This window comes from Osmerus mordax, chromosome 10, assembly GCF_038355195.1.
Source record: "Osmerus mordax isolate fOsmMor3 chromosome 10, fOsmMor3.pri, whole genome shotgun sequence".
Lineage (NCBI taxonomy): Eukaryota > Metazoa > Chordata > Actinopteri > Osmeriformes > Osmeridae > Osmerus > Osmerus mordax.
This window is the reverse complement of record NC_090059.1, coordinates 10,893,027-10,965,115: the sequence shown is the minus strand read 5'-3', so window position 1 is coordinate 10,965,115 and position 72,089 is coordinate 10,893,027. Positions and strand designations below refer to the sequence as shown.

General features: G+C 48.2%; 1 protein-coding gene across 2 annotated transcripts; it reads left to right on the top strand.

The window, feature by feature from the left end:
• The first annotated feature begins 25,525 nt into the window (after positions 1–25,525).
• On the top strand, positions 25,526–54,241 carry rbfox3a (RNA binding fox-1 homolog 3a). 2 transcript variants are annotated; one of them, XM_067244229.1, is made up of 11 exons: positions 25,526–25,768; positions 29,709–29,858; positions 36,118–36,171; positions 38,424–38,516; positions 39,842–39,902; positions 41,869–41,922; positions 46,891–47,023; positions 47,668–47,707; positions 48,076–48,140; positions 51,720–51,798; positions 54,197–54,241. In XM_067244229.1, exons 1-11 carry the CDS (start codon positions 25,541–25,543, stop codon positions 54,239–54,241), a joined length of 1,002 nt encoding a protein of 333 aa, XP_067100330.1. In that variant the 5' UTR covers positions 25,526–25,540. The 2 variants fall into 2 exon arrangements, with proteins under 2 accessions (XP_067100330.1, XP_067100329.1); XM_067244228.1 differs by lacking the exon at positions 54,197–54,241 and having other exon boundaries at positions 25,526–25,759; positions 51,720–51,819.
• The last annotated feature ends 17,848 nt before the right edge of the window (positions 54,242–72,089 follow it).

Below are 72,089 nucleotides of genomic sequence, written 5' to 3'. Positions count from 1 at the left end.
CCTGTGTGTGTCTGCCTGTGTGTGTCTACCTGTGTGTGTCTGCCTGTGTGTGTCTACCTGTGTGTGTCCGCCTGTGTGTGTCCTGCCTGTGTGTGTCCGCCTGTGTGTGTCCGCCTGTGTGTGTCCGCCTGTGTGTGTCCGCCTGTGTGTGTCCACCTGTGTGGAGGATGGGAGGTTCCACTCATCTCTGAGTAGAGTGAAGTGAGCACTGCTAAGTCCTACCGCACAGCAGCTGCATTAAGGAGAAGAGACGGATGGAGAGATAGATAGAGCTGGAGGGGGTGGAAGAGACAGAGGGGATGGGGGGTGGAGAGATTGAAAGAGATACCATTCGGAGGTGAGAGATGGTAAATTTGTAGGGTTAAATTAGAGACAGACCAACCATGCTTTCCAGACAAGAGAGGGACTTAAGGAGGGAGAGATGAAGAGAGAGAGAGAGAGAGAGAGAGAGAGAGAGAGAGAGAGAGAGAGAGAGAGAGAGAGAGAGAGAGAGAGAGAGAGAGAGAGAGGAGAGAGAGAGAGAGAGAGAGAGAGAGAGAGAGAGAGAGAGAGAGAGAGAAAATGAATTGATAGAGAGCGGCCAAAACCCTTGCTCCCCCCCCCTCCTCCATTCCTCCTCATCCACCGCTCCTGAAGCCTTCCTAAGCCCGTGTAAGCCTATGCTCCAAGGCCAAGTTCGCTCCCTGCCTATCGTGCGCCTCTCAAAGTTAGAGCTGAATTGGTAATGTTGTTCGTTCACCTCAACGTTAAACACCCGCGCACACACACGTGTCCAGACCCGCACACAATCACACGCAAGATTCTCCTCACTCGTTAGCACGTCTCCCCCGTATCCAATTTGTGAAACCGGAAAATTCCGATTGGAGGTTACGGAGCCCTTTTCTCCTCCCCTTTGAACTTGTTCCCCTCCTCCCTTACGCATCCCGTCCTCTCGCTCTCCCTTCCGTGCTGTCAGACGGGAACACGTCCACACCACGCTGTCTCCGTCCTCACTGGGGAGAAAACGGGCGATATGAGAGAGAATCATGGTCCTGAGGAGAGGGGAGGTCGTTTTCAGTTTCTCTCTCTTCGCTCATTCCTCTGTGGCTTCTTTCCCCTGCTTCTTCTTTCTGTCCGTGATCAGCCGTCTTCCCCTGTATTTAGAACGTTACTCCGTACTTTTTATTGTCTCTCCTTTTCCCCACGTTCCTCTCTCTCTCCTCTCTCTCTCTCTCTCTCTCTCTCTCTCTCTCTCTCTCTCTCTCTCTCTCTCTTTCTCCTCTCTCTCTCTCCAGTTAGAGTTACAGTGACAGTGGTGTTGAAATGATAGGCCAGTAGTGAGATATTTGTGCCTCATAAATCCTCCATCGCTCAGGGTTATTTATGAGGAGCAAGGCGTGGCGGGCGTGCAACACCCAGCCCCTGTCTCTCTCTCCATCCCTCCCTCCCTTTCTTTCTCTTTCTCCATCTTCTCTCTCTCTCTTTCCCTGCATCTCACAGTAAATCCCCTCCGCGCTCACGCTCCTCTCCTCTCAACCCCCCCCCCCTCATCTCTCTCACATAAATATGGGTTTGAAAGTATGTGTCACACCCTCTCCACCTTCACCCTCCCCCTCCCCTTCTTAAAATGGTTGGGGTTGGGTAATTGAAAAAGTTAAAGACAGAAGAAAGGGTGATCGAAACAAATGAAGGGATGAATGGAGCAGAGGGAGACAGCAGGCCAGGACAGACACTGTGTCACAATGAGAGAGGAAGAGGAGGGAAATAAACAAGACAGGGAGAGAGAGACAAGGAAAAAAAATAAGATCAGGAGAGATGGAGTGCCAGAGTGAAGGAGAGAGCCAGCGAGAGGGAGGGAGAAAGTGAAAGCGAGAGAGAGAGAGCCTGAGGAGGAGAGTGAAAGAGTGAAAGAGAGAGAGAGAGGGGTGTAGTATTGTGGTATTGAGGTCAGGGTGGTCTCGTCAGACCCTAGCCCGCTGCACCAGGTTTCATGTTATCTAAAGGTCGCTGTGGATATGTCTACCATTTAAAGGTTAGAGAGACAGCAGCTTGTTAGTGTGGCCCAGGATGACAGTCTGGAGTGGAGCACTTCCTGTTCCAGGAGTCACAGGGTCAAGGGTCACAACCCCCGCCATGTCTGCTGAGGACCCCTGTCAGTTTGTTAAGGTTACACACACGCCTATTCATACACACACATGCAGGTATGCAAACACACACACACACATACAGTCTACATGAACACATACGCACACATTTAGTGCACACGCACACACATACCCTGTCATTTTGTTAAGGTTACGTTTTTTTTTTAACCTCAGTGTAATTACCCCTGCTTTTAACCCAGCATCACTCACCTGTCAGCACACCTCAGAGGTGTGTGTGTGTGTGTGTGTGTGTGTGTGTGTGTGTGTAAGTGTGTGTGTAAGTGTGTGTGTTCATTTGTATGTGTGTTTGCATCGTGATATACACATATCAGCCCAGCTTTCCGTGACATGTGAGGTCTGTTTTTCTTGGCACCAGTTGAGGTGTGACACTAATCAACAGAGCGTCTCTCTCTCTCTCCCTCCTCCTCTTCACACCTCCACCTCCATCCTCCATCCTCTTAATTACTGTTAATCGTGGCCATTACCATGAGAACGAGCTGCTAATTGAATAACGAGAGGAAGACAAATATTGATGCTAATTGATAGAGCCGTCGGTAGGGGCGTCGCCGCCCCGAATGGTTTCAATTGGTCTCGATTAACCCTCATTTGCATAGATTAATCAGGGACAATTAGAAATTAAGATGATTTCTAGCGAAGCTGATTGCTACTATTGCTTCAGCGACTGGCTGTGTGTCTCCTGTTTGGCGATGGTGTGTGTGTGTGTGCGCGCATGGGCACGCGAGCATGCGCGGCATGTGTGTAATCTGATTCTAGCTGGAGTCAGGGGTCCAGTGGGCTAAAGGTACGACTCAGCATTTCTCTAAAACCCCCCATCTGACCATCCTGAGGGGGATGAAAAACCCTGACTCTGGCAACCTACAGAACCCACCTATCTGATCTGGCAACCCACAGGGCCCACCTATCGATCAGATCTCCCTGAGGGGGAGAAGATCGGAGTGAAAGAGAGAAGAGAGAGGGAACGAGAGGGGAGAGGATGTGGAGTTGATTTGGTGGAGTCTGCTGGTCAGTGTCTGGACCTTGTAAGATGGAGATGTAGGGAGCGAGAGCGAGAGCTTACTAGGCTCTGTAGACTGCACTCTTTACTCTATGAGAGAGAGAGAGAGAGAGAGTAGAGAGAGAGAGAGAGAGAGAGAGAGAGAGAGAGAGAGAGAGAGAGACAGAGAGAGAGAGAGAGAGAGAGAGAGAGAGAGAGGAGAGAGGGGGGTGAGAGTGTTAGGAGGAAAATATAGGTTTTAGGGTTTAGGTGCAGTTCTGTGGGCGCATGTGAAGCCATCTGTGATATTGGTTGTATAAAAGGGATATGCACAAATTTTGTATTTATTTTAATCGAGGAAGATATTCATAACATATTTTCTATACTTTGAGTGATTAAGACCTCTAAGGTTAAAAGTTCAACACATTTCCTGTGTGTAATGAGATGACACACCCGCACACACACACACAGGCCATGCAACAGTAATGCTTGCCTGCAGCAGAGCTGAGGCCATTTCATTAATTCCACTCCATTAATGAGAGGAAAGCGAAATGGAGAAAGAAAGTATGGCCATCCGTCTGGTGAGTGTGTGTGTGTGTCTGTGTGTCTGTGTGTGTGGTGTGTGTGTGTGTGTGTGTGTGTGACAGGTGCATAATGAAGTATCAGAGTCAGATTGAATTGGCTGTAATTACACCACCCTCCAGATATTGCTTCATCTATAGCAGTCCCATTAATGTTACACTTATACTCATAAACACACACACATGCACACTGTATACACAGACACGCACACACAAACACAAACACACACTACTTAATGAGTTTTGCATATACACTCCAAATAACACTTATGCCGCATATAGTATTATACGAACATACGCACGTTCATTCAGACTGTAACATACACACACACACACTCGCACACACACGCTCACACATACACACACACACTCTCACACACACTCACACATACACACGCACACACACTCTCACACACACTCAGCCTGCCATGCTTTGCTAAGCAGTGGGAGGTCCCCGCCCTGAATCTCTCCATACTTAATTAGGGGAGCAGCACTTTAGAGGAAATGAGATTATATTAATTCAATTCATCTGATAATATTAGGTCACCGCTTCAATGGGGGTCCACTCCGTCATGAAAATCTGATCACACAACCGGCGAGGTCTCACACACACACACGCACACAGGAATGCACACACACACTCAGATACAGGCACGCTTACTTTCGGAACACGGATACCATGAATAAGCACAGACGCCGTGCACGCAAACACACGCACTTGCTCACACACACACACACACGTTCCCATGCTGTTCCAGGATGTAAAGTTTCTCATTAGCAGCTGTGTTTGTATCAAAGACTACCAGCACCATCCCGTTCAATATTCAACCATCCTCCATCACTCTGTCCTCATATCTCCATACTCGTATCCCAAAAGGGACGGAGGGGGGGGTAGAACTCCTTTCCTCTCCTCAACCCATCATCACTCCAGACCCTCTGCTTGCTTCTCCTCTCTTCCCCTTGGTTTGGCTGTAACCTCCTGCTTCATGTCAGAATGAGTCTCTCTCTTTCTCGAAGGAGGGAAAGCAGAAGCTACTGAGGGTCTGGCTCGGACTCGTACTCAGTCATACTTTTGTCGTTGCTTGTATTCACTCTTCACTCCGACTTTCTTTCTCTCAAACTTTTTCTACCGCTCTGTCAGATTCCACTTCCCCGCTCTTCTCTCTATCTCTCCATCTCCTTGTCTCTGCTTCTTTGATCCATCATCACCATTCTTCTCACCTAAAAGGCCCCTGGCAGACAGGTTAACTGCGCACACACACACACACACACACTCTTGATGTACCCTTACACACACATGCACACACATATACAAGCATGAAAGAGCAGTTCTTCCCCTTTCCATGTTACTCAGGAAGTGATGAGATATATTATTGATGGGGATTACCGGATACTGCTCTCTCTGTCTGTCGACACACGCACACAAAACGGACACACACATTCACATTCTATCAAAATCTATGTGCCTGTGTGATTTTCCCTCAACTCTTAAACCAAACAGACAGTGTTAACTTGTGTTTTTTTAATAATTAAAATGATATCATGCTTGAAACACACACACACACACTGACCCCGTCCCACCATTCCGGTAAAGGTAGTGTGCATCACAATAAGGTGTCCCTGGAGAACCCCAGATCATGATGTAATATCCACCCCCCCAGCCCCATTCCAGCTCCTGTCCCCGTTAGGAAGGGTCAGAGGTCAGGGTGGGGTCAATGGTGTCTACAGGATCCATTGATCTGAGCGAAGCAGAGAAGAGAAGAGAGAGGTTGTGTGTTTGTTTCCTCTGCTCTCTCTCTCTTGATTCAGGAGCATAGCATCTCTGTCTCCACCACTTCTTCCTCTAATCTGGTTAAAGCCTTCTTCTTTTCCCACCCCTCTGTCATTCCATCCATCACTGTACGCCTCGCTGCTGTTCTCTCCTCCATCACCCTTCTTCCCACTCACTTCTTTTTGTGTATTTGATACTCTCCGCATTCCCTCTTTCTCTCCACTCGTTTAGTTATGTGTTGCACTCCATCCCTCCTCTGTGTCTCGATTTCGCACGACTGCCCATTTCTCTCTCAACACTCTTTCTCTTTCCCCAGTCTCTGTCCCTGTCCCCCTTACCTCTCTCTCTCTCTCTCTCTCTCTCTCTCTCTCTCTCTCTCTCTCTCTCTCTCTCTCTCTCTCTCTCTCTCTCTCTCTCTCTCTCTCTCTCTCTCTCTCTCTCTCTTTCTCTGTCTCTCTCTCTCTCTCTGTCTCTCTCTCGTTCTCTATCTTTCTCCCTGCTCTCTCTCCTTTCTTCCTTTCTCCTTTTCTCTCTCTACTCTCTCTTTTCTCTCCCATCCCTCTCTCTTTCTCTCCCTCTCTCTCAAACTCTCTTGCTTTCTCCTTGAGGATTGATTTACTCAAAACATGATACTTCAGCTTGGTGTGTGTGTGTGTGTGTGCCTGAGTATGTGTTTTTCTATCTGTGTGTCTGTGTGTGTTTGCAGGTGAGTGTGTGTGTGTGTGTGTGTATGTGTGCTTGTTTCTCTCACCTCCTCATCTCCCCACATTGTGTCATAATCGTCGGAAAAATTGATTTACGTCTCCTTCTACACCTCTCTAAACGGAGACTGAATGATGCCTGCTGTCACAATACTCCTTCTCACCCCCTCTCTCCCTCTCTCCCTCTCTCTGTCTGTCTCTCTCTCTCTCTCTCTCGCTCTCTCTCTCTCTCTCTCTCTCTCTCTCTCTCTCTCTCTCTCTCTCTCTCTCTCTCTGGAATACATCACACACACACGGGCTCTGCCTCTCCTCTTTCCTGTGGTCGACCTGTGTGAATGTGTTTGATGATATTTCTGTTCATATTAATGTCATGATATGTAAGACTCACACACACGTTCTCCTCTCTCTCTCTCTCTGTCAAACACGCACGCACGCCCTCCCGCACACACACACACACACACACTCTCACATACACACACACACACACACACACACACACACACACAGGCCCTTCTGTGGCTTCAAACACTGTAGTGCATTATTGATGAAGCTCCAGCCTGCTCTGCTGCTGTGAGAGAGAGAGAGAGAGAGAGAGAGAGAGAGAGAGAGAGAGAGAGAGAGAGAGAGAGAGAGAGAGAGACAGAGACAGAGAGAGGGAGAGAGGGAGAGAGGGAGGGATGGATAAGATGAAGGAAGGATAGAAGGAGGGTTATGGAGGCAGCGAGGTTCAGATTGAAGGATGAGGGTTGTTGTCCAGAAGCTTACTTTAGGACAGAAGGACTGTGGGGCTGAACGACTGAATGAGTTCTAACTCTCCTTCCTTATTGCCCAGCCCATACCCACTTCACAACACACACACATTCTACTGGATGGGATACAAATTGGACAGACAGTGCTGATTGTGCAGCATCTGTCTGGCATTCTATAGCCTGTATGTGTGTGTGTGTGTGTGTGTGTGTGTGTGTGTGTGTGTGTGTGTGTGTGTGTGTGTGTGTGTGTGTGTGTGTGTGTGTGTGTGTGTGTGTGTGTGTGTGTGTGTGTGTGTGTGCGTGTGTGTGAGAGAGAGAGCATATTTATGGCTTTTGTGAAATAGCCTGGTTTGATCCGTCCAGTCCTGTCCATTTTGAACAGCAGCAGATGTCTAGCACCATTCTGTTTTACAACATAGTCTATTTCATCCCTCCATCCCCCTCAACACTCAATCTCTCCATTTCTCTATCTCTCTATCATATTATATGGTCTCCTTTCGCTGCATCCAAATCAATTACAGAACCGCCAGTACTGGTGAGCTATGTATGCATATGGCATGGTGGAATGTCCCTTTAACACACACACACACACACACACAAACACTCACACACACACACACTCACACACACAAACACTCCCGCTAAAACACATTTGGCATTAGTTTGTGTTTTTTTCTTTTGTCACAAGCACAGATTTAAGGGATGAAAAATTGCCCAAATTATTTGTTTAACGTCGCTTGGAAGCAACTGAATAGAGGCAGAGTATTTTGTGTGTATGCATATGTGTGTGTGTGTGTGTGTGTGTGTGTGTATGTGGAAGAAGCAGGCAGTATCCTGTCCATGTATTATTCAGCTCGATTTTATTTACCTCATCCAACATCTGTGAACTGCCTTCCCAGGCCAAATGACTGGCTCGAGCCTGGGCACACACACACACACACACACTCATGCATAAACACATACTCACTCATTCACACAAGGACAAGACTTACTTCTATGCAGTATTCAAGACACTCATACAAACATGTACGCACACATAGATAGATTATGCGTGTAATAAGAATTCTGTCAGTATCGTTTGAGAAGAACAGGAGAGAAGAGGAAAGGAAAGGAAGGAGAGGAGAGGAGATGAGGAGAGAGGAGTGTGTTGCATGGCTCAGCCTTGTTGAAACGTGCAGTATTTATAACTCAGCTATTCTCTACTTCATTTATTTACACAGGGCACTACTCTTTCAGTTTCACCCTCAGTGTCTACACCACACACACACACACACACACACACACATACTTTCTCACAAATACAGTACAGTACAAACCTATGCCTCTCATCAGAACTTAGATCATGGGTCAGGATCTCTTTATTAGAGACTGTCAGAAGAGTCATGCTACAGTGTGTGTGTGTGTGTGTGTGTTTGTTCAGAGTGAGTGAGCGTGTCATGTATCCCGCCTCCTCCCTGCTCTGCTGCTTGTCATTTTTTTATGACCACTTTGTTTTGAATTAGCGTGCTCCCTCTCCCGTGAACTCACTGCTGCTGCTAACTGTCCTAAGAGCTGTGTGGGTGGGTGGGTGGGTGGGTGGGTGGGTGGGTGGGTGTGTCTGTGAGTCTGTGTGGATGTGGTGTGCACTTGTGCTTTATTTCTGGTGTTGTCCCTCCCTCTCTCTATCCCCCCCCCCCCATCCCCGACCCCACCCCCCCCCTCCTCACTCTCCCTCACGCTGTCACGTTTACCTGTAATTTCGTCTCTCTTCAGTCCCAACATTGCCTCACTCCCTCCTTCCTTCCCCTCCATCTCTTCATCCCTCTCGCCCTCTCCCCTTCCCACCCCCCCATCTAACCTCCATTTTCTCAGGCGTCACCTTTGGCATGTCTTGCAGAAAATTAATTTGATTGGGCAGAGTGCTTGCCAGTCAATATTTCAGCCTGAACTTGCTGAGACGGGAGCAGAGCATTCTGGGTAAGAGTCTCCAGACAGGAGCCGGGCAGCTGTCCAAAACACCCTCCCTCTCTCCCTCCCTCCCTCCCTCCCTCTTTCCCTCCCACTCTCCCACTCTCCCTCACTCCCTCCCTCGACTCCCCCGCTCTCTCCACTCTCTCACTCATCCCTCTGTCGATCGCTCCTTTCTCTCCTAGTACAGAGACCACCTCCCCCCCTCCATCTCTCCATCCTCTCTTTCTCTCCCATATGTCTGGCATGTCCATTCCAGCACCTCATGTCTGTCAGGACAATCTGCAACCTGATCAGCATCTCTATCCAGCTACATGGATTTAATATGGTTCTCTTAGTGATGTGTGTGTGTGCGTGTGTGTGTAAATCCTGCATGTGGGACATTTCCAGGGAGCATGATTATCCTGCAGGCAACTGGACTGTCTGAATGACCAGGCTACGGTCGATGGAGGGAGGAATGGTAGGATGAATGGAAGGCGGGAGAGAGGGAGGGACAGTGAAAGGATATCTGAGTGCTGATTAAAGAGGCGTCAGTTCTCTTGACCCCATGACTTCCCTCTCTCTCTCTCTCTCTCTCTTTTGCTGCCACTCCCCCGTCTCTCTCACCATTCCTACATTTCTCCCCTACTCACCTGTCTCTTCATCTCCTCTTCTCTCCTCCTCCCCTTCTCCATCGCAACCTCTCTCCTGCTCTCCATCTTTCTCTCCCTTTCTCCCTCTTTCCTTTTCCCTCTCTCTCCCTCTCTCCCTCTCTCCCTCTCTCCCTCTCTCCCTCTCTCCCTCTCTCCCTCTCTCCTGCTACTCCCCACGGCCCACTGGTGACATGGCATTTAATAGACTCCCCGTCGTGAAACAAACTACCTCAATTAATTCCTGCGTCTCGGCCCTGGCCTCTCTCTCTCCCTCTCTCTCCCTCACACCCTCGGCCCTCTGGCTCTGTGTGTATGTGTGTGTGTCTGTAGTTTCAGAAACACAGCAGGGTGTGTCAGGCATGGGTGAAAGAGAGCATCAGACGTGTGTGTGTGTGTGTGTGTGTGTGTGTGTGAGAGAGAGAGAGAGAGAAACACAGAGAGAGAGAGAGTGTGTGTGTGTATGGATGACTAGTCTAAGCTCTCTGGTGGTGATATGAGTCTCTTCCTTTTAAGCTGAACAGTGGGGCGATGTTCTTTCATTCATGCATTCATTCATTTTCTCCCATTTCAATTGAATATCTGTCACTAAAATGCTCACTCATCTTTATGAAAAGATCCCTCTCTCTGTGTGGCCCTAATTCTTCTTTTCTGCTGCTATGTTCAATACTTGTACAATACTTGTACTTGAGTATGTGTGTGTGTGTGTATGTGTGTGTATGTGTGTGCTTGTGTGTGGGCCCAGAGGAGTGTGGGAGAAAAGCACTGCAGTGTAGTTTCATTAAAGAGACTTATGGTATGAGATAACCCCCCCCCCCCACGCCCCACACCCCCACAACCCCAGGGTCTCAGGTTGGTGTGGCTGGTTGCTGAGAGGAAGTGACGTCTTGTCACTGTAGTCCTCTTCCTTGTCTGGAGGGGTGAGGTTCTGTCAGAGCATCTCTTCCTGTCAGGTTCTATCACTGACAGGTGTCAGCTCTCTCTCCGCCTGCCTCCTGGGCTAGAGCTGTTTATCACACTCCCAGCCAGAACTGTTGGAACCATGCCCCCGCACCACAACACACACACACACACACATATAAATACACCAACATAGTTAGCTGTCCATTAGAGGGACTGTTTTCTAGTGTGTGTGTGTGTGTGTGTGTGTGTGTGTGTGTGTGTGTGTGTGTGTGTGTGTGTGTGTGTGTGTGTGTGTGTGTGTGTGTGTGTGTGTGTGTGAATGTATATGTGTGTGTGTGTGTGGACCCTCCAGCGCTAGCCTCTAATCGCTGGGCTGACCTTGGACTGATCCTGGACTCTGGCCTGGACCAGGCCAAATTGGTGTGTGTGTATGAGTGTGTGTGTGTGTGTGTGTGAGTGGTTCTGTTTTCATGCCAGACCTGTTCAGGGGGTGGGTGGCCCAGGAAAGAGCCAGGTTACAGTGTGGGGGGGCTGGGTCGGGGGGGGGCTGGGTCGGGGGGTTTACCATCTGGGGTCCTAGCAGGTGCCAGCTGATGGGGGGGGTATCCTACCTTATCCCCCTAACTAGACCATACAGTCAGGCTGTGCACACACACACACAGCCCTCAGGTCCTTCCTCCTGTCTCCCAACAGCAGATACCTTAACTAGACAGCCTTCACATGAAGAGCTGCTCTCAGCCTCCTCCTTCCTCCTCCTACATCTCCTTTCTCCTCCTCCTCCTCCTCTTCCTCCTTCTCATCCTTCTCCTTCTCCTCCTCCTCCTCCTCCTCCTCCTCCTCCTCCTCCTCCTCCTCCTCCTCCTCCTCCTCCTCCTTCTCCTCCTCTCTCACTGCACTCAGTGAAGTGGCATTTCCATTTTCAGATTGCCTCCCAGTCCTTAGTGTGTAGGAGTGAATTACGCTGGCTGTCTGATTGATCCTCACTAAGCACCATGCTTCAGTCAGGCCCCGCCTCCAGCCTCTCCCTCAGGTCTGCCATGGGCAGCGGCGATAAAGATGCTTGTGTGTGTCTGTGTGTGTGTTGACCATATATATATATAAATATGTGTGTATATACATATATTGTTTTGAAAAAATACTTTAGCTTAGACTAGAACCAACTAACTCATTTCCTCGTTCACTCACCCACTCTTTCCCTCTTTCTCTCCCCTACATCTCTCTCACTCTCAGCCATCGCTCGTTTCTATGTTGTAATTTGTCTGAGTACAGTGGCCCCATACTGATCAACACTGAAATCAGACTGTCAGAAATCTAACCCTGAAGAGAATTACACACACATACACACACACACACACACACACATACACATACATACACACAATGTCCCAGCCTGAGGGTTCGTAGGGACTGGAAACAGCAGCTTTATGGCACAGTAGAATGCTTTAATCAATTTTACTGCAGATATATAAAATATAGGAAGAAATAAATAATCACCCCCTGCTTACCCATAAAAACACACACAGTTAAGCAGACACACCCTTCCCTCGCCCAAGGAGTAACAGAAAGACCTTAGTAACCCTGCTAGCTGTGATGGCTAAAAACATTGGACTAATGGTTCACCTTATATGCAATGGAATACTGCGGGGGAGGGCTGTGTGTGTGTGTGTGTGTGTTAGTTGTTTATAGATCTGCTTCAATCCACAGATTGGGTCAAGAAGCCAAAAGAGAAGTTCCCTCCAATTTCCTACCTCACCATCTTTCACACACACACACTCACACACACAAACACACAATGCATTTTCGCAATCATACAGAAAAACACCATTGACCATGGATAATTTCGCATACACTTTGTCCAGTAGGTCTGTACAGTACTGTCTGTTGTTCTTTACTCTGTGGGTGGGTGTGAGAGAGAGACAGACAGAGATAGAGAGAGACAGGGAGAAAGAGAGAGAGAGAGAGAGAGAGAGAGAGAGAGAGAGAGAGAGAGAGAGAGAGAGAGAGAGAGAGAGATGTGACATTTAGATGAGTGGTTACTGGTATTTTTAATATCTTAAAACAGTTTGGAATAGCATAGCCTGGTCTCAGGCATGTCTCTCTCTCTTTCTGTGGTCCATCCCTCCATTCCCTATCCCTCTTTCTTTACCCAGAGCCAGACCAGTTAACTTGGAGAAGCTCCAGTTTAATGGTGTGAAGCTGAAGTTTTTTAATTTGCCACACCATAAAAATAAAGTCCATTTTCCACGTCAGAGAGCTTATGGGCTGACAAATGTTATCTAGAAAGAGAGACAGAGGTGGAAATATGAGAGGACAGGAAAAGAAAGGGGAGAGGAGAGAATAGAAGAGGGGGAGGTGAGAGGACAGGAGCTTTTTTTATGTCACTTGTTTTCTTCAGACTGTCTCAGCTTGACCAATCAGGAGTACTCTATTTCTGTTCACAGCTTGTATGTGTGTGTGTGTGTGTGTGTGTGTGTGTGTGTGTGTGTGTGTGTGTGTCTGTGTCTGTGTGTGTGTCTGCGTGTGTGTGTGACTCGAGGGTCAGTGGTGTATCTCTTCTCGATCTGTTTCCTGTGGCCCGGGCTAATGTTAAGCACTAGATGCAGGCCTAATGTTGTTGTGGTTAGTGGTAGTGTGTGTTTTCTCTGCGTTTGTGCGTCCAGATGTGTGTGTGTGTGTGTGTGTGTATGTGTGTGCATGCCCAGGGCAGATGCAGCAGAGGTGTACAGTAAATCAGTGTGAAGAGGTCTGTGAGGAGAGTCAAGGAGCAGATGATGAATTCTTGCGAGCTGGTTGGACGTCCGGGGTTTAGTTAAGTAATCAGTGAAAAATGTTCCTCACTGAATAATGGATGCATCCTCTTCTCAGAGCCTCATCTACACACACACACACTCACGCACACACTCACGCACACACTCAAACTCACACACACTTGCTGATGAAGGGCTATATCTCTCTGGAGAAGGAGAGGGGGAAAGAGGGAGGAGGTCCAGGAGCTACTTTACCTGCTTCAACCTGCTATTTGCTTGTATTCTACCTGGGTTCTACTGTACATGGGTTCTACCTGGGTTCTACTGTACATGGGTTCTACCTGGGTTCTACTGTACATGGGTTCTACCTGGGTTCTACTGTACCTGGGTTCTACCTGGGTTCTGCCCAGGTAATACCTGTTCTCTGGTGTTCTTAATTGAATGAATGCAAGGTTTAGGGGTTGCTGCTGGTGTCATGTTTGTTTGGCCAGTTCTGAGGTAGAAACATCACAGACTCAAATTTCCATGCTGCCCCCGTAACACACTCCCACTCTCACACACACACACACACACATCTATCTTATCTGAGCTCCCCACCCTGAGATGTGTGTGTGTCTTGCAGCTTGTCATCTGTTTATTTCAGGTTTTTATGTATTTAATCTTTTCTTCACGCTCGCTGCCTTTAACAGTGGGATCAGCACATTGTTCCTCCCTTCACACGCCCCCTCACTCTTCTTTAGACTGGCTGTGTGTGCATCGCTTTGTTTGTGTGTGTGTGAATGCCTACGTTCATTTACTTCTAATTAATTCCTAATATTTATCCGTAATTCACCGTTTATTTTTAATATTGAGACAAAACCTGTCTCTGGGTTAATGTTGTAAAAAAATATATATATGGTTATTACAGTACTTTATGCTGTGTCGGTCTGTGTGTGTGTGTGTGTGTGTGTGTGTGTGTGTGTGTGTGTGTCAGAGGAGCAAACGCAGACTGTCTTTAGAGCTGGTTCTTAATAGGAAGTGAAGATCTGTGAGTGTGTGCAGTTTCTCCCCCTCTGCCCCCCTCTCTCCCCCCTCCCTCCCCCCTGGTTCAGCACTTCTCCCAACGGAGGAAGAGTGGTCAAATTAGTGCTAATTAGCGTGAGTGTGTCTCTTTAGCAAACTGACTCAAACGCACACTCACACACAAACACACACACACTCACGCTTCTAATGCACTGGAGAAATCCTGCACCTCACAGGTCACTTCCACAGACAGCTCCAATAAGCTCTAATAAGACCCATACACTCCCAGTGTTTTCTCTCTCATGAAGGAACTGATGAAACTGCTGCAGGTCCTACTCCACTGTTTGTAGAAGCTGTCTTAACCTTTTAGTTTCTACTTTATATTTCCGTTTAGTCATTTTTATTAGCTTACTGCCTCTTCTCCCTTTCTCTCTCCTCTCCTCTCCTCCCTCTCCTTCCTCTCTCTCCCTCCATCTCTGAGGACACATCAGTATGTTGAAGCAGATTATCTAATGAGGGGCATCAAGCCGTCCATACTGAGGTGCGAACAGCATAAGAAAAGGACTCAACATTTCCATACAGCATTTAAATCTTCCAGCTCAGCTACTTGGATCTATAAATTTGTCATAAACCTCCCTGGCTTCTGAAATATGCAGAGGAGATCAGCTCGGCTGTTTTGCTGAGCACAAATTTCAACAAATAGTTTAAGTTACGTTGAGTCGGAAGAAGCCAATGTGGAACTCTTGAGAGGTTTTGGCAGAGGGCACCTTGAGCACCTTACTGTGTCTTGATTTGGGTTAAATCCATCTCAGTTTTTTTCATATGACTGTGCTTTATTTTCACTTGTTTATTTTATTTGGAATGATGAATGTAGAAACGTTGTTTTTATGCAATTTTGAGGGTTGACTGGAAGTTTCTCTCTCCCTCCCTCTCTCCTTCTTTCTCCATCCTTCTCTCCCGTGTGATGTAATGACCACGCTGGACAGTTGCCGTGGTGCCCGCTCCTGTTATTGTTGTTATCAATCACCCTCTAAGGATCGCCGTGGCAACAGCGCCACGGGTCACCCCGGCAACACGCGGGTGTGATAAGGTTAGCGGGGGAGGACGACAGGGAAAAATGGCGGCAAAAAAGTTTAACAAAGCATATTCCCTTCTTTTATGACTCCATGTGACCTTTAAGGATATTAACATCTGACATGATGGATCGCAGGCCAGGGAGGAGAGAAAGAGAGATGGAAGGAGGGAGAGAAGGAGAGAGGGGTCTCTTTTCTCATTAGCCAGCTGTGGTTGGAGGAGATAGCAAGGCTGCTCTCTTTCCTTAATCCCCTCTTTTGAAAGAGAGGAGCGTGTGATATTAGTGTTTAAAATGAAAAGCTTTCCTCTCTGGGCCATACTGCCCGAGTCAGCACTACTCTTGGAGCAGAACCATTAGCTCAGAGTGATAGGCAGCTCCTCTCACACACACACACACACACACACAAACTCCTTCTCTCTCTCTCTCTCTCTCTCTCTCTCTCTCTCTCTCTCTCTCTCTCTCTCTCTCTCTCTCTCTCTCTCTCTCTCTCTCTCTGACACACACACTCAATTAAAGTCTGACCTTCAACCCCCCAGGGCTGGCAGAGTGTGTCACACCATATCTACGGCTAAGACGATCTGTCCCCCAGTGTCTGATCTGGTGTGTGTGACGGGGGTGTGGGTGTGTGTGTACGTGTGTACGTGTGTGTCGAGCGAGACTTTCCATCAGATGAGAAGGCACTGCCGTTTTCACTCATCCTCTTTCTATTGAACTGCAGGTGAATGGAAGAGGGATGAAGGGATTGGGCCAAGGAGGACAGGAGGAGAGGAGGGTGAAAGAGAAGAGAATGATCCATGCATGCATACATTTGAGCATAGTGGAGCTGGGAGGACAATTGTCTGCGAAATGTAAACATTCCCTTTTCACATTCGACAAACTCCCTCTCCTCCTCCCCCACACGCCGACATCCAAACTCACGCGCACACACACTGCGCCGTTGTCTGAGCGATAAGAAGTGGAGAGGTTCAGATTAGCAGGGTGGAGAACACTCCTGTAAGAGTCCCCTGCTACTGTGCGCAACACTGATAAGAGTTCTCCAGAAATCCCAGTGCTGGGAAAAACAGTTCCCCCCTGGCACCTGAACTGCTTCGAAACTAATCTACACTGTCTCTGTCGGTTCTGTTTCTCTCTTTTCTCTCTCCCTTTCTTTCTCCCCTCTCTGTCTTTCTCTATCTCTCTCTCTTTCTCTCTTTCCCTCTCTGTCATTCAGTCTCTCTATCTCTTTCACTCTTTTTGTCTCTCTCCTTCTGCCTCACATGCATTCTCTCTCTCTGTCTCTCTATGTATCTCTCTCTCTGTGTGCGGACACACAGAGGTATCCCCAGCATAGGTCTCCAGCCCAGGTATGCAGGTCTGTGGATGTGGTGCTCTGTTCTATTAGCCAGGGCAGCGCCACACGGTCACAGCAACATCTGATAGGATGGGCCAGTCTTCAACACACACACACACCTCCTCACCTTGTAGCCTGTCACAGCACGGTGTGCAGTGCTTGACTGGACATAGAGTCTTCCTGTTTGTTGTGTTGTCATGTTGTGTGGTGCATTATTTACACTGCGTTATGCATTTGATGATGGGGGCCCTCTACCCTCCTCCTATGGCAGTGTGTGTGTGTGTGTGTGTGTGTGTATGTGTGTGTGTGTGTGTGTGTGTGTGTGACTCGGTACTGGGGGCCCTTGGTACAGTACCCTATAGAGAGGGCCTGGCAGAATGTCAGGAGATTGAACAAGCAGCTTTGCTCTTTAATGGAAGAACCTATTACCCTGACCTGGAGAGATGGAGGGAGGGATGGAAGGAGAGAGGGAGGAATGGAGGGTGAAGGGATGGAGGTGTGCGCTGGAAGCTAAGGGAGTGATGGAAGAAAGGGAAGTTGAAATGGTTGTGTGTGTGTGTGTGTGTGTGGGGGGGGGGGGGGGGGGGTCGCTGCAGGGTGGGGGCCCAAAGCAGAGCACAGCCATCTGTGTGAATGTGTGAAGTAATTACCGTCAGCTGACTGGGCCCACAGCAGAATGGAAGTGTCACTTTGGGAAATTGTATTTTTATTTACTGTGTCAGGCTTCTACCTCGCACCCGGCTCCTGCTTACCATGTGTGTGTGTGTGTGTGTGTGTGTCTGGTTCTGTATGTGCAGGGTTGGTTACTTATGTACAGTATTATCAATTTACCAGTGTGCATGTGTGTGTAAGTGTTGGTGTGTGTTTGCGTGTGTGTGTGTGTGTGTGTGTGGGGGGGGGGGGGGGGGGTATGTTTTCCTGTAGGTGCTGAAGTTTCTGCTCTGAGTCTATTGTGTGTACACTATTCTAATGCACTCATGTACATTGCACTTCATGTGGGCAAAACATGCTTGCATGCAAGGTGGCATGCATATTAATGTTGGTATTTCCATTAAATCCTTTGATGTTTTGGCATGTGAATGCGTATCCACATTCATTTGGGTGCATCTTTGAAATGATGTGTTCTTGTGTGCTGTACAAATAAGAATTAAGGAGTATGTTTGTGTTGGTGTGCGTGCATGCATATGTATGGGAATAGGCCAAGTTACCTCCAAAGGGGATGCATTTCATTGATAAATTGATCAGGAAGCAGATATCAAATCCTCTCATTTGCATACCCTCTACTCTCTGGAAACCCGATTGGCCACTGATTAGCATATCTCCCAGCGTCCCATGGGGCAGTCTGATTGATCAGCGGGGATTGGAGGGAGCCAAAGAGAGGAGCACAGGTGCAGCATATCCAATTACACTGCTGTTCTCAGACTGGGGCGGGGTAGTTTGAGGTTATCCCTGGTGTATGGTTATACTGTGTGTGTGTGTTTTGTTAAGTAATCAATAGAAGACACAAGGTTCGAAGACAGATACTGTAAGTGGTCATGTACTTCTTCACTGGCATTGCCTAACTGTTTCTATCTATCCATCCATCTAACTATCTGTCCATCTTGATGTATAGCAAGGTTTCAGTTACATACACTAACCGATAGCTTGTAGGCCCTATCATTAAGGAGATGAGAGGCATGGTCCATTAGAGCTGGTGATATCTGGTCTGTGCACTGACGAGAGAAGAGATGGAGGGGTGGAATGGGCGAGGGAGGAGGAGTAGGAGGAGTATGACTTGTCATCAGACACGCTTATCTCTCTAATCATAATATTCTCCAGTCTTAACTGATCAGCAGGAGAGCAGTCTTTAGGGCCTTTCCCTCTGTGCTTCCCATTCTTTTGAGTGTGAGTGTGTGTAAGATTGTGTGCGCCTGTGTGCTTGTATGTCCATGAAAGAGTGTGTATGCATGTTTGTTTCTGTATGTGTGTGTGCATGGGTATGTGCCTGAGTGTGTATGTGTGTGTGGGCCTGTGTGTGTGTCTGCTCCTCTCCCTCCGGCCTGCTCCTAGTGTCAGTGTCTTTGTGCCGGCGGCTGATTGAATAGGGCAGCGAGGCAGATTTACATATGTTACCATTGTTACAGGGGTTAGTGGATATCATGTAGCAGCTCTACAGGGAGACGAGACGGAGAGAGGGAGAGAGGGAGAGAGGGAGAGAGAGTCCGGAGCGGAGACGCTCCCAGAATCACAAGTAGCTCTGCTCACCAGCGCCTGCACATCTCTGGTCGTCTACCCTGTCTCTGCTCTTCTTCTCTGCTCCCTTTCTCTCTGTCTCTCTTGCTCTCTCTCTCTCTCTGTCCCCCCCTCTTTCTCTCTGTCTTTCTCCTTCTCTCTCTCTATCATTGCTCTGTGAAGTCTGAGGGATGCAGTTTGGCCCTCAGCACACACACACACACACACACTGTTGAGTGTCCCTGTTTGGCCACTGAGGGACTGGGAGTGTCGGCCAATCTCTGCTCAGCGGAGTGTTAAATTAGATTCCCCTGCTTCTCTGTCAGTGCACACACACATACACACACATACATACACACACACGCACACACATACATACACATGCACACACACGCACACACATACACACACATGCACACACATGCACACACATCAGCAAAGACGCACATCCACGGACACACACATTCATAGCAGTGGGCCGCATCATTTGAACCATGCCTGATCCTGCCTTTAAAGGTTCAACTGAGGCGCTGGAGCAGTACAGCTAAGTTATACAAAACACTGATGACCACACGACTAAAGCATTGCAGCTCACAGTAGGCTATCTACACACACAAACACACACATACAAACTAACGCACACACATGTATTGGATGTGTGTACACACATACAGACTTAAACTCACACGCCCTCCTGTAGCTATGCTGGTAGAGACAGCAGAGTCGGGGAAATGTTTACAGTTTCCATGACTACGTCTTTTAGAACTTGGACTGATCCGGTTTGTTTATCTGTTTATTTGGTCTTGTGTGGTGTTTCTAGCCTCTCTCTCTCCCTCTCCTTCTTCATCCTCATATTTCCATGTTGTTTCCTTCTCTTTCCCCTGCCTATTTTGCTTATTTCATCATAATTACAGTAAAAGGAGAATTAGTCTGTTCAGCAAGGGAGGCTACATTACTGTGTTGTGCAGATGGGACTATTTTACAGTGCAGAATACATTACAACACAGTAGATTTGAGTTTAGTAGTTTTATTATTTAATGATTATAACACAACTGGGGAGGGATTACAACTCATAATAAATGTCTCTGTGTGTATGTGTGTGTTTGTACTTTATGTGTACACTGTATTACTAATGCTTGTATGATTGGTTGTATGTTTATTAATCTGTGTGTGAAATGTGTACATTTTGAATGTGTGTGTCGCAAGCATGTGTGTCAGCGCGGGTGTGTGTGTCAGCCCGTGTGTGTGTGTCAGCGTGTGTGTGTATGAGTGGCTGCGTGTGACGAGGGCTGCCCTGTTGCTCAGGTGACTGGAACACCATTCCTCTGGCTGTCGTCCACCGGGCCGATTTATGGTGGGGGTGGCGGCGTGCGTTAGCGTGCTAGCCCGCCGTTAGTGGAGGGGCTGGCTGAGTTATCGATGGCTGCCTCCCCAGCCGCCTCGCCTGGGAAGGACCCGAGCTTGTGAAACAGGACGGCCTAATGGTGCCTGAATAAAATAATACTCAGCCTGACAGGCCGGCAGACAGCGCTAATTAATAAACATTATTAAAAACGGTTGTCACAGAGACAAAACGAATTAGACAGGGTGGAGTTATGGGCCTCTCAGGTGGTGGTTGTGGAGGAGGGGGGTGAGAGACTGATTGGGTTAGTGTTTTCAGAGGAGATCTGGGGGACTGTGGATGAAGAAAATGGATGAGACCTATAGAATATGTGTGAGAATTAAACTTTCCTTCTTATGTCCTGAGGGGTTCGTCCCTGCACAAACCTCTCTCTCTCTCACCCTCTCTCTATCCCTATCCCTCAATTTTTCTCCCTCTGTCTGTGTCTCTGTGTTAGTCAGTAAATTGCCTTAATAGTCTTGTAATGATCTGACTGTATTGAGACTAGTGCTGAAGCCACCACAGAACCCACTCTCTCTCTCTCTCTCTCTCTCTCTCTCTCTCTCTCTCTCTCTTTCAGTCTTTTTTCTGTCTCTCCCCTCTTTGTCTTCTCTCACTGACTGTTTCTCTCTCTTTCTGTGTGTTTATCTCATTCTGTCTCTCCCCCTTCGCTCTCGCTCTTTCTCAGAGTCTGTTTGTTAGGGTGTTTGCTAATGCACTAGTGTGTGTGTATGTTTGTGTGCCTGTGGAAATCCGGGGACTGTTGCAGAGGTTGTAATTAACGTCCAAAGCATGCAGCCTCTGTCAGGGGAGAGGGGAAACAGAGGAGAGAGAGAAGGAGAGAGTGGGAGAGAAGGAGAGGTAAAGTGTTTATTTGTGAGTAATTAATGAGGATTCAGCTAAATCAACTCTGTTTTGTTTACAGAGTTTTGGGAATGCTCTCCCATCCTCTTGCCCAACTCTGACACCCCCTTTCACTCCCCCATCTCTATGTCTTCTATCTCTTTATATCTTCCTCTCTATCCCTTCTCTCCATCCCTATCTCTCACTCTGTCTGAAGACTGCAGTGCACATCAATATTAATCACCCCCAAAGCAGAACTTTCTTGTCTGTTTACATAGTTGTGTGGAATGATGGGGGAGGCTGCAGACCTGTGTGTGTGTGTGTGTGTGTGTGTGTGTGTGTGTGTGTGTGTGTGTGTGTGTGTGTGTGTGTGTGTGTGTGTGTGTGTGTGTGTGTCTGTGTGTCTGTGTGTGTGTGTGTGTGTGTGTGTGTGTGTGTGTGTGTGTGTGTGTGTGTGTGTGTGTGTGTGTGTGTGTGTGTGTGTGTGTGTGTGTGTGTGAGAGAGGGGAATGTACCCCCCATATGTGTTTTCCATTCTGACCCAGACCAAGATCATTGATTCTGGTTGTTCACCACCCTGTTCTCCATCCCTCCTCTCCTCCCTCCCCCTCCCTCCACCCTCACTTAGATACCGCATACCATCTGCTTTTATAGTGGTATGTTAGAAACCTGAGACACACACACACACACACTGGTGTGTACGGCGGGTCCGCTGGGTGCGGTGCTGAACACACAGCGGTGACCGGAGAGAGGGGAGTGATGTTACTACTAGTATCAGTCTCTTTAATGTGTCCTGTCTACATATGTGAGAGAGAGTCTGGGTCCCCAATGGCTACTGCCAGCACTTCAGAGGTGTGTGTCGGTGTGTATGTTCAAATGTATGCATGCGTGCCTGTGTGTGTGTGTGCGTGTGTCTGTGTCTGTGTGTGTGTGCCTTCTGTAAAGACCTGAGCCGGAGCATAATTGTTTATGCAGCTGTGGTTTTGTGCATGTGTTTGCTCCTGCGTACATATGTGTGCGCGCGTGTGTGGGAGTGTGTGTTTCGTCATGTGTCTTGTGTGTGCTTGTGCGTGTGTGTTGTGTCTTGGTACACAGTCCCTGGGTTTATTGACCTTGCGCCACAGTGCCTCTATGCCCCAATATTCATTAGTTGTCTGTGTCAGAGTAGAACAATAAAGTTGGGTTGATACGAGGCGTCGGGGGTCGAGTGTGGGGGGGTGGGATGGGGCTGGGGGGGGTTGTCCTCCGCTGTGAGCGTGGCAGATAGAGCGTGTCACTTGCACAAACACACACATGGGACCACTGGATTATACCAGCCTGGTGTCTCTGAAAACACTCACACACACGCCAATTCCCAAGATGTGTTTTTCAAGGAAAAACATGTGTGTGTGTGCAGTGATTCAATAGCTGCTCCTGTGTTTTGTCCCCATCCTCCATGCAGCCAGTAGCCAGCCTGAGCCCACATCATTAGGACATATATACACTGGAGAGACACAGACCTATGCCTAAACCCTGGACACACACACACACAAACACACACACAAACACAAACTCACACACTGCCTCAGCAGACTACCACAGTGTTGGGCAGCAGGGGTGGAGAGATGCCCGGGGCGATGGAAGCTAGCTGCAGAGAGACCGATCAATACCAGACACACACCTACTGTGCTTGTGTGTGTGTGTTTGTTTATATGCGTGTCTGTTTGTGTGTACGTGTGTGTGTGTGAGTGTGTGTTTAGGTCTTTTAATTACCTACTCCCGCTCCCACATGCACACCCCCCCACACACAGACCCTTGACTGTGATTTAGAGGTGTGCTGGTTGTAGTCCAGTAATAGACCTGTGTGTCTGGATTGTTTGCAGGCTCTCTGGCCCTCTTTGTTTGAACCACGGACACACACACACACAAACACGTTTAAACTGTGTGTGAGCCACAAACACACACATGCATTTAGAAGGTGTGTGTCTCAAGGTTTAGAAACAATTACTGTTGAGTTTAGGAAGTAATGTGTGAGTTTGTCTATGTGGGTCCATGTTTGTACGTGTGTGTGTGTGTGTGTGTGTGTGTGTGCATGTGACAGCTATAGTATATAGTGCCAGAGTCAATCCAACATGTATGATGCTCCACTGATCCACAGTAAAATAAACCCAAACAGGGAGGGACTCCAGAGAGACAGAGAGGCGGAAGAGGGAGGAAAGGAGAGGTGGGTTGACGGAGGGATGGAGGGAAGGATAGATAGTAAGCATGATGTTCCTCGTAGGAGAACTCATTTACCATTTCAATTTGTTGACAACAATCTGAGGATGTTTGTGAGGACTGTGAGTCACCACCTTAGTCACTTTGATAGATGACGGAAGCGCTCTCTTTTTCTCACCCTCTCTCTTCATCCCTCTCTTTTTCTTTCTGTCTCTCGCTCTCTCTCGTTCTCTCGCTCTGTCTCTCTCCCCTCTCTCTCTCACTCTATTTTCTCTCCTCGTCCCTCTTTCTCCTTCTCTTCTTTTACTCTCTGGCTCTCTTTTAGTGATTACACTCAAGTCTCTCCCTCCTCCTCCCCTTTTAGCAAACATAACCCATCCAAGGAAACTAGGGGGTTGACTGTGATTGTGTGTGTGTGTGTGTGTGTGTGCGTACTAGTAGCAGCAGTATGGTCCCTGGTCAGATATATTACACATCAGTTTGTGATTTAGGTTTATTAAAAAGAAAACTTGCGGGTGAACCATTTCTCCCTCTGGCTCTCTCCCATAAAGAGCAGGATGCCATTACTCAACCAGGCTGAAAGCTCTCACTCCTCCCATGAGTGTGTGTGAGTGTGTGTATGCATGTGTGTGTGTGTGTGTGTGTGCAAGGGTGTGTGTGTGTGAGGCTGTATATCAGGTCTGGGAGAGAGGTCTATCGATAAGCCTAGAACAGCATGGCGCTTGCCCCAGGCTTACGCTCCTATGGTGAGGACAGACAGAAAGAGATATATATATATATCTATAGAGAGAGAGAGAGAGAGAGAGAGGAGAGAGAGAGAGAGAGAGAGAGAGAGAGAGAGCGAGAGAGAGAGAGAGAGAGAGAGAGAGAGAGAGAGAGAGAGAGAGAGAGAGAGAGAGAGAGAGAGAGAGAGAGAGAGAAAGAGAGAGAGAGAGAGAAAAAGAGGACAAATAAAGAGGAAGAATGGAGAGAGACAGAGAAAGAAATATAGAGGAGGAAAGGGAGAAAGAGAGAAAAATATTTCACACGAGGGTTGAGAAAGAGCAACATACATGTCATGGAACCAAAACGAATGCGTTATAGAACCAAAATGTAAATTGGACAGTTTGTGCAGCGCAGCACCTTCCACAGCTGGTCCTGAGGCGGTGCAGGTGTGGAGCCGAGCCCAGTTGAGACGCCCCTCGCTGGGCAGGCGTGCTGGGAGGAGGCTGGGGACCAGAGCCAGAGATGGCCACAGCGCTTTGTTAACGTTCAGCATCATCAATCTCAATGCAGGGAGAACAGAAATGTGCGATGGCCGGTATTGATCACAGCCACCTTTGTAAATAACTGGGGTCAATTGCCGTCTGTTTAAAGAAGCTGTCTTGATTGATTTCAGATCAGAGCCGGTTTCCCAGAGTTTGGGGAAGTTTGCGGTGGGCAAAGCTGGATTGGGTCAGGAAGTATGAATCATTATTTATGAAGGGTCATCAAGTAAATGATAGCATGACTGTCCACAGCAGAGAGGGAGGTGGAGGGGGGAGGAAGGGGGATGAAGGGGAGAGAGATACAATGGAAAGTGATAAACAGAATATAAAAATGGGATAGAGAAATAAAGAGATGGAGAAAGAGGTGGGGCGTGTTGAAAGGAGGGAGGGGTGGTTTGTATTAGAAAACCTGTAATTCAAATCAAAGATTATCATATATGTATCAGTTAATTGATCTCTAGCTCATCTCCTGCAGAGCAATTTAGGTCCTCTTCATTTAGTGTGTGTTTCTGTGCATGTGTGTGCGTGTGTGTTTGTGGAGGGGGAGGGGTGTGCATGTGTCTGTATGGAGGCGGATGGGGCGTGTGTGTATGTGTGTGTGTCTATTGAGCGCTGTTCCACATAATGGGTGTGTAGTGATCAAACAGACTGTTAATCTAGAGTGAGAGCTGATATGATAGCCCTCTCAATCCATGTTTTCTTGTCACACGCTGTCTCACACAAACACACATATAGAGAACAAAGTGATGTGCGCACACACACACCAAGTGACGTGCACACACACACACCAAGTGACTTGCACACACACACACTCTCGATGAGATTGCCCGGTGTTTCGGGAAACCCTCCCTCCATCCTCCACCTCCATCCTCCGTCTCTCCTTCCTTCTCTTCTTCCTCCGTTCTCATGGAAACCATGCGTCGGGGGGTTCTCTTCAATGCTGGAGCTGTGTTAGAATGCAGTCCTGTCGCTAACCCCCCCTTTCTCTCTCTCTCTCTCTCTCTCTCTCTCTCTCTCTCTCTCTCTCTCTCTCTCTCTCTCTCTCTCTCTCTCTCTCTCTCTCTCTCTCTCCGCAGGGTAACCAAGAGGCCCCCGCCCCCCCCTGAAGCCATGGCCCAGCCCTATCCCCCGGCCCAGTACCCCCCTCCCCCCCAGAACCCCATCCCGGCCGAGTACGTGGCCCCCCACCCCCACCCCCCAGCAGACTACCCCGGCCAGAGCTCGGTGGCGGAGCACGCCCTCGCCCTCTACACGCCGTCACAGACGCACGCCGGGGACCAGACCGGCAACGACAGCAACGCCCCTCCCCTCACGGCCTCCACGGTAACGGTGAGCCCAGTGTGCTCTCGTGTCGACGCGCACACTCGCACGCCTCAAGCCTGTGTTTCTGTTATCGATTTGGACATGTGGAAGGCTGATTGGTTTGTTTGTTGTTAATGCTCTGCAAACAAAACACACACGCATTGCCATCTACAAAGAAGCAATGGTGTTTTAGACCACAAGACAGAGGTGGAAATGTGTGGCGATGGGGGAGATAGAGTCAAGGATGATGATTGAATAGGGCGAGGGAGTAAGAAAAGAGAGAAACGAGTGGAAGAGATGGGAGAGGCGAGGGAGAGAGGAGAAAGAGGAGAGGGGGAGAGAGGAGAGGGGGAGGGAGGACAGGGGGAGGGAAAAGAGGGGGATGAGAGGAGAGGGGGGGATGAGGCTTCCTCCTTGATAAGGCTCACTCCTCAGCTGCCATCTTTTCAATTTGCTGTTAAATGTAATTTAGGTCTGCTTCTTCCCTGACTGTCTGGACACATCAACCGAGCCTGGCTGAAGGGAGGAGAGAGAGAGGGGCGGCGGGAGGGAAGAAGGAGAGAGGGTGGGAAAAGAGAGATAGAAAAAGAGGGAGGCAGAAATAGCATAGGTGCAGAAAGAGAGGGGTTAGAGAGTGAGAGAGATGTGGGGAGATAGAGAAAGCACAGGGGTAGAGCGAGCGAGGGATGAGGGAGGGAGAAAGACATGAGGACAGAGAGGACCAACATCTCCCTCACTCTCCGTACTTCCTCCTCCTCCTCTCCTCTCTTATCCTTTCCTCTCTTCACCTCTCCGCTCTTCTCTTCACCTCTCCTCTCCTATCACTGTGTTGCATACTGTAGGGTGTGTGTGCATGTGTGTGTAAAACTAGCCTTCTGAAGTCTTCTTCTTAGTCCAGAGTTCACAGCTGCTGGACACATGAAAGACTGTCAACCCCAGAACCCTCTACTCCAATCAGAAGATGGAAAGATTGCGTGAGAGAAACTATGTTTGCGTGTGTGTACGTTTTTGCGTGTGTGTGTCTGTCTGTGACTGCCTTCATGCTGTATGGGTGATTGCGTGCTTGTGTGTGTGTGTGTGTGTGTGTGTGTGTGTGTGTGTGTGTGTGTGTGTGTGTGTGTGTGAGTGTGTGTGCACAGTATGTGTGTGTGTGAGTGTGTGTGAGTGTGTGTGCACAGTATGTGTGTGTGTGAGTGTGTGTGAGTGTGTGTGCACAGTATGTGTGTGTGTGGTAGAGCCAGTGGGTCTAATCCCCAGTGAGAGAGGGCCGTATCATTCTAATCGTGTGTAATCTACCTGTCTGGCAACTCTCCCATCTGATAGCTTCAATTACAGCCTGGAGACTGCTGCCTCAGCACCCCTCCCTGTGTGTGTGTGTGTGTGTGTGTGTGTGTGTGTGTGTGTGTGTGTGTGTGTGTGTGTGTGTGTGTGTGTGTGTGGTGGAGGGGGGGAGCGAGACTTTGTGTCAAATATGTGACTGAACTAAGACTTGGTGGCTCAGATAAGCTTGCCGCCTCTCTCACACACATAGCGTCAGGGAGAGCAGGGGATGCCGAGGCTGCTTGTGTATGATAATGTTCATGTAATTACCTCCTCTGACTGCCTCGCTGCTCTGTGGTCACAGTAGAGAGACACGGACGCCACTACACGCCTTCACATCCTGCTGCACTACAGCCAGCTCACACACACACACACACACACACACACACTACTGCTATACTACAGCCAGCTCACACACACACACTACTGCTATACTAAAGCCAGCTCACACACACACACAATACTGCTAAACTACAGCCAGTACACACACACACTACAGTTGAACTACAGCCAGCACACTCACACAATAACTGGTCTATGATTCAATGCACACATGCACTATTGCTGCGGTACAGCCAGGATCTTTCTACTACTAAAGGGAGCTAAACAGTTAATCCACCAACAACCTAATCCTGTTTCCAGTTCCAAGGCAAATTAAAGTTAGAACCAACAAGGCCAGTATAGCCCGGCCCGGCTCGGCCCAGTTTGGCTCCTTCACTGGAAGAGAAGACATGAACCAGATGAGCTGCAGTGTCATTAACATGCAATTTAGACACATTAAACCGCAAATTAAATTCCAAAGTGAGTGGAAGACTGCTTAGCTTGGGCTGGGAGAAGGGGGAAAGAGAAGATGGGAGGGAGGAGAGGATGGGAGGGGGACACGTGGGGGGGAGGGAGACACGTTAAAAATGATGGAGGGGGCAGGGAGGAGTGAAGGAGGGGAAGGGAGGTACAATTTAGGGGAGGAGAGGAGGGTGCTGAGGTAAAGAGAGGGTAGACGTGTCTAAGGTAGAGAAGTGTGTGTGTGTGTGTGTGTATTTACTCAGAGCCTGGGCTCTCCAGTGAGGGTCCATGCCTGTGCTCATGACTGATGACAGAGGCCCAGTGGGCCGGCTGGACCTGGGCCTTGCTTAGCCTGTCCTACCAGGATACAGAGCCCAGAGAGGGGGGACGAGAGGGCCAATTACCCCTGTGCCTGGGACCATCCATCTGTCCTGCACACACCGATCCCCTACGGAATGTGTGTGTGTGTGAACGTTGTGAATGTGTGTGTGTGCATTCAGGATTGAGGGTAGGCATGGGACTAAGTGCCTGTATGTGTGTGCTTTATCATAACAGGGTTGCAGTCTGCCACCCTCCAGTGATTGATATGACCACTTTGCTGTTAAACACACACACACACACATTCACACGCACGCACGCACATGCACACTCACAGGTGCACGGCTTGTGTGAAGTGGCCATGCTTTTATCCTTACTCACCCTTTCCTTTCAGTTTGCTGTAATCAGCACACACACACACACACCTTCCCCTCTGTACACTCATTTACTTCATGCTCTTGCTCTGTTATCTCCCTCCATCCTTTTATCTCCTTCTGCTATCTCTCTCTTTCTCCATTCCTTTTTCTCTTCACCCCTTCTGTCCTCTTTCCTCTCCTAATCTCCCCGCCACTCCTTCCCTTGCCCCCTCTTTTGCTCCCTCCCTCCCCTTCCTCCCTCCCCCTCCCTCATCTCTTCCTCCCCCTCTCTCCCTCTCTCGCTGTCTTCAGCAGTTCTCTCTCATTGATCGAGCCTACCCCCAGGCAGGTTTAGCTGACATCATCTCTTCATCCCTCTATCTTTCCATCCCTCCGTCACTTCATCCCTCCCTCCCTCCCTCCCGCCTCTCCCTGTTCTATGAATTCATTATGTACATGAAGGCTCCCCCTCCTCCTCCTCTTCTCTCTCCACCTCCTCTACTCTTCTCTCCTCCTCCTTCACTCTCCTCCTCTTGTCTGCCCATATCCTCTGCAACTGCTGCACCTGCTGAAACGTCCTCCTGCTCCCGCAGTCCCCTTTCTGCACTCCGTTTCCCAGGGGGCCCGGCGCAGGCCTCCCCTGGTCAGACTGACACAGATCCCTGTCGCCGCGGCGACTCTGATAACAGTGAAGTAAATGGAGGTTGTCACACAGACACCTCAAAGGGGCCGTCACTCAGTGGCAACTTTATAGAACATCACTGCCTCCCGTCCTGCCTGTGATGGACAGGAGAACACATACGGGCTGGGAGACGGGGGCTAAAAACGCTCTCTCCCTCCCTCTCTCTCTCTCTCTCTCTCTCTCTCTCTCTCTCTCTCTCTCTCTCTCTCTCTCTCTCTCTCTCTCTCTCATCCTCTCTCTCCCTCCCTCTCCCTCTCCCTCTCTCTCTCTCTCTCTCTCTCTCTCTCTCTCTCTCTCTCTCTCTTCTCTCTCCCTCTATCTCTTTCTCCCTCTCTCTCTCTTCCTCTCTCCTCCTCCATCTCTCTTTCTCTCACTCAGTTCTTTATCTAGCCATTTCTCAGAACCGGTCCTCTCCCTATCCATCCTTTCTTATTACAGTAATGCCTCCAGTGTTTGTGAAAACTCCGTCCCGGGGGTAGGAACTAACCTTCTCTGTCCTGTGTTTCCGGTGGGGCAGGCGGAGGAGGTGGCGCAGACAGAGGGCTCCCAGCAGCTGCAGCTGCAGCTGCAGCTGTCAGACTCCTCGGAGAAGCAGCAGCCCAAGAGGTTACACGTCTCCAACATCCCCTTCCGCTTCCGGGACCCCGACCTCAGACAGATGTTTGGGGTGAGTGTTGAGCCCACTGGCACACAATACAGCGACAGCACACAATCCTACCGCACAATGCGTCACTATCACACCCTACTGTTGTACTACCCAATACTACCACACAATAATATACGACGCTACATAACATGACATATCACTACCATACAGTAGCATATAAAACAAAACTCAGTCCTCAGCAATGGCCAACACACAGCACACAACACATCAGAAGACATCAAAGATCACAGACATCACACGCGCATCAAAGCAACAAAACACAGCACAGTCCCAGCCGCAGCTAAACCCCGTGGCATCAGGATCCACCGCGGTGCATCCAATCAAAACAAAGCCACCCAACTCAGAAGAAAGAACATGCTGCACCCTCAACCTTGAACACACTGAGGATCCCCAGGGGGCAGAACAAGAGGTGGGCAGAAAGATCTAGAAGATAACATTCTCATTCTCCGCTGGGTCTGACATACTGCTGTAGTCTCATAAAGCACATCATAAGCACATCTCCCGACTAGGAAACATAGGGAAAATAGTGTTGACCTAGCACACACACACACACAAACGCACATGGTCAGAGACATGGACACAAACACACACACAGTTACACACACAAACACAAAAAGACACATACACCTGATATCCCATAATAAACTGTGACTCTTGGAGACTGTCCTGCCCTGCCCTGTCTTCGGTAAAGATATTCTTGTCATAACTTTTAGAGACATGCTAAATAATTCACCCTTTAACCTCCACACAGCTTTCTGCCCAAATTAGGATAAGGAATGAATGTTTTATCTATGGGGGCTGCCCTTAACCAGTCCTTGGAGGGTAAGCAGACATGTCCCTGTGGTTCAGAAGGAATGTCTTTAGTCATTTAGACTGACAGAACAAACCATTCTAGACCAGGCCGGGCTGAGCTCACCCTCATCCTCACCCTCACCCTCACCCTCCAGGTTGGGTCCGCTAATGTGAAGCTGCGGGTAATCTTCCATCCTAGTGAGCAAGATCTAGGTTCTAGATCCATCCTCCATCCTCAATCTACCCAGTTTTCTGGTCATCTCAACCCATCCAGCTCTAACCAGAACCCATCTCACCCCAGCCAGCTCTAACCAGAACCCCCCTCACCCCAGCCAGCTCTAACCAGAACCCCCCTCACCCCAGCCAGCTCTAACCAGAACCCCCCTCACCCCAGCCAGCTCTAACCAGAACCCCCCTCACCCCAGCCAGCTCTAACCAGAACCCCCTTTATCCCCAGAAGAACTCAGAATACCTCAGTGACAGAGCTCTGTGGAAAGTTCCTCCATCGAATTGTGAGGAGAGTCCTGGAACTGTCAGTTCACAGGCTGTCCGCGTGGTTCTGTGGAGAGTTGAGCCTTGGAGATACTGAGACTCTCTGCTGGTGTGATTACTTGGAGAAAGACAGAAAGACAGAAAGCGAGAGAAAGAGAGGTAGAAAAAGATAAAGAGGTAGGCAGGACAAAAAACGACCGCAGAGACACTGAAATGACAGCCTGTTCCCAGGCGCTTGAGAAACACATACATGGAGAACCAGTGTGTGTGTGCTTGTGTGTGTGTGTGTGTATGTGTGTGTGTTGGCATTAGCTGGCTTGTTAGTGGAAAAAGTATAGAGAAGCGAGGGATGGTGTGTTTGCTGGTGTCAGTGTTCAAGCCTGGCTCTAACATCTCCTGTAATAGGAGGCTGGAGACTTATCCCTACTCTGAAGGACTGGAACATCTGTTCCCTCCGGCTCAGTGCTCCAGAGAGGGGCACCCGTCCCCCTCGCCTCCCCAGCCTCAGAGCCCTTGATCTGGGGAGAGGAGTGGAGATGGAAGGGTCCCGCCATGGAGAGTCAATTAATGGGATTCCTCAGCGCGGTTAAAAGGGAGTTTATCCTCATTAGGTGTGTGTTGGGTGACAGCTCCTGTTAGGGGCGTCGGGAGGATTTACGTGTATGTGGGTGTGTGTGTGTGTGTGTGTCAATGTAGGACTGGGAGTCTCTGACTCAACACTCCCCAGTCACTTAGCAGGGTCTCCAAGGCTCTGAGCACTGCAGCACAATTAGCCAGTGACACCGAGAGAGGAGAGGAGAGACGGGGGAGAGGAGAGAAAGGGAGGACCCCAGAAGAGAAGGATTGGAAGAGACAGACAATCTGGTCGCCCTTACGACAATCAGTGGTGCTCAGAGCTCCTCTCAAGCTGTTAGAAGCCGGGGTGCGAAGACCTCTAAAGACCAGGCCCCAGAGGTCTGATGGGGTGGCAGGGGTAGGGGTAGGGGAGGCTATCAAGAGAAGCCTCATTTCTCTCTGTTTTTTTTTTGGGGGGGGGGGGGGGGTGGCAGTTGGGGGATGTGGGGTGACCACATGCACTTAAACTATCTCCAGTAAAGTTTTGGGGGGGGATGTTTAAAACGAATAGTTTTTCAAACTTGTTTTTCCAGCTTTCCTTTTTTTGTCTTAGAAGAGCCGTCAGGACACATTTTGATGGTTACATTGTCTCTTGGGTAGTGTGGAAAATGACTTCACACACATATACACACACCACAGTTTTTCCCCATCTAAAACATATTTTTACTGTTTAATAGAGTTGGTGTATCATATTCGGTCGTTGACATGTCTCCACCACATCCCCACACTAAGGCTTTACCAGAGCATTCCAGCTAATGGACCTCTCAGCTGCAGACATTATACTGCAGCAATATCAGGACATCAATGCTGGTCTTGTAAAGAGAAGCAGCCCACCATATGTTGAATGGTTATCTCTGATTATCTCGATCTGCACAATCGACTCCCTGAAACTATTACGGTCCAAATTCCAGCAGTGGAAAGTCTACAGAATAAGTGGTTGGTGATTGTGTGTGCATGTGTGCTTTTGTGTGTGTGTGTGTGTGTGTGTGTCTGCATCAGTATGTCTGTGTGTGTTTACGTGTGCATCTGTGTGTATGTGAATCTGTGTGTGTCTCCAAGCCTGCATCAGAATGTTTGGGTGTGTGTATAATAGTGTGTGTGAATCTGTGTGTGTGTGTGTATGTGTGTGTGTGTGTGTGTGCGCATGTGTGGGTGTGTCAGCAATGGCCTCAGAGCAGCGAGACACTGGTTCATTACCCATCCTTATTAGACTTTAATTCCTAATTAGGGAGAACAGATTTAGGGGAAGACCAGGCTTCGTATGAAGCTCTAATGGTTAGTGGAATAACTGGCATTCAGAGAAACACTCCACTCATTGAAGGCTCTTATCCTCCCAACCACCACCACCACCTCACCTCTGGATTCCCCTACACTTAATCTGTGGTCATTCAGGAAGAGGTGGAGGAACATCTCACCTCTCACTAAGTCAAATCAAGTCCATCAAGAGAAAGAAAAGCACACTACTTCATCTGACTCAGCCCACACACAGACTGGTGTATTTATCAGCATGTAGATGAGGATCTGGGAGTATCTGCTTGCACAACATGAGGCAGCTGATAGCTTCATCCAGCTGTGCTGAGAGACAGGGAGCCAGAATGTCAGCGGTCGGCTCCTGCGGTGCAGCAGTTGCACTGGGCTCTGTTCACTCAAAGCCACGCAGAGTGAAACCCAGCATCTGATGCTGCAGCTACCTCTGTACCCTGGAGAGGGGCCGCACCATGTTTAATTAATACACAGGCACTTAGCCAGCCGGCCGCAAGAGGGTCCTCACTGTCCCCCCCACCCCCATTCCCAGAGGCAGGGATCCTTAATGAATCATTACACACACACACACACACACACACACACTGCAGAGGTGGGCTTCAGGTAAGTGTGTGTGTGAGTGTGTATGTGCGGGTGGCACTCCAGTGTGAGGTTTCCATCAGGGTCTCTCCTCTAATGGAGTTTTAATGGTTGCAGTTCCTCCCGTAATCACTACTGCTAGATGTCTCCACGCGCCAGGCAGCTCTCAGCATTCCACACAGGAACTGCTGCTGCAGCCTAATGTAGGGAACATTCTACATTCTGATTACCCATAAGGCCTTTCTTCCTCCGTCCCATCTCTCTCTATCACTCTCTCTCTCTCTCTTGTCTCTTTCTATGAATGTGAGGGTGGTATGTTGGGTTAGGGTGAAGTAGGAGAACGATGGGATTGTGATGGAACTTGCTCATTTACCAATGTGGAGAGATAAAGCTTCACCTGCACACACACACACATAAACCCTCACCGTTAGAGCTACTGAGATGTGTTTGGTCTCCATGTGGTGCCAGGTAATGAGTGCTGATGAAGGGCTTTAGAGTGTTGGTTTAGGAAAAGGGAACATAGAGGATCACAAATCAGCCATGACACCGTCTCACCAGCTCTCCATGACTGTAACACACACACACACACACACACTGTTCAGTTGTTTAAATTTCACCGGCACCACAGGCCTATTTAATATGAAACGAACAGTTAAAATCTCCCGTCTCTGTTTGGGAGCACACACTGAGAAGTTCAAGGAAAGTGTGTGTTTGCCTCTGTGTGTGTTTTTGCAGATTTGCATCATTGTGTATGTGTGTGTGTGTGCAATAGCTGGGCCAGGCATGTCTGTGTGTGTGGCTGTGTGTGTGTGTTCCGCGGCCTCACAGCCAACTGACAGGGTAATTAGTTCTAATGAAATAAGATGGCCGTTGTAGACAACAATTAAAGGCTGCTTTCATTCCAGTCATTAGGAGACTGGAGGATCGCTCTTATTCTGCTCTGCTGCTAATGACCTGCTGACACACCACCTAGATAAAATACCTGGACTTGTTACACATCACACACACCTGCTCTCTCTCACACACACACACACATCACCCACCTGCTCTCACACACCTGCTCACACACACAGTTGCTCACACACATATCCATTTGCATGCACATGCTCAGAGGAGTAGAGGATTCCCCTTCTTTGTGAGGAGGTGCAGTGTGTGTGTGTGTGTGTGTGTGTGTGTGTGTGTGTGTGTGTGTGTGTGTGTGTGTGTGTGTGTGTGTGTGTGTGTGTGTGTGTGTGTGTGTGTGTGTGTGTGTGTGTGTGTGACCTTGCCTGTGCTACGCTAGGTCTAGAATGTTTATTTATTTATTGAAATAAACTTTTTGATTCAAGGTCCTGTTCTGGTGAAACCAAGGCTTAACATTAGCATAGCACTGGTGACCTGCTACTGCACGCCCTCACACATACAGACACACACACAGCCAGACACACACACATACAGACACACACACAGCCAGACACACACAGCCAGACACACACACATACAGACACACACACAGCCAGACACACACACAGCCAGACACACACACAGCCAGACACACACACTCACACAGACAGACATACACCCACAGACACACACACACACAGACAGCCATACAGACACACTAGTTGTCATATAACACCATAACCATGACAACCCCCAGCTAGGCCGGAGAGGAGGTGTGGTCTCCCCACCCCCCTCAGTCTGGCTCCAATCAGCCAATTAAGATGAGGAATTGGTCCAATCAGGAACATTATTACTGAGATCAAATAAGGCTGTAGGAGACCAGCGCATAACGACCAGGCGATGATCACCGTGGTGACAGGTAATTACCATGATGATGGCGGCCTTCATCACTGGGGAAAATAAACAAATGTATGGTTTATATTATCGCTGCTCTTGATTGGTTATTCTTCCTGCTATCTCCCCTGGTTGTTATTAAGAAAGGTTCTCGTTCTCTAGAGAAAGATGAGCGAGGATGTGTGTGTGTGTGTGTGCGTGTGTGTTTGTGTGTATGTGGGTTCACACAACACAGTGACAGCCACTGTGAGGGCCGCTGGTACGAACAAAAGATGTGATTTCGGTTCTACAACTTACCGCCCTGCCTCTCTCTCGCCCCCCACTGGCACCCTGCCCGCTTTTGTCATTAAGCTCCGCCCTCTGGCGGTGTGTGTTTCAGGCTGAAGTAGCTTTGGACCAGGTGTGTTAATAGTGCATAGAGCAGTATAGTGGTGTTAGTGTAAGAGTGAATGGGGCAGTATAGTAATGTTAAGAGAACAGGGCAGTACTGTAAAGAGTGTTTAGGGCTGTAAAGTGTATACTCTTAATGGACTAGGTTGACAGTAAAGGATTCTATTTCAGAGCCAGGGTGAGAGTTGTAATTATTGGGAATGTGACATTCTAATATTTTCTCTCTCTCTCTCCCCCTCTCTCTCTCTCTCTCTCTCTCTCTCTCTCTCTCTCTCTCTTCTATTCCACCTCTTTGTCTCTATCTCTGTCTCTCTCTCTCTCTCTTTATGACTCCCACTATCTCTCTCTCCAGCAATTTGGGAAGATTTTAGACGTGGAGATTATTTTTAACGAGCGAGGCTCCAAGGTAAGTGTGCTGTAACCCTCATCTGTCAATTTACTGTGCGTCCCTCTCTCTTCCTCTTCCTCTCTCTCTCTGTCTCTCTCTCTCACCCCCTCTCTCTTCCTCACTTTCCCTCTCTCTCCCTCTCTCTGTCTACACCCCTGCGCTCCCCCCTCTCTTCATCCCCCTCTGTGTAATAATGACCATGGCTCCTGGGTGTCCTGGTGCCTGGGGGCTCTCTCTCAGCCTCCCCCTCCTGCCACACTCTGGGACATTGAGGAGGACAGCTAGAGCTCAGTTAGCTTACTGCTGACACTGGACTTCTCAAAGCACTCTAACACACACCCGCTTAACCATGCTCTGACACACACACATGCACACACACATATATATATACACACATATATATATACATTCAATTTTTATATGCTGAGTCTGTCAACCTTATAAGCACAGTCGTTTATACAGCTAGAATAAGATGTGCGTGTATCTACAATACAAACCATACATGGTCAACAATACTGTAAATCATACAGTATCCAGCCTTTCACCAACAAGTCCACAGCAAATCCTTTCAGTGTACCTGCCTTATGCTAAACACAGTTTAGAAACTCTTCACTTCCTGAGGAAACATCACCCCATAGTATTCTAGAAGAATATATGTGTCTCTGAGGGGTTCTCTTCCTCTGTCTCTCTCTCCCTCTCTCTCTCTCTCTCTCTCTCTGTGTACCCTCATTACTTCAGCAAGAAAAGAAAACAGAGATTAAGAGAGAGGAAGAAAATGGAGAGAAAGAGGGATGAGAGACAGAGCATGGAAAGAGAGAGAGAGGATAGAGAAGAGGACAAATAAAATAACAAGAAAGAAAACAAGAAAGAGAGAGATAAGGAGAGATGTGAGAAAGGAGGGGGGGACAAAAACAGTGATACTAAAATGTCAGGAGGATTAATTCTGCTGCTCTATGTGGTAAACCTATCAGTGTTATCTATGGGTCAGAGGGCTGTTTCTGCTGGGAGGCTGGGTGTACATACCAGATCATACTGCAGTACACACAGGACGTGCTGCTATAAGTATTGTATATCCCCCCAAATACTTGTATTTACTACTACTACTAATAATAATAATACTAATACTTAATCTGGCTGTGAATACACAGTTATTAAAGCCTTCCACATACCCAAAGTACTACAGTTCAACATGCCTGTCTGTGTGTGTGTGTGTGTGTGTGTGTGTGTGTGTGTGTGTGTGTGTGTGTGTGTGTGTGTGTGCGTGGCAGGTGAGGAGTGTGTGTATCTTGGATTTGGTAGGCAAGCCTAACTGTCTAGCATCCAACTCTTTTTCCTCCAGTAGAAATACTGTCATAGCCGGCTGTCCCCAATACACCAAAACACAGTAAAGACACCATTGAGAGCGGGGACACACTCTGCCTCCTTCAAACCCAATTACAGAGAAGCGAAGGGATAGTCGCTGGGCTATGTGAACGAGCTGCATCTCCAGGCCCAGACAAGCGGGCCTCCTGAGCGAGCTGCGCCCGGGGGCTGTGCGTCACAGCTGAGTGACGCTGGGGGGATTGTAATTGTGTGGCACTTATCTACTCCCCCACAGGACCCACGGCTGAACACCGCACATCACTCCCTACTACTCTGTGTGTGTATGTTTGTGTGTGTGTGTGTGTGTGTGTGTGTGCATGAATGCTTCCATTCCGGTGCTAATTCAATTATGTCCGATTGATCCTGTGAATGCTCCTACTGCTGATCCCTGAGAGGACCGGTGTCAGGCCTCTGAAATAGAGAGATGCACACACACACACACATACACACGCAAAGAAAGGAGGCTGTGGGTTAAGTGTATCAGGTCTCCTGTGTGAAGGGCTGTGTGCGGTGGTTCTACTGTTTCACTAACCCTGATCACATTTCTCTGCTTCTGCTTAAAAACCCACCTCTCTCTTCCTGTAGCTCACCTACTGTGTGTTCTTCTTCCCTTTCTTTTCTTTTCTCTCCTTCCTCCCCCTCCCCTCGTCTCTTCCTTATCTATTTCCCTCTGGCCTGTTTCGGTCTATCCATTATCTTTCTGATTCTCCTTTCTTTCTTTCTTTCTTTCTTTCTTTGTCTCTCTCTCTCTCTCTCTCTCTCTCCCTCTCTCTCTCTCTCTCTCTCTCTCTCTCTCTCTCCCTCCCTCCCTCCCTCCCTCCCTCCCTCCCTCCCTCCCTCCCTCCCTCCCTCCCTCCCTCCCTCTCTTCCTCCTCCTCCTCTCCACTCCTTCCTGGTTGTGACCCCAGGGTTTTGGGTTTGTAACATTTGAAACGAGTGCCGATGCAGACCGTGCCAGGGAGAAACTAAATGGTACAATCGTAGAGGGACGCAAAATAGAGGTGCCTTCCTTCCTTCCCTCCCTCCTTCTGCCCCCCTTCCTCCCACCCTGGTTCTCTCTCTTGTTCTGCCTGCCTGACGATGCCTGCCGTCCCCCTCTCCTCTCCTCCACCATCCCTCTCTCCCTTCTGCCTGCTGCACCTTGATCGCTGCATGCTGAACTCTGAGCCGTAAGTGTGTGTGTGTGTGTGTGTATGTGGGTGCGCGTAAATAACGGTATGTGTGTATATGTGTGTGTGTGTGTGTGTGTGTGTGTGTTTACCAGGGGCATGTGAATGAGCTCAGATCAGAGTCTGTTTGAGGGGCACAAAGAGCTCCCTGGCTTGATGTATTCAGCAGTTTGAAGTCTTGTGCCTCTCTCTCTCCCTCTCGCTTTCTCTCTTTCTCTCTCCCTCTGCCTTTTCTCTCTCTTTTTTTCTCCCTTTCTCTCTCACTGCCTTCCTGGTAAATACATGTTTAAATTAAATCCGTGGCAGTGGTATCAAAGAGCTGCCAGACTGCTTTAAATCCCTCTTGTTTATCCTAAACCTCCAGCACTTAGCCTCCTGCCTTCATAACACACACTTGGGGGCAAAAACCTCTCTCTCCCTCTCTCTTTACCCATTTCTCCCTGCTCCTCCAAGGCCGCAGGATGTTTTTCACCACGTTCCTCGCCCCTGCATCCCCCATCAGGATAATCTATGCAATGTATAAACAATACCTGGACCCATACATCACACCAGGCGCTAACCGGCTAGGCTACCCTAGCATAGCCTCAAGCTAAATGACCTCAGCTGGCCCATTGGAAATGGAAGCCATTAGCGCTAATTAGGGAAACGCTAACATGGCGGGAAACACTCTAAACTCTCCTTGATGGAGGTGGGGGTAGTTTTCTCCTCAGCAGCCAATGAGTGAGAAATGCAGGAAAAGAGGGAAATTGATTTTGTTTTTAGAGGGATTGGTGGAGGGTTTACTGGGACAAACACAAAGTCAAAGTCAAAGTGTATGGTGTAGAAAACGTGTTTCTGTTTCTGCTGTTTTATAAGATTCTTCCTTTTTGGTTTGTGATGCTGCCGGTCCTGTTGTCTAGATCAGATCCTTGTCTTGCTGCATGCTGCCTGTCAGGTTGTTAACCACACCAGTCTCCAGTCTGATAGTGTTTGTGTGTGTGTGTGTGTGTGTGTGTGTGTGTGTGTGTGTGTGTGTGTGTGTGTGTGTGTGTGTGTGTGTGTGTGTGTGTGTGTGTGTGTGTGTGTGTGTGTGTGTGTGTGTGCGTGCGTGTGAGAGAGTGCAAATGTGTGCGTGTGTGTGCTGTCTAACCATCTGACCTGCATCTCCATGACCACAGGTGAACAACGCAACAGCCAGAGTAATGACCAATAAGAAGGTGGCGAATCCTTACACAAACGGTAAGACATCCTTTCAACTTTATCCCTCCATCATTCATCCACCCCTCCCCTCCTCTGCTGGGCCTCAACCTTCCCACTCCTCCAGATCCCTTCTTTCCCTCCCTTCCCCTCTGTCAATGCCACAGACAGACCTTGTAGCGTAATGCAGCTACAGATGCAATATTCAGCAAACTGAGAAATTGATTAATAATGTTGGCTGTTCATAACTAAAGTATGATCAGGGTCAGAATGGGACCAGACTAGGACCATACCAGGGCCAGACCAGGGTTAGACCAAGACCAGACCAGGGCCAGACCAGGGTTAGACCAAGACCAGACCAGGGCCAGACCAGGGTTAGACCAAGACCAGACCAGGGCCAGACCAGGACCAGACTAGGACCAGACTAGGACCAGACTAGGCCCAGATCAGGGCCAAACCAGGGCCAGACTGGTTTATTTACTCAAATCTAAGTTGTCTAGGTATCAAGACTTATCAATGTTTAAATGTCTTTTCATCCTTTTTTTCCATTTATAGAGATCAATATACAGTATTTCTCGTTATAATTCATCTGCAGGTTTGAGGAAATGTTAGCTACTCAAGTCAACAGGCTTGAGATGTGAGGGGGATGAAAGGAGGGTGTGAGAGTGAAGGATCCAAAAAGAAGGAGAGGAAGGGGAGGACATGAGTGGAATGATGGAGAAAGAAATAAGGATGGAGATGGAGAGAAAATTCTAGATTGGGTGAATTTGTTGAAGGAGAAAGGGAATGCCTGAATGGATGGAGCAAATAAAATGCCTCATTCTGAAAGGTTTAGGGTCCCTCTCTCTCTCTCTCTCCACCCTCCTTCTCTTCCCTCTCTCCTTTTCTCACTCTCTCTGACACTCATTCATGCGGATGGAACGGACTAAGGGAGGAAAGGGGGAGGGGGTTAAGAGGAAGGGAGAGCCAAGGCAGGGAATTAAATGGCTGGACATGTCAGCACTCTCCTCCCTCCCTCTCTCCTTCCCTCTCTCCATCTCACCATCCCTAACTCAGAGTGGGGCAGACAGAGAGAATGAGGCTTGAGCAGCTTTCCATCTGTCACTGTCACCCACACCAACACAACGCTAACTCTCTACCAACACCACACCAGCACTACCACACCAACACCACACCAGCACTACCACACCAACACCACACCAGCACTACCACACCAACACCACACCAGCACTACCACACCAACACCACACCAGCACTATCAGACCAACACCACACCACCACTACCACACCAACACCACACCAGCACTACCACACCAACACCACACCAGCACTACCACACCAACACCACACCAGCACTACCACACCAACACCACACCAGCACTACCACACCAACACCACACCAACACCACACCAACACCACACCAGCACTACCACAACAAAACCGCACCACCACTACCACACAACATCAACACCAATCTAACTCTACACCAACACTACCACAATAACACAACTCCAGCACTGCCACAAAAACACCACACAAAGACTACCACACCAACAACATACAAACACCAACACCACAGCACCATGTGTGTCCTTGTGTATCTCCTTTGTCTGTCTCATTATTAGAACTCCAGGCTTCTGCACTGTCAGCCTGTGCAATATGGTGGCCTTAGCATTGCTGTAGATCACTGGGCTAGCTTTAATGAGGAAGAGACTTTTGGAATGCTAGGCTAATGGGATAATAAGTCAGAGAGATGTAAGGCTGGGTTGACATTACACTCAAAAGTCATAAAGGCTAATGGGATGCTATGCTAACAGGATGCTAGGCTAACACCCCCTGTGTGTCTCCTGTAGGCTAGAAGCTAACAGTATGCTAGGCTAACACCCCCCTGTGTGTCTCCTGTAGGCTAGAAGCTAACAGTATGCTAGGCTAACACCCCCTGTGTGTCTCCTGTAGGCTAGAAGCTAACAGTATGCTAGGCTAACACCCCCTGTGTGTCTCCTGTAGGCTGGAAGCTGAACCCGGTGGTTGGAGCTGTCTATGGTCCTGAATTTTATGCAGGTAAAACAACACTGGCCTCCAGACTGAGAACTATACAGACTGTACATCCTATAACACATCTCTATAGTCCACCTTCCTGTTTGTCTGGCTGTCTTGTATTGTGTCTCCGTATTTGTCTCATTCTCTTGCTGTGTTCATCTAAGCGTATGTGTGTGTGTGTGAGGGCATGTGTGTGTGACTGTCTGGTCTGTGTAACTGCTCTCAGTTCTGCTCATTCATTAGTGGAGGTCTGTTCATTCCCAGACAGCTTTACAGCACTCCTCTAAATAACCGCCCTGACAGGGAGAGACCATCCATCTCTTTTATTCATCCTTGCCTCCCTCCCTCCTTCCTTCCCTCGCTCTTCTCTCCTGTCTCAAACCCACCCCGTAACTCAGAACAGCCCAAACCATCACCCAGCATGCTACATCTGAATATCAATCTGGGTTCATACATGTGTTTACATATATGCACACACACACACACACACACACTCACACAGGTATAACACACACACATTATCTCAAATACATACATTTACCAACAAACAACCCCCCCCGCCCTCTCCACACTCAAACACACTCACACCCACACACACACAGCCCAGCATTGACTGCGGAGGCTAGCTCTCTGGCTGATTTACAACGTGCTAATTGTGTGCAGTCGTCTTAAACACGCCACTAAAGTTTGCCAAGCCTAAACGACACCATATGCTCTCCTCCATCTCCGGGGGAAAGCAGGGACCACAGTGTGTGTGTGTGTGTGTGTGTGTGTTTGTGTGTGTGTGTGTGTGTGTGTGTGTGTGCGTGTGTGTGTGTGTGTGTGTGTGTGTGTGTGTGTGTGTGTGTGTGTGTGTGTGTGTGTGTGTGTGTGTGTGTGTGTGTGTGTGTGTGAGTGAGTGTGTGTGTGTGTGTTTGTGTGAGATCACACCATCCACTCCTTTAGCAGATTACATGCAGGAATAAAAACTCAACTTTATGTCCAAAACCCTCCTTCCTCCCTCCTATCCTCCCCCTCTCTTTCTTTTTGAACTGCCTCTCTCCCTCCCTCTCTCTATCTTCTGATTCCAAACGGAATCAGAGAGGTCTCGCAAGGGGAAAACCCCTCCTTTTACAGCCAGAACAACCTCCGTCTCTCCTCTCCCTCCCCCGTTCTTCCTGCCTCCTTTTCTGCCCCCAGCCCCCACCCCGATCCCTCCTCTCAAAATATGAAAAATGAAAGATTTCCAGAGAGGAAGTGTTGGGTTGGGGTTTCTTCTGGCATAATTATGGCTGCATTTAATCTACTTTGGGCGGGAATAGAGCAGGATGTAAGAGCGATTAATCACTCTTTATCAGACGGCTTTTCCGAGCGCGGATCAGCGGAATTGGGCTCCATAAATCGCCGGGGCGGGTGACAGAACACTCCGTCTCCATTCCTGCGCCGGCTACAGGTTTATTGTGCTCAAATCCCATTCAACACAATGACAGATGAGAGGAGAGAGCTCGGCCACTCTCAGCACTGAACCCAGTGCACACAGACACACACACACACATGCAGGCACAGGCAGACACACACACAGGCACAGGTAGACACGCACACAGGCTCAGACACACACACACACATTTACAGGCAGTCGCACACATGCCTTCTAGGCAGAGCAGGCCCAGGGAAAAACCGACGAAGACACAGACAAAACAGATGCAAACACACCCACAGCATGCACACACACACACTTGTAGGCTGACACGTGTGGTTAGACAGTGACAGGAATAGACAGACACAGAGAGGGTCACAGTCCACATTGAACCCAGCCAGGGTACATGGGTGGAATGATAAACTCAATATTCCTTTACACTCTAAATTACCACTCCCCTCCTCCTCTCTTCCTTTTTTATAAAAGTCTCCTCTCCCTCTCCTTCCTTCCCACCTAGCCACTCTCCAGGACCCATACCTTAGAGAAGGTTATTCAGTCTGCCCCTGTAGACACACACACACACACACACACACGCTTATCCCAGGTGCCCCGACCCTTGGACACACCTTGATACAGGGGACTACCAGTCATGTACAGTATGCATATAAAATGTGAGTGTGTGTGTCAGTGTGTAGGTGGACGTGTGTGTATGGGTGTGTGTCAGTGTGTGTGTGTGTGTGTGACTGAGTGGAGTGGACTGCATGGGCATGAAGGACAATGAGGGAAATGTAATACTGATTGATTGACTGTGTCCTGAGTATATGCAGAGCTGGGCTATATATGTGTGTGTGTGTGTGTGTGGGGGGGGGGGGGGGGGGGGGGGGGGGGGGGACTGAGGGGTATGTGATGCTTGGCAGTGTGCTCACCAGAACACAACAAATAAGATTAAATGCAAAACGTCTGCAGGGTAATAACCGAGCGGTGCCCGCTTTTAAACATATGCTGGAAAATTTGCAAGTTGGAAGGGTGACTCTACTTTGACTCCGGGGTCTGTCAGATTGCAGCGATGTGATTGGTCCACATTGGTGGAGGTCACTGTCATTTGCTGACCCCAGCTTTTATTACTGAATCATTTTAGGTGTTTAAAACACACGCTTCCATTTGTTTAACTGGAGTCAGGTCGAGTGTGTTTTGAGAACAGCCTGGTATGGGTGTGTGTTTGCGCTGTGTGTGTGTATTTGTGTGTGTGTGTGTGAGAGAGCATGTATTTTACATGTTGAATGTACATAACAAACAATGCATACATATGACGTCACCATGTAAAAATAGAGTATTACAAATGCTCATTCACGTACACGCACACACACCATTCCAATCACTAACCGCCCCTAATTCTATTCCACACACACTCAAGCAGATGAAGTGAGCTTCATAAGCCGTTGTGTGTTTTAACCAGCGTGACCCCAGCTAACCTCTACATCTGTCTGACTCCAACCTCCACAAACAAACACTTGTCCTGATTATGGGTCTGCGTGGGTGTGCGTGTGCTGGGTGCATCTGTGTGTGTGTGTGTATGTGTGTGTATGTGTGTGCTGTGTGTGTGTGCGTGCGTGCGTGTGTTTTACAGGCCCTCCGTCTGTCAGAGCAGAACCCTGTATGATTCATAGGGTTATTACGGCGGCGCTGTAGCTTGCAGGAAACGTAGCTCATCATCAGATTACATTCATACACGTCCCACACCGCATACACATGCGCGAGGCAGTGAACGAGGTGTGTGTGGGATGAGGAGCGGGGATGGAGGAGCGTGAGGAGGTTTGGGGGTCATGGATGTTCTGAGAGGTTGGTGGGGTCTGTGTGCAGTCAGGAGCAAAGAGCAGAGAGAAGGCCCTGGAGCTCCCTGGCTGACGCTCTGTCCATGTGGTCACTCATCTCCGGTCCTACAGGTCTACCCCTTAGACTCTCCTATGTCACTTGTCACGTGACTCATCAGATCCAATCAACACTGAAGAACGTTCTATGTATTTGGTTGAGACTGATGATGTCATACCTGAACTGTAGTGTGCAGCAGCTCTGTACCTCCAACTGACTGAAGGCTGTTTATTCCCTGTTTGGGGTTGTGTCATTGTAGGGGTTATTTGTGTTTGCAGTTGTGTCTGTGGCTGAATGTTTTTTGTGGTGGAGTCTGTTGGTGGTTGTGCATCACCTGGTTGCTTGCTAAGGGGAAAACACATGCAATATATGAGTATCTTGATCTGACCATGAATATGTGTGTGTTTGTAGGTGTGTGTGCTGAGAGTATGTGTGTGTGTGTGTGTGTGTGAGTGTGTCTATAGCTGTGTAGTTGGGCATAATTATAAGATGTATCTGTGTGCATGAAGGCCTTGCTCCTGCATTTGTATGTGTGTTTGTGTGTCTGTGTAGGTGTGTGTGTCTGTGTAGGTGTGTGTGTCTGTGTAGGTGTGTGTGTCTGTGTAGGTGTGTGTGTGTGTGTGTGTAGGTGTGTGTGTCTGTGTAGGTGTGTGTGTGTATGTCTGTAGGTGGCCATCATTATAAGCTGGCCCTGTGTGTGTGAAGGCCATGCTCCCACGTTGATTGAAGGTTAAAGAGAGGCCTTCGGCTTGGCAAACTGAAGGCACGAAAAACGCACACACACACATATACTGTAAGTGCACACACACCGGAAAGACCTTGCTCCCCTCGGCAGACTATGCCACCCTAATCTAGGGCCATTCATGTGTGTCGTGTGTGTGTGTGTGTGTGTGTGTGTGTGAGAGAGAGAGAGAGAGAGAGAGAGAGAGAGAGAGAGAGAGAGAGAGAGAGAGAGAGAGAGAGAGAGAGGGACTGAGAGAGATGAAGGATAGCCATAGGTGAACTCTGCTGTTCTAAAACAATAGAGTCCATCTGCTCCCTGTCGCCACTGCCAACACAAGTCTAACCTCTACCCACCTCTCTCTCCCTCTCTCTCCCTCTCTCTCCCTCCCTCTCTCTCCCTCTCTCTCTCACTCTCTCTAACTCTCTTTCTCTCTCTTCCTTTCTCTCTCTTCCTTTCTCTCTCTCTCTCTCTCTCTCTCTCTCTCTCTCTCTCTCTGTCTCTCTCCCTCTCCGCATCTCTCTTCCTCTATTTTTCTCTCTCTACCCCTCTCTCTGTCTTTCTCTCTTTCTCACTGCCAGCACATTGTGTCTAACCTTCGATGCACCTTCTCTTGTTCCCTCTCAGTCTGAGGTCTATCCCTCTTTCTTTCTCTCCTCCACCCTTCTCTTCTGCTCCCTCTCTTGTCTTGCCCGAGCCAACTCGCTGTGTCTCGCCCACCTCCCTACCCACCACCTCCCTACTGGCTTTCTGGGCCTGCATCCAACACATACACGCACACACCTATATATTTCAACAATACTGTTGGCTGGGATTCCACGAACATGCAGGTTTAAGATGTCTGTCACAATAATCAAAAATGTTACTGACGTTCTCACCCTTTCCCCCTCCTCCCCCTCTCTCCGTCTGTCGTACTCCATCTCCTTCCTTCTTTTTCTTTCACTCTCTTTTTTCTTTCTTTTTTCTCTCCGTCTTTCCCTCTGTCTCTGCCCCCTCACCTCAGTAACAGGGTTTCCCTACCCCAGTGCAGGGGCAGCAGTAGCCTATCGGGGAGCCCATTTGAGAGGGAGGGGTCGTGCTGTCTACAACACATTCCGTGCCGCACCTCCACCCCCACCCATCCCCGCCTATGGAGCGTGAGTACACACACACACACACAAACACACATTCATGCGTCCTATGACAGCTCTCTATGAGTGGGAGCACTACACTCACAGACACACACACACACACACATCCAAATATCATTCACCAAGTGTGACACACACACAAACACATACTCCATGACAGGAGAATGGCGGGGGAAAACAAAAAGGCATTTTCTAATAGAGCGGAAAATTGCTCTTTGATTCCAGAATGGCCAAATTTGTCTCCCTTTTTTTGAATGTGTCATTCTTTATTCGGTGGTGAATGGACTGCTGTGGCCTGCCCTGCACACTCCACTGGAAATGTATTAGCCTGCACTCTGAAGAAAGAGAGGGAGGGTTAGGGGCAGAGAGAATGAAAGAGAGAGAAAGAGAGAGAGGGGGGTGTAAGTGAGAGAGAGAGAGTTATTTGTTATTCGAGATGGAGAAACACCAGCAGATTCCTTCACCATCTTTGTGGTCCAGGGAAGGTTGTGTGGTGTAATGTGTAGTATTAGTGTGTCGTGTAGTTTGTAGTTTTAGTGGGTCGTGTAGTGGGCTTCACAAATGATACAGTTGTATTTCATCTGAACCTCTGTTTGTGTGGGTGTGTGTGTGTGTGTGTTGTGTGTGTGTGTGTTATCCTGTCCCCACAGTGTGGTCTACCAGGACGGCTTCTACGGAGCAGAAATATACGTAAGCATTCACACACACACAAACCCTGAGTCGTATTTATAGTAGAATAGGTTCTACTTGTTTCAGAGAACTTCAATCAGGCGCTCAATTCTTTTCTATTAATTATCACCTCGTTAATCGCTACTGTGATAACCTTTGCACATACCTTTGCACACACTACTCTCTAAAACACACACACACACTTTTTCTCCTTCACAATAATTACCTTACAGACTACTATCTTCAAAGTTCAATATTGTTGTAATTGAATTGTAACCACATCTTTCTTCTCCTACTTTCCTTCCTTCCTCCCCCCTCCTCTCCTCCCTCTCTCTCTTCTCCTCCCTCTCTCTTCTCCTCCCTCTCTCTTCTCCTCGATCTTATCTCAGGGGGGTTATGCAGCCTACAGATATGCCCAGCCAGCTGCCACTGCAGCAGCTGCCTACAGCGACAGGTAAGTCTCTTAAGACTTACCTACACACCTCCTCCCTCCCCCCTACACACCTCCTCCCCCCCTCCCCCGTACACACCTGCTGCCTCCCTCCCCCCTACACACCTCCTCCCCCCCCTCCCCCCTACACACCTCCTCCCTGCCCCCTACAAACCTCCTCCCTCCCCCCTACACACCTCCTCCCCCCTACACACCTCCTCCCCCCCTCCCCCTTCACACCTCCTCCCCCCCTCCCCCTACCCACCTCCTCCCCCCCTACACACCTCCTCCCTGCCCCCTACAAACCTCCTCCCTCCCCCTACACACCTCCTCCCCCCCTACACTCCTCCTCCACCCTACACACCTCCTCCTTCCCTCCCCCCTACATACCTCCTCCACCCTACACACCTCCTCCTTCCCTCCCCCCTACACACCTCCTCCACCCTACACACCTCCTCCTTCCCTCCCCCTACACACCTCCTCCCCCCTACACACCTCCTCCCTGCCCCCTACAAACCTCCTCCCTCCCCCCTACACACCTCCTCCTTCCCTCCCCCCTACACACCTCCTCCCCCCCTCCCCCCTACACACCTCCTCCCCCCCTCCCCCCTTCACACCTCCTCCCCCCCTCCCCCTACACACCTCCTCCCCCCTACACACCTCCTCCCTGCCCCCTACAAACCTCCTCCCCCCCTACACACCTCCTCCCCCTACACACCTCCTCCCCCCCTACACTCCTCCTCCCTCCCCCCTACACACCTCCTCCACCCTACACACCTCCTCCCTGCCCCCTACACACCTCCTCCCTCCCCCCTACACACCTCCTCCCCCCCTCCCCCCTACACACCTCTTCCCTCCCCTCTACACACCTCCTCCCTCCCTCCACCCTACACACCTCCTCCCCCCCTCCCCCCCTCCCCCCTACACACCTCTTCCCTCCCCTCTACACACCTCCTCCCTCCCTCCACCCTACACACCTCCTCCCTCCCTCCCCCCTACAAACCTCCTCCCTCCCCCCTACAAACCTCCTTCCTACACACCTCCTCCCACCTATACACTCCCTCCCTCCCAGACACCACACCTTAATAATGAAGTTGAGCAGGAGGCAGGAAGAGTGTGTTAACATGAACATGGAGGATCTTCACCTGTATGGTTCCTACAGTACATGTTAACACTGTCAGGAGTCTAACAGGAGCCATACTGAACTCACTGGCTGTCCAACATGCAGCCTGGAGGAAGAAGGTTAGATAGAAGCACCTGAGGGAACACCTCCCCACCCCTCAGCACCTCAACAACCACCCACCCCTCGACCCTCACCCATGTCCTTCACTGATCTCCTGCCACTTAGCCTCCAGGGGCCCAGTATTCAGACAGGGTCAGGCCAAGATTGGAGCTCTCTTCCCTGGGTAGATTGCCCCAGCAGGTTGGGGGTCTGGCGGTGGTTGTGTGTGGGGCTGTGAGGGTGTTGAAGGAGCTAATCTGGGGGAGATTGAGCGTGTCAGAACAGATAAGAGACGAGCGCGGAGGGAGCCTGTAGGCCACAGATAATGTAAGATTTATCAGAGGAGTGGAGAGGAGGAGGGGAGGGGGAGGAGGAGGGGGGAGACTCTGGGGGAGTTCTGAGGGGGCGAGAGGCAGGAAGGTGAAGGGCTGTCTCTCCACCAGAGTTATCCCATTCTGTTGTTCTTTTTTTTGCATTACTCCTGCCTCATCTCCCTCTCTCCTTATCTCTCTTTATCTTTTGCTCTTTTTTCCGTCCCTTGTTCTGCGCTCCGTGTCTGCCTCCTGTTCCCTCACTCGCTCCAGTGGCTCCACTGAAAATCATAAGAGCTTTCTATCTCTCCCTTGCTTTTGGTATTTGTCTCTCTCTCATTTTTTTTAGCTCTGATGATTTACAGTGAATAAGTGGAGTAAGTGGAGAGAGAAAGAGGAGAGGAGAACAGGGCTTTCTTCAGCTTTTTTACTGTGGGTGAACCGAGCCCTGCGAGAACTGAGCGAGAGTGGATCACTGCTGTCTGTCCTCTCTCCACTGTGGAGGATTTACACACACACACACACACACACACTACTGTCTTTATCATATCCCTGAACAGTCCTGGAATAGTTACACTGCTAACTTTACCTTTCAGAATGCGTCACACTATTTCATCATCCCCCTTTCATCCAAACTCCTCCTCCACCTCATTCCCTACACCCCCTGAGTTTGGTCTTTGGCCTCACCCCTCCTCCACCCTTAACACTCATACCCTGCCACCCCTTCCTCCGCGACACACAAGCGCCAGGGTGGAACCCCTTGCATTGCCTTATCTTTGCCCTCCAGACCTTCGCCGGCATCTCTCACTTCCAGAGGAGAGTAAACCAATGAAGAAGAGTAGAGAGGATGAGGAGAGGGGCTTGATGAAGCGGTCTGTGTTGGCCCCTCTGTTCCCCTTCTTCAGGAGGGAGAAACGGAGGGATGAAAGGAGCGATGGCGGGATTAGTTCAGAATCAGTGATGGCGAAGGTAGAAGGAACGACCCCACAGAGACAGGTGGAAGGACGGAGGGGCAGGAGGACTAGGAATGGAGGAGTGCAGACGGAGGGCTCTCTCTTTCTCCTCTCTCCCTTTCGCCCTGCTCACCCCCATCGCTCCATTTCGGTTCTTTATCTTCGTCTCTCCTTCATTCTGTTTCTTGTTCTAACTCTCTCTGAATTTGTCCCCATCCATATTCCATGCCCTCCCTCTCTGCTCTGTCTCTTGGCCTCTCTAGTTCATTCCTTCTGTTCTTTTCTTCCTCCACTCTCTCCATCTGTATCCCTATCCCTTCTCTCTCTCTTCATTCCATTCTCTTTTTCTTTGGTCTTTCTCTCTCTTTCTTCCCTCTCTCTCTCCCTCCTCCTCTTCCACCTCTTCTCTCTGGTAGGTTTTCACTCTGATCTCATCCCTCTCCCACCCTCCGGAAGATAAAACACTCACTCCTTTTTCTCATAAACCCGAAACGGCTAAAACAAATCATTGCAATCACAGCCTCTCACCTTTACGACGTACATTTACAGGGAGGCATGGGTAACGCGCTGGTCCTGCCGTGCAGGGCTCCTTAACGTGAAGCAGAGGAGGAAATGATTATAGATCCTGTCTCCAGATCCCCGTTAAAATCGACGACCCGATGCGTTGGTGTCTCATGCATACTCATTGTGGACAGCGCACGGTGTCTGTCCGCTAGCAAACCTTAAGGACCGTTTTCAATCAAAGCCAATGGCAGGAAAAACAATTACCAATGTTTGAAAATGAATGGATTGACCAGTAGAGGATTACTCTCTGAGGCTGGCTTTCTTCAGGGACCAGACATAGAACAGATGTAGCACAGACATGGGACCAGACATCCCACCAAACGCAAGCTAAATGTAAGCTAAACGTAAGCTAAACGTAAGCTAAACGTAAGCTAAAAGCAAGCTAAACGTAAGCTAAACGTAAGCTAAAAGCAGGCTAAACGTTTCAAGGGAACACGTGGCCTGTTCGTATTTCCTAGAGGTGGGACCACCAATATGTCCTCAATTAGATTCTGTTTGTTTCAGACATGTTCATGTATTGACATCTTGATGTGTGTGTGTGTCTCCTCTCCAGTTACGGAAGAGTCTATGCAACTGCAGACCCCTACCACCACACGCTCGGTCCTGCAGCCACATACAGCGTTGGCACTATGGTGAGTACTCTTCCTCTCTGATCCCACTCTGCCACACACCATCAAAATGGCTCCTCACTTGTAGTTTTGTAGTCATAATGTCATCCTTCACAGAGCCGTGTCATCATTTCACAGTATTGAATATCTCTGGGGGGGAAAAAAGGAGAATAGCTACAAAAAAAATTGGTTTAACGTTTTGAAAAAAATGTCAGGGCGACAACTTGATTCCCTTCAATAAATTTATTGCTGACGCAGGCTCAGTCTTGCAAGTTTGGTATTGACCTCAGGTCGATGCTTGTTTTACCAGAGTGCAGCTCTTCTCCTTCTCCCTCCCTGTCTGGACCAGTTTACATTAATGTGAGGTGTAATGTGTAGATCTATAGTGTTTAGAATGGGTATCCCAGATGGGGGAGTTGAACTGATGTGTTTTTAAGGGGAGTTGCATTATCAGTTCCTGTATGTGTTTTTCTAAGACAGGCCTGCTGAATGTTTAATGTGAGTTCTGCCACTTCGGTAAATGAAAATGGGTTGTTGCCTTATTCTCAAACTCCCCATTCAATTTCACTGGCCTGGAGCTCCTTGTTTGAAACCCAACTGAGACTGACTTTCGTTTCCCTCACGGAGAGGAAGAGTCTCCTAAATTCTAGCAGGGGGAAACAGTGGACCGGTTAATGTTTGTTTTTAGCTAGCTTTTGCAGCTAACATCAAAGATGAAAAAAGAACAGCCCAAAACGAAGGGAAAAGAAAAACAGAACGAGCAATTTGTTTTCTTCCGCGGGTGCGGGCAGGGACTTCCTCCAAAGATTAACGACCGTCTTGAGCGGCGCACTTCAGTGTGCTCAGGGATATCACACAGGAAAGAAAAGGGAAAAAGAGAGAAAGATAGAAAAGAAAGAAAGAAAAACGGACAAAACCAAAGGAGAGAAAGAGTCAGAGGAGTAACATCACGGCATCCAGCTCGCCCGAGCCAGTCCGGCCGTACTGATTAGTGTTGAGGTAGCTCCGTAGACAGATGAGAGGGGTGTTGTGTGCCGACATGCGTGTGATGCCGAGAGCACAGCCCCCCCCCCCTGCCCCCCCTCCTCCCCAACAGCCCCCTCCATGCAGCTGCTAGCTAAAAGCCTTCATTAATTACGACCATTCTTTTTCCTCTTCATTTGCTTAATTAATACTGTGGCCTGTGTTTCTGTCCTTTATTACTCTCTTTACTTCTCTTCTTTTTCCTCTGAAATTCTCCTCCCTTTTCCACCATGCACTGATAATTTTTTGCCATTTGCTAACAAACTCTGACAAAACTTCACTTAGATCTTCCACACACTCACACACACACATACACAAACTTATACACTGCAGGGATGTAGGGATATTCGAATGGGATGAAACAGTGAGTCTGACCCCTCAGTAAGCCAAACAGTGACAGTGCTTGAAAGGCAGATTACTTCTGTTCGAGCCCCAGTACATTTTTTTCCCACTGGGGACCCAGAGAATGAATCATGTTCAATTACCATCCTTGAGATTAAGGCCTGGTCTTAATGAGGCCCTAGGAGGTTAGAGCTGGGCTAGTCTAGCATTAGCGTTAGCTCTGTACCAAGGCATGAGGTTAGCATCAGGCCAACCTAGTGTTAGCCTCCCAAGGCTGATGTCTGAAGGTGAACATTATGCTGTCTGTGCTGAGGTCTGGCTTTAATTTGATGTGAAGTAATATTATAATAATTTGATATCATTATGTGGCCATGGTAGCTGTGACTACGCCATAGAAGAGAAGAGAGAACCCCATGAAGAGCAGCAGCCTTTGAAGGCTGAGCTAGCTAAGGCTCTGTAGATAGCCTGGCCAGTGGGAGACACAGGACCACAGAGCACAAGAGCTCGGATTAGAGGATGGGGGTGGGGAGGGGGGGGGTACAGTAGGAGAGGTATGCAGGGGGCAGGGGAGGTGAGGGGGCGCAGGAAGTATGAATCCACCCTGGCATGCCTTCTGACCATCTTCATTAGAATATGAAAGAGAATGAATGTGCTGCTATATATCTGACTGACCTATTTAACACATGGAGGATTGGTCTCTATAAAGTACTGTAGCTTGACTGCACGATCAAAGCTGTGCTTTAGTCACTAATTGGTGGAAATCTTAACATCTCGTATCCCAGATCCCAGACACCACACACACGTCGTTACACACACAATCACACACATACACTTCGTAAAAACTATGCAGAACATCTATAAAACATTTTTGTAACACTTTACTTTTTTAGGTCTTTACACTTTCATTTCAGCTAAACAAACAAGGAACAAACAAAAAAATACATGGAAAAATGGAGGAACATTTCTTTGGGAAAAGAGAAGCCAGTAATATCAATATGACCCAAGGTTGCTCTACTGAGTTCTGATTGGAGTTCTTTTTTCATCTTTGATGTTGCAGGCTAGCCTATACCGAGGAGGGTGCAGTCGGTTCTCGCCCTACTAGCGGACACACCCCCTTCCCTTCCCCAGCAAAACAAACAAACAAACAAACTCTAAATAAATGCCTCCCTGCTCTCAATGGGAAAATATAAACTAAAGTAGGAGTTCAATATACTGTACTTCCGGGTCAAAACTGACACCTGGTGACCCTAGGACTTTCTGCAGTTGATGCCCAGTTTTAAATATTGACTGAAGTTTATGCATTCTCATCCATGTACTATACTGTACTACAGTGATGTTCTAACTACTGTCTGTATTTCAATGTCATGTTTCTTCTGTTGAAATGAATGGTTTGCCGTTGGAGAAATGGGAGATGGTTGTTCTGAAGAAGAGAGAGAGAGAGAGCTGGAACAGAGGAGAAGGATTTTTTTTGTTTTGTTTCACCCACTCTTCCATTTTTCTTTCTCTCTCTCTTTAAGTGTAGTGTTCTCAAACTCTGCTCCCGGGGAATGGTTGTGTGAGTTCTGGTTTTAATTCCATCCAATTTCCTTTTTCCTTATTGTTACAATTAGTCATTGCCCCCATATACATTAAGGCCAGTAATGTTCAGCAATTGCAGTTTGAGCAACAAATTTCAAATTGGATTTTATTAAGTAAATGATAGTGCTATTCTCTGCTCTTATAGGATTGGCTGGACCCAATGTTAGCCCGCTAGCCCCTTAACGGGAGTTTCAGAGTTTGAGAGCGATTTTAAATGCCGCTTTGAAATCATTCTGCTGAATGAGGAGGAACTAACTCAAAATGGCTGCCAGGAAGTGATGCATTACTGAATGAGGAAGTGGAAATGGAAGTGATGCATTACTGAAGGCAGGGCGGGAGGAAGTGATGTATGGTGGTATTCAGGGCTGGGTAGGTGCAGGTAGGGGAGGGGGGATGTGTTGGGAAGTGTGTCAGAGATATGGCAGCAGCAGCAGAATGGGCAGCCATATGTTAGAGCAGGCATTGATCACTGGCACCCAGCCAAAGGCTGAGGCTGAGGCTGAGGCAAAAGGTAAAAGCGGAGACAAAGGCCAGAAGCCACGTAGAAGGCTGGAAGCAGAGACTGGGAGTAGAGGCTGGGAACTAGAAGAGGTCGGTGGCTGGAGGCTTAAGGAGAAGAATAGTATACTAGTGTTAGGATCTGGTATCCCTATTGAGAGAGAGTTTTTCCACAACAGAAACACATTTTCTACACACAAACTCTGTCTTCCGACACACTTCACCAATGAGCAATAATATGACATGACTGTGTTAACCAGCAGATTGCATACTGTGTAGATGCTTATGGAACAGGCTACATGTAGCAGTGGTTTAATGTTCTTGACAATGTAAAAATAAATCCTATTAGTCACATTAGCCCTACAGAACACACCCAGGAACATTGAGATCTATTAAACATGGACCAGTCTTTTAACCAGCCACTATCTAATGGAATGGAATGATGTAGCTTTATGTTTGCAGACAGTGTTCCCTGTACTCTTCTGCAGGGTGAGAGGCCATTTAAAGCCAATTCCACTTCAGCTGGCTAACGATCAGTTTCTCAACCTGAAGCCATTGGACTATGCCCTCTTTTGAGGCTCAGCCTTGTTCCTAACAGTCTAACAGCCAGCTAAGTCAGCTACCAGTCAGCTACCAGCTATATACAAGCCAGCTAACAGTCAATAGCTAAACAGTCAGCTAATAGTCAGCAAACAGCCATCTGCACTCCAGCTACCAGCCAACTACCAGCCAGCTAAGTCAGTTAACAGCCAACTAACATTCCGCTGACAGCAATCTACCAGTCAGCTACCAGCCAGCCAACAGTCAGTTAATATCCAGAAAACAGTCAGCAAACAGCAAGTTTGGAGCATTGTAGGTTAGTTGATGCAGTATATATTGGGTCAGTATTGATTAGGTCAGTGTTCCCCTGCACAGGGCTTTGTGGTAGTGAGGGTGTGTCCTGGTGATCTTGTAGATAATCTGATGCTCTTCTTGGACAAGGAGTAACGGTGGTTCCGGCTGAGAGGAGAGAAGCGGAGAGTAGAGAGTATCGATTGATCCTTACCCATAATATCCATCTTGGCTTCCGCAGCGTAACTAAGAAAAAGCCCCCGTCCTTCACTTGTACGGGTGTACACATCCCCTTCCTCACCAGGACCCACCACCTGTGGATAATTATATGTCAGGCTGGAGGGACAAATAGGAGACCTATGCACTCTGTAGATCACTCTCTGTGTCCAGGCGTATCAGTCTGTCTGGCAGTGGTGTCACCCAGAATCCTGGAACCCCCCCCCCCCCCAGGGGAGGGGAGGAGCGGGTGGTAGAAGCACCACAGGTAATCATGCTGAAATGTCCAAACAGTAACTCAGCCACTTTCTCTCCACCTAAAGACTTTTAAGAGAGTTTTATTTACCTTGACAATTCTCTCTTCCACTGTCAGCTCTCTGAGATGAGATTTGAAGGTGACCCCGCCCCCTCCTCACCTACCCCCCTCTCTCCTCAGGTGAGGCTGGGGTTTAAAGACCTCTAGTGAAGGAGGGTGGTGTCAGGGTTGGGGGTGTAGATAAGACCTAGGAGGGTCACTATGGGAACAGAGAAGAGGGTTCCAGAGCCAATAAACCTGCTCCCTTTTAGCCTTCCAGCACACTGGCTTCTAGTGCTCTGATCATGTTCCTATTGTGGGGGGGCAGTGGGGATAGGACACGCACACACACACACACACAGTTTATCACAAACTTGCTAAAAGCGAGACGGAACACACACCAGACAAATTCAGTTACGCTGACTCTCTCACATAAACACACACACACACACACTGGCGTCCTCAGTAATAGTGTGTGTGTGTGCCTGCTGTGTGATGGGATGGTGAGCAGGGGAAGAAAGGAGTGCAGGCAGAGAAGCTGCTACCCAGGCAATTTAGCCCCAAGATGAGAGATAAGAGAGTTCAGTCAATAAGCACTGATCTCATTTGAAGATACAGCCGACAGACTACACACACATACACACAAGTTCACACACACGGTAGATTGTGCACACGCATTTTATTTCATTGCCGTGGCTGTTGTGTCTGCCTCTCCAGTCTCCCTCTCTCTCTCTCTTTCTCTGTATTCCCAGAGAGGGGAAGGCCATTGTAAAGTATGGATGGGATAAACTCCCCTCTGTTCTTCTCCTCCGCTTCATCCTTCTGTTTTGTAAAGTGAGAGGAAGGAAACCCAACTCCAGCCTGACGTCCTCAGGTCCCTCAGCCACCTCACTCACATCCCCTGTTGTCCCCTGCTTAAGAGTACACAACTGGGTTTACTGGAACTGAGCCTCCCTGAACCACCTACTCACTTCCTGTTCCTCTTTCCACTTCCTGTGATTGGTGTTGGCAGCCATCACAAGTGCTAAGCCTGCAGTTAAATGCTCTAGACACTACAGAGGATTGTTCAAGCCTATACTTGGAACGACATCTGTATACATGCATTATTAAAGAAAGGACAGTTTGTCTTTAACAGAGCCAGGGTGCTTAAGAGTTCAACACCTGTTGTTGCGGTTCATCTGAAATGTTCTGTTCAACGTTTCTTGTGTGTGTTTTTGCTGTAATTTTCTTGACGTACAGAAAAAACCTTTTGAACAGCTTTAAAATATACATCCATCTACACATAAATATATGTAGTGTGCACCTCTTTTGCATTTACGTACAAATATCCAACATTAAAATATATATAATATGCTAAGTCCAGTTACATACAATCCACTTCAGACTTTGAGCAAGCATCATGTGCAGAGATCCGTCTGTAGTGGAGGGACATCTGCTCGTCTTCCTCTTCACTGTAAATATCCTTCTAGTGTTGTGAATAGATTCATTTATCATCTCTCCTCCATGACACTTTACAGATATTAGTTTGAAATTTGTTAACCAGTAAATTGTGTATTATATAAAAATGTGTTATACCATAGTATTTATTCGTGTAACAGATAGTATTATGATCATCTGTCTCTGATAACATAGAAGAATAAATGAAGGGAAAAAATAATTTAAAAAATATTTATTTTATATCATTATGTTATGAGGTGGCAACTTTTTTATAAGACAGCCCATGCCTTTAAGCTCCTTACTCATACTACGTATTCTGCTGGGAGGGTTGGCCATGATGTGCTTGTGGCCATTAGAGTGTGTCTGTTATGATGTGAAGCAACTGTGTGACCTATAAAATGTGTCCAAGATAACCAAGCTTCCTCGATTCTACCTTCAACAATGGCTTTTTATTTCTCGTTGTTTGGTTTCCGTTTGTTGTTTTCTGTTGGAAGAGAGGCAAGCACAAGTTTAAACGACTGTTTGTTTCTTCCCGCTTTACGACAGTCCTAAACCAGGAACATCACTCTGGGGGAGGGGGGGGGGGGGGGCGTTAATGCAAGGCATGCTGGGTAGGGGGACTGCAGAGTGGAGATAGGAGAGGGAGAGGCTTCTATAAAAAAAAAGTATTTCTTCATGCCTTTTTTTTACCATCGCTTCATCTGCACCTCCATCTCTATTTGATGCTAGAAGCAATGGAAAATCCCCCATTTCTGAATCACTTGTTGAGGAAATATAAAGGCAATAGCAGAGGAATCGGCCTTATATGCAAAGTCCATCTCGTGTCCACTCTGAAACATGTTCATACTAACCCTATATGGCTCCACAGAGAGAGAGAGAAAGAGAGAGAGAGAGAGTTTGTGAGTGCGTGAGCGGCGAGCAGGATTTAGAGTGAGCCAAACAGTCGGGATCTGGGGCCTCTAACAGGATCTCAGCCGCGGCCGACTGGCGTGATGAAAGCTCCCGTCTCGCATGGCTGCAGCGGCAGCCATTAAATGATTGCCAGTTTAATTGGCTCTGGTAATGCAGTCATTTATAAGATGGCACCCCGGGCCACCGGCCACACACAAGATGGCTGCCGGCTTCTCTCCCACTCGTTTGTTCTTTCTCACTTTTCTTTCTTTTTTACTCTGTCTCTCTACCACTTCATCTCTCTCCCCTTCATCTGTCTCTCCCAGTCTCTTGCACACCCTATTTTTGTTCAGGCAGTGTGCCACTAAAGACCACAGTGGTTTCAACTTGTGCTCCTCTCTGGCTTAAAAAAACAACCTTTGTTGCAGTTCGACATGTCATGAGATTTCTAAAAATATGTTTTTATATGACAAAAAAAGAAACAAGTTAAGACCTCAAAATGCTGTACTTATGTAAACATGTATTGCACACTCTTTTTTCATGTGTGGCTGTATATATCCTATCCATCTGTCCAGTGCTCTATATGCCGTAGTGGCTACATTCCTGAACATGATCAATATGTTGTAGGTGTTATGTGTTTTTACTTTTAAGATATATTAAGAAGCTTACCAGTTCCAGATCATTATGTGATCAATATCAATGTACAGTTATATTCTACTGCTTACTTTGCCTCTGGACCAAAAGAAAGGTCCACATTCATGTAGACCAAGTGTCAACCGACTCATTTTCAATGTCAATATCCAGCAAAAGTATTTATCATATTTACCTGTTTATCCTCCAACTCAATATACTTTGTCTTTAAAGAGTTTTCCGTGTTCTCTATGCTTCTCTGTTCTTCTGAGGAGGCCGTATGACATCACATGGAGCTAGTCGAGGCAGGGGTAGGATTCTGCTGTGGTGTTGGAAACATGACAGATGATTCCTCCTAAACCTCAACCTCTAAATCCCTCTCTCTCTCTTTCGCTCTCTCTCTCGCTCTGTCTTTGAGAGGAGAAAGACTGTAGTGCCCAGGTCAAAACACATGCAGAGGGCCACTGGTCGAACGAGAGAGAGAGAGAGAGAGAGAGAGAGAGAGAGAGAGAGAGAGAGAGAGAGAGAGAGAGAGAGAGAGAGAGAGAGAGAGAGAGAGAGAGGGAATGTATAGAAAAGACGGGGGGCAGAGGTGGGGGGGGGGGTTGCGGGAGAGGGAGGGGAGGGAAGGAGGGTTGATGGAGCCATGCTGGGGGAGGAGGAGGGGAAGGGAGGAGGGGGAGGGGAGGCAGGGGAGGGTTCGAGGAGGTGTAGGAGGCCTGCGGTACAGGCTTCTCAACCCATTAACTGCTCCGGGAGTTATTTGCCCGAGGTGATTAATATGTTTGTCACCTCTACTCTCAGAGAGGGAGAGAGAGCGTGAGAGAGAGACGGAGGTAGAGGGAAAGAGCAGGCCTTCCAGCCATCAGGGGGAATCACCACGCCGCTGTTCTCTCACCCTCTCCATTGTTCTCTCTCCCTCCATACCTCTATCCCCGCAATCCTTTCTCTCTATCTCCCCCATGTGCTCCTATGTGTGTGTGTGTGTGTGTGTGTGTGTGTGTCAGCCTGTACAAGCCCTCCCGCGTGCGTCCTGGCGAGGAGACGAGAGAACGCCGTTATTGGCTGTGATTGGCGGCCCGGCAGAGCAGCTGTGCGGCACACTGTCTCTGGAGGGGCGGGGCCAGGCACTACAAAGTACTGCTGGAATATGAGAGTGTGTGTGTGAGAGAGTGTGTGAGAGAGAGAGAGAGCGAGAGAGAGAGAGAGAGAGAGAGAGATTGGGCCTCAGTGTTCCCCTCTGAAGCTTTCGCTGCTCCACGCTCGTCTGCGAGAATTAAAGAGCTTCTGTCAAGACGAGAGAGCCCTCAGGACTCAGCCTGCTCCTTCTATCGCTCTCCCTCCCCCCTTCCTCCCTCCACCCCCCTCTCTCCATTGCTGCCCCTCTCCTCCACACCCCTCTCTCCATCCCTACCCCGCTCCTCTCCCTCAACCCTCCCCTCCACACCGCTCCTTCCATCGCTCCCCCCTCTTCTCCACACATATGCAGTGAAGTGTGCCCTTCGTGAGGCCTTGCGTGTGGCTGGAAGTGTTGCTACGTTGATCCCCTCTCCTTTTCTCTCTCTGTCTCCCTCTCTCCCTGTCTCACTCTCTTCCCTCTCTCAGTCTCTCTCTCTTCCCTCTACTTTTTTCTCAGTCTCTCGACCCTCTCTCTCTCTCGTCCCCCCCCGCCCCCCCCTCTGAGCCAGAACCGTACATGGGTGCACCGTACCAAGTGTAGTCCTAAGCTGCTAACCTGAGAGGTGTGGGCCCTCAGGGGACACACTGTGTAATTACCATGTAATGATCACACCCACCCTGCCTGGGCACATGTAACCATATGACACGACTCTGTTCCCCATTACCCTGGACAAGACCACGGAGGGTGGAGTATGTAAATACATGTAAATGTTGTAATTTGCTGGGGTTTCCTGAATCACTTACTAGTAATATCAGCCGGTTATGGGGCAGTGCTGCAGACCAGCTGTGAATCTTTATCTGGAGACGTTTGAACGCATTGAAGGAAAAAACAAAGTATCCTTTTTAGATTTTTGCCTTTTATGTTTTTTTTTGTGTTCTTAAGTCATGCCAACATGGCTGAATAATCACCAGAATATCACCACGAGTGATAGTGCTGTGCCAGTTCTTGCAAGATCTATGGCTCAATTGATTAGTGCAGCTCAACATGGTGACACACGAACACACACACGCAGACAGATATTCTGGCTTTTTACAGTTACAGATACATTCATTAATTCTAGATAATATAGCTATAGATATTGAAAGTGACCTGTGTCCTCTCTCTGTTGTAGTAAATAGAATGACCAGGAGGAGGGGTTCAGAAGAACATCTACTTCGACGAACCAGAGCAACACGAACAAAGGAAGGACACTTCAAAAGATCAACTAAACCAACAAAAAAAAGAGAAAGAGAGAAGAGAAAATGAAGAACCCTTCTCTATAGGCCCGGAGGATGAAGGATGTTCAGGCCAGTACCATAGCAACGGCCTGAACAGTAGCCTGAGTAGCGGGGGAGGGCGGGGGGACGACGGGAGGGAGGGAGGGAGGGGGGAGGGCTGGGGGAGGGAAGAGTTAGCTTGACCTTGGAGACAGCTTTGCTGGGTGGATAAACTACCAGAGAGGTCACCATAAAACGTTTTATTTTTCTAAACTTTTTTAAGTTTATGATTTCCAAAAAGAGCAAAGACTAATGTATGTATATATATTATATGTGTGTATAAGTATGTTTTAAAACAGAAAATAAGTTATTATAAGTGTGTCTTTGGGCAGGTTGAGGCGAGGGGAGGCAAGGGGTGACACCCCTGCCCCCCCTCCTCGCCACAGATCACCTCCTCACCACTCCCTGTGGGGGGGCGGAGAGGGGGAGAGGGGAGGTGCCTGGACGCTGAGGGGGAGGGGCTGCCCACCTGACAGACATGACTCGACGTCGTCGTGGTAACGCCATGGTAACGACTTCACCCGCTTTCTATCTGGTCGGTTTGGAGACAGCTCAGTCTTCCACTGTTGGACAGTGTCGGTCGTCATGTGTGTATGACACACAAACTGTGCGTTTTCCAGCTCATCTAACATATTAGATCATTTGCTCCCTGTTCAATATTTCCTCTCCACTATCAAAGTACCATCTCTATTCACAGTGCTTCCAGGAACGTCTAGGACTAGCCAATTGGCAGGCCGGAGACGGCAGGAATCAGAAAGGTCATGTCTGGACCGGGCCAGGTAGCCCCCAGACCCCAGCGGTGTGTCGCTACCAAAACATGTTGTTGTGGTGTCGTGGTTGAGGTGGCTGTGCTGTGTCGTTATTCGCTTTTGTACATCATGTGTCGGGGGAAGGGGGTGGGGGGGGGCAGGGGGAGGGGATGAGAGGGCGAGGGGGGTAAAAATGAGACTTATAAGATATCTATCATGGGTGGTCACCGGGTCCTCCTACGCTTACCCCTGCAAGAGCCCTTTCTGAGGGGAGGAGTCAGGAGGGGGGATGGAGGGGAGGAGGGGTAATGGGGGTGGAAAGACAGGTGACGGTTAAGTAAGAAAAAGGGGGGTGGCGTCGCGAAAAACATTTTCTGAAAAGTCTCTTGCTAAACCTTTCTATTTCTATGGAACTCTACTTTAGTGACATCCTTCTATATTTAGACGTTGTACTACTAACATGCTGTCAAGCATGGTCCAAGAGTATACTGTAGCCATTTACTAATGTTGTATTTATTGTATTACAAGTAAGAAGAAAAAAACATTTATATATGAATATAGATATATCTATTTGTGATCTGCAACCCTTGGAAATAAGTTTGCCTTTGGTTTGAAAGACTTTTCTTTTCTGCAGGACTCAATGCACTGTCCACATGTGGAGAGCGGTTTACTACTGGTGTGGCGTTTATTACGTTGGTTTGTGTTTCCTTTGGTTCAGCTATTGAATGTAACTTCAAAAACTCTTGGACTTTTTACGTAGATGTTGTTCTTTTATAAAACTCAGTACTCTGTAAGATGTATATGTACATTATATAGCAAAACCTTTTTTCCGACATGAAAACAATGCTGGACTTCAGGCCCAGACGGGCAACACGGATGGAGGGGGGAAGTATTTCAGAAGAGTACCAGTGTCCAAACGATGGAGGGGGAAGCATTTAAGAGGAGCACCAGTATCCTAATGGTGGAAGGGGAAGCATTTCAGAGGAGCACCAGTGTCATGCCGGCCTCAGGGAGGAAGTGCTTTACCCATTATTGGATGGGCAGATTACTTACAGATGATGGGAGCAAGACGAACAGTCTGTCAGCCTGACAGTGTGTCAGCCACTGATATTTAGAAATATTGATTCTTCTCCCCAAGCTCTCTTTGAGTAAGAGGAGCTTACACTGTGTGGGGGGAGGGGTGGCGGGGGTGAAAGGGTAGGGTTGGTGGAGGAGGAGAGGAGAATTAGGGGTTCTCCTAGCATCTTACTTTGACAGTGTTAAACCCAGCGGTGTCGGAGGTGGTGTGACCTATATTCAGGAGGGATCAGAGAGAAACGAGGGAACATTCTTATCTCCACTGTGCTCACTCTCTTGAGCAGATGAGGCGATACTGTGACTCCTGGGATGCAGAATGTTCTGGGGGGGCTGCTGTATTGTACCTGAGCAGATGGCTGGACAGGGAGGGTATGCGTGTGCGTGCGTGTGTTTTGTTTGTGTGTGTGTATGAGTGTGTGTGTGTGTGCTGTACCTCCAAGGATGTGGTCACAACTGAGCGACAGACTGGAACCAACATCTGATTAAAGACTAAACTAAGAAGAAAAAAAACTCAAACAAACAACGATGTCAATCTAACGGAGGTCTGGGAGCCGAGATCTCTGATGTGTATATTTCACAGAGACAGAGTCATACTATTCTGATTTCTGATTCTGTTATATTCTGTGTTGGAGACTGGTGTTCTGTTTACATGTAGCACTGGTTGCTCTCCTCACAGGTTGGAGAGGATTCATCTCAGTGTGTGTGTGTGTGTGTGTGTGTGTGTGTGTGTGCGCGTGGAGCAGCCTTCATTTTAGCTATTCAGACACTCGCTATGGCTTAGGCCTATATACTGTAAACCCCCCAGCCGCTACAACTAGCTCCATCTATTCACCCTCATTTGTATATCCCTGCCACAACAACCCCATTGACCTACTGCAGACTAGATACAGGTTAGTTGTAGAGGCTTGTAGTACGTTATCTGAACAGGCTTGAAGGTTATAGCTGTACAGGCTAGTAGTAAGTTAGCTGTACAGGTTAGTAGTAAGTTAGCTTTACAGGCTAGTAGTAAGTTAGCTGTACAGGCTAGTTACAGGTTAGCTGTACAGACTAGTTGCAGTTAAGCTGTACAGGCAGACTTCAAATCCTTGAGCTTCCTACCTGAACAGAAGGGTCAAGTTTTATGACTTCCCTCATTGTTGTTGACTAATGCAAACCCCTTACACAGCTAACCCAACCTCGTATCAGGTGTCAAACCTCAGACCATGTGGTCACTCCTGACTCTAACTTTGTCCTTGTACCCTAACTCTCAATCCAAGCCAGCTCTCATCTCGGACTATCAGCACTTCCCCGCCTCGTTCCCTTAGTCAAACCTTGAGTAGTCCTGTAGTTCTTTTTGTACTTTAACTTTCCCTTCCTTAGCCTTGGTCTACCATTGGCTAAACTATAGGCCTACCTCCAACTCCATCCTCCCCACACTTACCACAACTTACCCCATCCTACCCCAACCCCAACCAACCTTCCCTACCCCAAACCTATCCCAAGTCACCATAGCCCTATGCAGTTCCCCAAAGCACAAAGGTTTGAGTGGTGTAGTTACTATGGTTGAAGAGAAAAAGAATCCTTCCATTCTGTTAGTTTGTGTCTGTCTCTGTTTACAGCTTCTATGTGCTTTTGTAAATGGCCTGTACAGCCCTCAGCCCACCAGTCAACTGGAGTGTGGAAATAGGCAACTCTGCTTCCTTCACAAGCTGTCTTTCCATTCCTCTTTTCTGCAAATGTTCCATTGGAATAATATATTAAAAAGGTGAAGAGATAAATAATAAGGTAAATACAGTATTATAATGAAGCTTTTAAAAAGACAACATTTCAACAGTTCAGAACCTGTACTTGACTGGGGTTTCTGTTTCCTGTTTTCTCTTGGTTTTGATTTCTGTATGCTTCCAGTGTGCTCCAGAGATACAGTACTATTTACTATGATATTGTTCAATTATTATCACAATTATTATTACAGTTACTACTATCATGATTATTATGGTTATTAATAAACATTCTTTCCTGAACAACATACTGATGTCGGTAATAAAATGAAGTTTGTGCGCGCATGTGTGTGTGTGTTGACAAACAGCACCTTCTAGTGGAGTGAAAACAGGGAGCTGAAGCTTCAACTAACCTGCACAGAAAGACGGACAAGTTGTTCCTGGAATCTAGAAAGCTTTAAAACATTCAAACTGTTGTTCAGAAAGAGGAAGAAGATGACATGGAAATGTATTTTGAAGTGCGTCTCATCTCAATGTGCCATGTATCACCTAGTGATACAGCTACCAGAAAGCCTGATGATCTCACACGTGTACAAAGTCTCCCTGCCAGCCCAGCTCCACACCCAGTGCACCGATGATGCCCCACACACACACCACCCAGTGCCCAGATGATGCCCCACACACACCCTCACCCAGTGCACAGATGATGCCCCACACACACCCTCACACATGCACACGGTGAGCTCCAGTCTCCATGCCCGGTGCGCAGTCAATGCCAGTCCCAGAGCCACGGCGGCAGAGAGAGAAGGATGATGGGAGGTTGATACCAATTTGTCTTCTCTCCCCTGAGGGACGCAAGACGGAGTGTTGCTGTCTGTCTCCACGACGATCATTTACCTAAACAAAACAAATGCTTCATCGATCCCCTCGCTGACTCTACACCGCAACAAGGGAACACACACACTGAAGAACGCGCACACACACACATTCAAATACACAGTCTACGAGGCCTCACAGCATTGATCCCCTTCTGCACCACTTTGTCATCCTCTATTGTGTACAAAACAATCCCAGAGACCAGAGACTGAGAGCTCAACGCTGTTCGGGACAATAGCCTGGCATTTCTAGCAACTCTCTACACTTGTATGTGTGTGTGTGTATGAGTGTGTGTGTATGAGAGAGAGAAAGAGAGAGAGAGAGAGAGAGAGAGAGAGAGAGAGAGAGAGAGAGAGAGAGAGAGAGAGAGAGAGAGAGAGAGAGAGAGAGAGAGAGAGAGAGAGAGAGAGAGAGAGAGAGAGAGTCCGTCTCCCCTAAATGTAGAGATGACAGGAGCGTAGCTAAACAGGGATTACATGGTTTTCCATTGAGGATATTACTCAGCACTGTAATAGGCAAAATGTATTCCTTCTTGCAGTGTTGTAGTTTTAATGTACACACACTCATGCACACATGCACGCACGCATACACTCACGCACACACTCCAGCTAATGTCATTAGCCACAGCAGATTAGTGTGGTCTCAGTCGGCTACCGTCATCCTCCTCGCTAGGATAACCTGCTAGCCAGACGGCTGAGCCAACAGCTGCATCATTTAATTCACCAGTAATAAAGCATATTAGCTAGCCCACTATCAGCTAGCTGCACTACATTAGTTAGGCTCTCTACATTAGTTGGCTTCACTATATTAGCTAGCTGCTTTGCATTACTTGGCGTAGCATAACTATATTAGTGATCAAAGTATTACTCCTGCCTGACACACTTTTAACGGTCACATAATAGATACAGTTCGAAATTTCACACCGTTAAAAACCCTCTGTGGAGATACAAGAGAGATGGAAAGTTGATTTCGCACTCAGCAAAGCACATTCGTCACAGACACACACACACACACACTCCAAGCTGCAAGAGACAGAAGCAGTTGAAGAGGTCCCCATAGGCCAAGCTATTAGGGCTAATACACACCATCCCCTGTGTTTTGTTCTTCTCTACCTGATTACACAGGAACACTGCATGTTACAACAGGCCTATCGTCTCATCAAACACAATCACACACAACACACACACACAATACACACACGCAGTATATAAGACGTGGAGCAAAAGAGAGTAAGGGGAGAGAAGCTGGCAGAGCATTAATACTACTCAGTGGTGCGGTAAATTAATTTTGGATTGGTTCTATGGGTTCGAACAAAATTGTTTTGTTGAGGGGAAAAAGGAGATTAAGGTTTTAATTATACTTGGTAATTCATTCCACAAAATAAATCCTCAGTAAAATGGTCTCTTCTGGGGAGAAGATGTGTCAGCCATCTCTCTGTGGCTTTATTAAGAGATGCAACACACACACACACTATCCACACACACTCGCACACCCATCAGTCATGTTTAAAGCACCGCGGCCACTTCCTCTGTGCTGCACATCAGCACCTAATTGTACTTCCTGTTTGAGAGAACACCACATAGATCAGGGAGGCGCCCAGCCTGCTGCTGCTGCCGTGGTTACCGCAGAGTAATGCCCTGCTCCGCGCCATGCCCCTCCGTACCACCGAGTCTGGGAGCTCCTCTCTCCTAATGCTCTGCAGTCGTGCTGAGGCCGTTAAAGACACTCACAGTACTTCAAGATGTGACTTTTAAAGCTTTTGTAAAGCACCTATTAAACCCTCATACGGATGGAATGAACCGTTTGTTAATACCAACAGTTGACTGTCTAGATGTTTGTATGTTGCATGTGAAGGATGGTTATAGTGTTACTCATTTTGAACTACTTTTTAATAGTATGTTTTATATGTTGTTTCTGTATTACAAAGATCGACATGTTTTCAAACAGCGACAAAGTACTGATTTTATAATGTGTTGGTTGTCATCTAGCTTAGTGACAAACATGTATTTAATCTATTTTGTAAAAGTAATTTATAAAGATGTGTATGTGTTGATCCAGTACTATTCAACATCGTATAAGCTATTCCACACTGGAAGCAAGCAACTGCAATTTAACCTGTCACGATGAATGGAAAGAAGCTCGGCAAATTATATCAGTGCTGTTTGCTCAATAATTTATTCATAATGTGATCTAATTGGCCAGTGTGATAACTGCTGAATATGTTCCTGAGTGAGTTTTTGAACTATTAGAGGAGAATTACTGACAATTACCGCTGGACTCTCTGACATCCTACGATTTCTTGTCGGGGGTGGTTCTGCAGGAAGTGGGGGCGTTCCAGCTGGCTCAGGTAAAAAAAAAAACTCCCCCAGCCTCAGCCAAACAAACAGCTACCTGAATCAATGACAATCTGGTTTGGAATGGAATTCTGAAGAATGGTTCTAAATAGAAGATTGAGTGAGTGAAGGGTGGGCAAAGGAAAGCGGAGGTTTCTACCAACTGATGTAAGCGAGATTAAAGAAGAGAGCGAGGCTCCTTTTCAGAGAAGGGGAAACAGGAGGAGCGGAGCGAGTGGTGGAGTGCAGATGGGGTAAGAGAAACAGAGAAGGGTGAAGAACGCGATGCAGAAATAAGGGTTACTCACAGTGAGCGCGTGCGTGCGCGTTAGGAGACAAGAAACACAGGCTGTATTCTTTTGTCTGATAACTGTAAATATTTACCATGAACTCAGGAGACTTGAGGGAGTAAGAGTGCATTCACCTGGCAAGCAACCAAACACACACACTGTACATATCCCATTCACTCAGAGGGGAAACCTAGTCCCAACACAACAATAAGTGGACATTCAGCACACATGTTTGCACTCCCACACAGAGACAGCCAGTGTGTTGACATGTAGGTCCTACGGGAGCAGAGCTGTGTGGCCGATGGCCTTGCTCACTGGTGGCTGTGAGGAATGGCTCCATTTACCACTGGCCATCTATCTCAGTCACTACCACTCACAGCACACACACACATGCACACACACACACATACACGTATACACACTCACATTCTTTTTTTTATATCTTTCTCACTCTGTCTATTTCTTTCTCTCTCTCTCTCTCTCTCTCTCTCTTTCTCTCTCTCTCTCTCTCTCTCTCTCTCTCTCTCTCTCTCTCTCTCTCTCTCTCTCTCTCTCTGTATCTTTGTCTTTGCCCCACTCCTCTCTTCAAAACACACCCCTATTCTCAGGAAACAGCACTGGCCAAACAGGCATTGTGAAAGGTGCAGTGTGATTGGAGAGGATGTTTGTGTTGCTTACAACACTGTCCTGTCTGTCATTTTCACTCCTCAACCTCTACTTCTGCACTTCCATCTTCTCTCATTTTCATCCATCCTTTCTCTCCTTCCTCCCTCCCTTTTTCTCTCTCTTTTATCTGTCTGAAAGAAGAGAAGCTGAGATATTCAAACAGACTGGGAGGGGACCTGGTTTGGAGTCATATGTAGGTGTGTGTGTGTGTGTGTGTGTGTGTGTTTGTGTAGGTGTGTGTGTGTGTGTAGGTGTGTTTGTGTAAGTGTGTGTGTGTAGGTGCGAGCGTGTAGGTGTGTGTGCGTAGATATGTGTGTGTCAGACAGAGAGTGTGGAATTAATAGCTGTGGTGAACTGGGATATCTTTCTGCCCTTGGCATGGTTTTGACATGTAAACCCATTAATTACCACAACAGATCCCGACTCCTCTAGGACCCCAGCTGCAGGACCATGGAGTCCTCAACCTTATACCTCCACCTAAAAGCAACCGAACCTCAAATGAGCTGCATTCCCACACAACCTTCCAGACTGAGATCACACGCAATGTGCGCCTCTCACCAGCGTGTTTCTGTTGCAACATTTCCTATTTACTGTAACTGATCAGCAAACATCCAATCAGGTATAATCATTGCCTGTTTTATAGGGGAAAACCCAGACAGAAGGTTTTCCTTTTAGGTGCACAGACCAACGGGATGTTACATTTAGAACTGAAAACGGAGTGTTACACAGGATACTGTATTGTTGAGATGGAATAGTGGACCTTGTGGTTTCTAGCGCAGCATTTACACCCTTTAGAACCTTAATGGCACCATACAGAACTGTTGCCTTTCTGATGGATATCGGTCCTACTGTTATGAGGACTGGTATGATTTTGTTTGTGTTTGTTTAGAATGTTTGCGATCCTTTCTGTCAGTCCATCACAAACCCATACGCACACACATTCACACGCACTCACGCACACTCACGAAGACATGCACAGACACACTCCCAGTGAGCCTTCAGTCATCTCTTCAACAGTGATTTAGTCCTTGAAGACAGGCTTGGTGGCAGACGGATTCATTTAACCAAATGAGCCCTTATTGTTCTGGGCCATCCTGACACAGAGCACTGTGCGTGTATGCTCGTGTATGTCTGTGTGTGTGTGTGTGTGTGTGTGTGTGTGTGTGTGTGTGTGTGTGTGTGTGTGTGTGTGTGTGTGTGTGTGTGTGTGTGTGTGCGAATGTGTCTGCACGTAGGTGTGTTAGTATCTGTCTATGTGTGTACGCGTCTGTACACACGTTAACATTTGCAGACAAGCGTACAGACACACACCTACATAAAGCCTTCTACAGACAGATATATACATCACACACACACACACACCAATGCAAACACTGTCTCATTTTTGTGTGTGGGCCACAAATGCTTGTGGTGCCACTCACACAGAAACCTCCAGACCCAGAGCTATCATGCGGACGCCACGTAGCCCAGTCACAGTACTTGTGTATTTACAAGTATTTAATTACCTGGTGTTGTCCTCCGTCCAGTCAAGTAACATGATTTAATACAGCTTGCGGCCATGGAGACAGACACACATCCTGGGGGGGGGGGATACCTGCACTCTACAGCATGATTAATGACAACATTAAACACATTCATTACTGCCTTGATTAGAAAATGAGCTGCTCTCATTCTTCTGTTACAACCACTGTTCCTAACTGCCTCCGAACCCCAACTGACCAGCTCCCTGAAGATGCTGCGGATACTGTGTGTGCGCCATGCTGTACTAGAGTGTTTATTTAGTTAATTATTTAGTGTTAATTAAGTTGGAATCCTTGGCCGTTAAGCCAGAACAGAAGCATCTGCTGCAGGGGGAGGGGAACGTCCGTCTATCTCCCGATACACACACACTCGTACGCACACACACATCACCCACACACATCACACAGACAAGTACGCTTCGTCCGACAGACATGCAGGCATATGCATCACACATAGACAGACAAGCAGGCACACGCACACATTCATCCTCTCTTTCTTTCTCTCTTTCTCTATCTCTCTCCCTGTCTATCTCTCGCTCTCTCTCTCTCTCTCCCTCTCTCTATCAGCATCTTATAGTGTTTAATCACCATGGCAGACACCAGTCATTTTGGGAGACAGAGATAGAGACAGAACACAGGATGTATAAATCTTGGTGCGTTCTGGGTAATGAAGTCTCCAGGAGTCCCGTGAGGCATGGGAGCATGCCCAGAGTGGCAGAGGCAGCTGGCCTCGCCCACATTAAAGGCCTATTCCGCTGTTTCAACACCCATTAAAGAGGCGTGAAAATGGGAGGCAAGCGTCTACACCCCCCTTTACACCTCCCCACTGTGTACTCCCGGTCCCTCCTCTGAGAATGTTTTGTGGGGTGTGTGTGCATGTGTGTTTGTTTGTGTGTGCTCGTGAATGCAACATAACAGATAATAAACACT

Coding starts and splice junctions, on each gene's coding strand:
- rbfox3a (XM_067244229.1), top strand. CDS start 25,541: ATGGCCCAGCCCTATCCCCCGGCCCAGTACCCCCCTCCCCCCCAGAAC. Junction 36,172..38,423: donor TTAACGAGCGAGGCTCCAAG/GTAAGTGTGCTG, acceptor TTGTGACCCCAG/GGTTTTGGGTTTGTAACATT. Junction 48,141..51,719: donor GCAGCTGCCTACAGCGACAG/GTAAGTCTCTTA, acceptor TCTCCTCTCCAG/TTACGGAAGAGTCTATGCAA.